Source organism: Cygnus atratus, chromosome 12 (genome assembly GCF_013377495.2).
Source record: "Cygnus atratus isolate AKBS03 ecotype Queensland, Australia chromosome 12, CAtr_DNAZoo_HiC_assembly, whole genome shotgun sequence".
Classification (NCBI taxonomy): Eukaryota; Metazoa; Chordata; class Aves; order Anseriformes; family Anatidae; genus Cygnus; species Cygnus atratus.
The window spans coordinates 3,073,963-3,146,051 of NC_066373.1; the positions used below are offsets into that span (position 1 = coordinate 3,073,963).

At 41.7% G+C, this 72,089-nt stretch overlaps 1 long non-coding RNA gene across 1 annotated transcript in view; it reads right to left on the minus strand.

Annotated features, from left to right (window-relative positions):
- Positions 1-70,393: 70,393 nt before the first annotated feature.
- Positions 70,394-72,089, minus strand: part of LOC118246461 (uncharacterized) — a 12,585-nt gene continuing 10,889 nt past the window's right edge. Inside the window, exon 3 of the long non-coding RNA XR_004778160.1 lies at positions 70,394-70,496. This is a non-coding gene — a long non-coding RNA (uncharacterized LOC118246461). The remainder of the gene's footprint in view (positions 70,497-72,089) is intronic.

A 72,089-nucleotide genomic window follows, 5' to 3' on the forward strand; every position in this document is an offset into this window, starting at 1 on the left:
TGCAAAGGTTTGGTTCAGTTACTCCAAAGTTGCTTATTTAAATTCTAGCCAAGGTCTCTTGAGTCAGCAAAACTCAGCGGGAGCTCTCATAAAAATAGGGTCTCTTTTGAAAATTCACATGCTTCCTGTTTGTGCAAATGCTGTGAGAACTGGCTTTCCCATGGCATGTCTGCACTGGAACCAGGAAATAGACAGCAATTTGGAAACAAGAAATAATTGCTAAAAAAAAAAAAAGAAAAAAAGAAAGATAATCATATTTCTTTTTCCCTTTCAAGCTGAAAGAAAGTTTTGTTTAGTTTCTCATCCCGTCAGAGACAACTTGCCATTAGCCAGCATCTGGCGATGCATTGATCCAACCCAACCTGCTGCAAGCCAGTTCTTGAAATTGTGTTAATGTGTTAGAGCAACACCATCCTAATGAAGTTTATGACTTTCCTGCTGCGAGTGGGGATGCAACTCACTGCTGCCTGCAAATATTGCATCAAGGGATGACTGCTCTGCAGCAAGCATTGAGACTGTGTTTGCAGAGCACGAGCTTCATCCACACTTGCTCATGCATGGGGAGCAGCACACATAGCTCATCCTGCACATGTCCAGCTCCTCATGGACTTTGCAGCCCCTCCTGGCACCATGTTCCCTTGTCCCCACGTGAGCAGTGGCAGTTGTGCATGCATGCTTCTAGCAGAGGCTGGAAAAGTTGGCTTGTGGTGGCACTCATTTAACTAGTTTTGTGGCAAACAGGAGAACTGCCTGGCATTTTTATTTGCATCCATATCAAAATTTCCTGGGGTTTTCAACAGCCTGGCAAAACCAGGAGAGAAATGAAAATGCCCTGTAAGCTTGACAGCAAGTGGGCTGGCTTTAATTTCAGAAGGCAGATTCTGATGTGAAACCTGAAGTAACTCCACTCAGCCCTGTCAGGTTCCTCCCAATCTACTTGACATCATCTGGCTGGTTTTCCACTGCCATGAACATACAGACAATTAATTATCAAGTCTAACAAACATAAACATCAGAGCACTTACATTGTTAATACGAATGAATATTTATGAGTATTTTGTTTTCTCCCACCATGGCCACATTCAAATTTATGCTCATTGAGCTGTCCGCTTGGGCCCGAGAATAAGTATTTTGATCAACTACATTTATAAGATGAAAAGTACTTTTTTGGCAAGATGACCTTGGGTAAATTATTAGCTGCAGTTGTTGTTTAGAGCACAGATAAAGAAAATATGTCCAGTTTAAAGTCCCAAGGCCTCTGAACACATCAATCTTCCTTTTTTTCCTGAATGTTGATTCTTCCTAGAAGTTTTCTAGAAATTACGTCATCAAGAGACTATGTGTAATCTACATTTCTATTTCACTTTCTGTGAGGGAATTCCCCCAAAGGCACATCACTGAACAGTAGGAATATACAAATTGTGACTTTCCTGACATTAATATGTGCAGAACTGTAATTTTACGAGCGCCATGGGGAAGGGGAAGGTGCTGTGCAGCAGCTCAGCTACTTGGCAGAGGGAGAGACGGTGTGTGAGAGAGGGAGAGGGCTGCTGAGTTGCTGTGGCTCCACCAGGGCCATTGATTTTCAGTGATGGTGTTCCCTGCAGCTCTTGCTTCACCCTGACCCCCCCTTCAGTACTTCAGTCCCTTGCCTTCAGCTGTGATGGGTTTGCTTTTCTCCCCAAAGGTCTTTCAGGGTCCAGAGCAGCAGAGGTTCCTCCCTCCGGGAACCCAGAAGAGATGAGGTGGTGATGGATGCCCACCACGTCAGAGCTATTTAAGTGTCTGGTGATGCACAATGGCACTTGGAAACAAATCAACTGATACTGATGGAAGTTGGCAGAGAGCCACTTCTGCTGCTTTCTCAGCCTCCCTAGAAACCCTCTGCTCATTTTAGTGGCCAGACTTTGTCAATTTATTCCTCAGCTCCATCCTCTTTCTGGGCTGAGAAGTAGAGGTCAGGTTTATTTGGCAGATCTCTTTCTGGGAGACCCCAGCCCAACCTGAACCTGGGGGACTGAGCTGCCCATGTATCAGCTCCTAACGGCTTATCTGTACCTGGGGCACCTGCATGGGACTGGTAGATACGACACAGAAATTACAGGCAACTGCTGCTAATCTGGAGCAACAGCTGGTGGCCAGGTGTGCCATCCCTAAAATGCTCTGACAACAACTGAACCTGGTGTCGCAAGCCCATATCTCTAAGGCTTTCCCCCATCCCTCATGCCTACTCTGCCCTTCTTTGCCCTTTTCTTCTCCCTGCAGCCTGGCTCGACCTGGCCTCAGTTGTCCGTCCACACAGCAGTGAGCTCACACAGCTCAAGCTGGTTCACACAGCTCTGGCAACAGCAGCAAAGTTTCTGCCTCTTCAACAGCAAATTCAGTCCCAGTGAGCTGCAACCACTGACTTTGTGTGTGCGTGAGGATTCGTGGGTCTGCTCCCTTGCTTGTCTCCAAAATCCAACATGAGCAAAATATTTTGGAGCTCTGTAATCCCCCCTGGCAATGACATTTGTCACACTTGTTCCAGCAAAATACCCCATTTTCAGTTTGATTTAAAGTCCACTAAAGCCCATGGAAAAGAGTCCCTTCCATCTAGGGACTCTCTGGGATTAGAAATCTCTAAAATGGGAATGAACTTTTCAAGCCCATTTGCTGCATAAGGATTCAATTCTGCTCCCACTGAAATCCCATTGGGAGCTGGATTAGATGGATATAATCACAGAGCACTGAGTCCTTAAGCAGTCAGTTGTTTCACTGCAGTGCCCTAAGAAAGAGTCCAAAAAAGTAAAGCTCAGAGTCTATAAGTAGATGTGTTGCATGTAAAGTTGTTTTTTTCTTCTCTACCCATCAGTTATGAGAAGGCAATGGTGATCTGAGGCCAAAACGGACCATAACAGCACCAAGGGAGTAAGATTTGGAGAAGCTGACCTTCAAGTGAGGTCTGAACTTCAGGTGGTTCACTTCAGGGCTGTAGTTTTCCACTTGTCTGTCCAGTGGACCTGAAGCACTTTGGTGAAGATAAACCCAACGAAATCCATATTTTTCTCACCTACCTTGCATGGGAATCCTAGACACAGTCCAGGCACCTCAATGCCTTTGATTACAGGTTAAAAGACAGAAGGTAGATGTGGAGCCTCTTGCTGCATGGAGTGCTGAGTAGGAAGGAATGAGTGTGTGGGTCTCTGTTTGACAGTAGGAGATGTTTTTCTCCTGTGAGGATAGTTCAGTGCTGAGACCTTCCCCTGCCATGTTGTTGCTATAAATGTGACTGGAGAGCTGCTCTACCAGCCCCTTATTTTGGCTGCCTGTGACAATCCCTCTGGGCCATGGGAGAGCAGTGGGAAATGTGTCCACGAGGCCAAACTGCCCCATTCCTTTGAGCCCAGCAGGTCCATCTGACGTGCCCCCTCCCTGAGGACCTCATTGGTTTGCTAAGTGAAAGGAACTTCCAATTTCATCTTAAAGAGGAGTATCTTCTCTTAGAGACCCAGCAAGAGGCTAGGGTAAAAAGAAAGCATGTGGTTTCCTATATGCTTGTATGCTCCTATAAAATGACTCTGAGTACACTAATCTATGAGCTCAGTAGTAAGGGATACCAAAGGGATTATTGAAACTTTTCCTCTCTTCCAGCTTTCTAAATAATACTTTCCAACCCAATCACTATCAAGCAACATTTTTAAGATTTTGCATGATCTGCTTTTCCAATAGCAGAAAGAGAGAGAGAGAGAGACTCGGTATTTTCACTTTTAATTGCCTACACCGGCTATCTGTCAAATCTCACTTTTGGCTCCTGTTGGAGCACATTTCATACCATAAACCTGCGGGTGAAAGGCAGACATTTTAACCCTGCAACTCACTCCCAGAGCCCAGTGAATAGTCAGAGGGAATGAGTGTACAGTAGTTAGCCATGCTGGTTTGATAAAAGTCACTAATAACACCCTGGATGTACGGGTGGGTTTTGCATTCTCAAACCGCACTACATACCAGCTTTCATGACACATGTTCCAAATAAAATTGGCCTCATTTTGCTCCTAGAAGGACGTCATTAGGAGAGGTGGAAACCAGTGATCTCCAGGCCAGTGCCCAACTGTAAAGCCATATGGTAAAGCCCTCGTTAGGACAATGTTATTTTCTCCAGTCTTTATATGTTGTTCAGTTAAGTGATTTCCCAGGTTTGGGGTTTAAAATAATCTTACCTCCCAAAGCCCAAGGCTTTTCAGTGGATTGTTTTGACCCCATTCTTCAAACCTTTTACCCTATAACTGTCCTACATTGCCAAAGGAGAAACGTTGCCCCTGTCCTCCCCACCACCTCCTGCTCCAAACCCTTGGGGGAGCCTCAGATGCATTCTGTCATGGCAACTGCTGCATGCTGGTGCCCACAACATCTCTGGGGACATGGTAATCAGCTGTGTCCTATGGGCCTCATTCAGGATGGACGGGAGAAGTGCTCCTACCCCTCCATTAAGTCTGTGCCCCTGTAGCCACACACACTGCACTGTCTTTCTGGGGCTGTTCCAGCATGCATGCTACCCTTCAATGCCACATTTTACCATGGCTAGACCCTTCCTATTAATATACGTTATTTATCATAAAACTCACTGTGTATTTTGCAATACATAACGGTAATATTATATTCCATTGTCTTAGAAGATACGTAAGTAGAACTGCTAAAGGTGGTGTTTGCTCACCAGCATGGAGATGAGACATGCACAGGGACTTCCCTGAGTATCAGAAATCCTTCAGGTGCTGGTGACAGTCCTGGTAGAAATCAGTTGTGTGGCTGAGGCCAAAAAGTTAGTAACAAAGCTTTTTATAATGAAATGCAAACATTTGCTGTAAGTGGGCTCCCAAACCAGTAGGTCATCTGCCATATTGCCTAAACCAATGGAATAAACTATAAAACTGTACTACAGAGCAAGAGTAACCTTAATATGACACTATCAAGCAGCAGCAAGAACTGGATGTCTACAGTCCATTTTAATCTACTTTAGACTGAGATCCTGTTCTTCGGCTGCTTCAGGTTATTTTTTATTTCTTTCTTGCTCTTCTCTCTCCTTTCTGAAGGCATCATTGAGGAGTCACAGAAAGCAAGAAGAGTTGTTCTCCTTAAACGGAGTCTTAATATATTTTATTGTAAGTGGACCAGAAAAGCAAGAATTAGAAACTTGTGTTTCAGCAACACAAGACTCGAGTAGCCAAGTAGACATTTGGTGATTGTTGAATTCCAAGAATATTAAAAACAAAAACAAACAAACAAAAAAGAAGAACCAGTCCCTATGGTCAGTGCAATAACTTGAAGTCTAGAGATACTAGAAATACTCTTAAGTTCCTCATGTGTGCTGCCATCAGGTGTCTGGTTCTCTATCTCAGAAACCAGCTCCAAGATTTTTCCTTGTCAGTAAGGAAGCCTGAGGAGACTACACTACAATACAACACAATAAGGAGAGCAGTCTCAGAGTTCTGACCATCATTTTACATTCCCAGTAATCTCACCACTGCTACACTTCTGTGAAAGGGTGCTACAGAAACAAGACATTTCCATCTGCTAGTCCATAAAGCCTGCTTCCATGGTGGAAAAACCCCATAAACATTACGTAGTGAGTAAATGCACCAGTGAGTGAACTGTGTTGTTGCAGCCCAAGGAAAGCCAGCAGGAGGAAACGTCATAGTGATTAGCTCTGCTGTACTCTGAAAGCAAGAGGAGCTGAAAATGGGGCTGAACAACTGTTATATCCTAGGTGTTGACAGAAGTAACCATCTTTCCTCGTTTTCTCTTCTCCTAAATGCTGTGGGAGCAATCCTTGAACTTATTACTCAGACGGTGAAATTCCCACTGGAGGGCTGTGTGGCTTTAAAGGTTCAACCCTCTGTTTTTACAAGGGAACAAATGGCAGTGCTTAAAAAATAAAAAAAAGCAGAAAAAAAAAAGAAAAGGAAAAGAGAAGCCCTTTCAGCCCATATTTTCTTTAAAGTGCTATACGGGATTTGCTTTCCTTCTTATCTTTCCCTCCCCACTTTTCCAAGCTGGGGTTAAGTTCAGAGGGAGGAATTTGGGACTTCGGGGCATGGGGGACCACTGCTGACCTGGAGCTGGGGCCCTCCCTGAGCTGTTGTGCCTGCCCAGCTGGTTGGCGTTACCGGTGGCCGCCGCGGTGAGGAACGGGGCTGACAAAGCTGTGATTCTGCTGTGTGACTGCTGTGAGCTGCACGAGGTGTGAGGCATGCCACAGGGCAGTGCTGTGGGAGCAGGAGAGGAGATGGCCACAAGGTCAGCAGCCTCCGTCTCTCTCCGGCAGCTCGCTGGGCAAAGGAACGCGTTATCAATAAATTCGGGTATCCAGAGGAGCTACATTCAAAACCTCAGCACACATTCGGCTGGCCACAGTGGAACATTCATTCTGAAAAGGAACTTAAGGAGGCAAAGCTTCATTTCCTGAGATTTAAGGAACTTTATTAAATTTTTTCCCCCCTTTGCTACATTAAGTGTTGGCAGAGGCTTTTGAGCAGGAGAAGAAGCCATAGTGTGAAAAGACTTTTAGAATTGAATCCAAATGACCATTAACCTTATAAAGGGAAACCCAAGGGGAGGAAATTTTCAAGCCACTGCAGGCCCACCATCGTCTAAGATGTACAAATAAAATAACTTTCTCTGTACCTATCGCACAGTAACAAAGAGAGTTTCCTTTCCCAGAAATCCTGCGGACCACGCAAAGAAATGGCCACTGGCCCCAGGAAGTGGTTTGGAAGAGCTTTGGGTCACTGAGCTGTCATCCAAACCTCTGACTGCCAAATGTTATTGAAATTAATGTGTGGTCAATAGAAATGCCATTGGGATAAAGAGCAACCTTTAGCGCCTTCAGGAGATCTTGAGCAGGAAAAAAAAAAGACATCTTTGAGGGGCTATGTGTTGATGATGCCATAGCATGGTCTTCCACTCTTCCTAGCAAGGAAAAGGTTTTATTGTTATTATTATTTATTTATTTGTTCATTTATTATCTTTTTAAAAATTATTTTAATTTTCTTTTTCTTTAAGCATAAATGCGTGAGAGGAGGGCAGAGGGTCTTTGAGATTAAACCTGTAGCAGGACACAGGAACCGTCATTGATCTTCTTGGCCAGATTGTGCATCCGTGCAGATGCCTGGGAGGACCTGAAGGGTGAAAAGAAACCATGACCCTTTTCAGCTTTTCCAGCTTCATATTTGTCTTGGATGTACATATATATGTATCAGTCATCAGGAATGCCACCTACCCCAGCACAGCCCATTGTGGGATTATATTGTATATATGCATATAAAATACACCTCTTATTGCAGGTGATGAGTTTGTTAGAACGTGAACACACGACTAGGATTAATCTCTGCAAGCTCTGCAAAGCCCTTTCCCTCCAGGCTGTCAATGCAGAAGTATTGTTTTTTCTGAGAGTTATTTAGGCAATGATCCCTACAGCACAGGGCTGCTGACATTGGATGTAAGCTGCAAAGCAGAGGAAAACACAAAATACAGACACTGGAGCAGAAAGCTTTCTACTCCATTATCTGTTTTTAAGGATGTTTTCCTGCTAGTTTAATGATAATAACTAACTAACTAAAAACTTACCCTGATAATTCAAAGACATTTGGAAAGGCTTGAGCTGACTTTTTCTTGGACTAATATTCTCTTTACTGTTAAGGACAGTCTGCTGTAGGTATTACTGCTAAGAGAAATGGGATGCCTCAGTGCCAAGGATTTTTAGGCTGGGAGAAGCATTACTTTTCACCCACAGCAACCTCCTCCTCCCACAGCAAACAGTGGCCCTGGTTCTCATGCGATTTTGGATTTACCTCACTCTGATTTCAACCGTAGCTCCAGAGACCTTCCACCTGTAAAAAATGAGTTTTTCTGCCTGTTGCTTGTGTTGTCAACATGTAGTTTGGCATCGGTTTCTTGAAAAAAAATATGGAGATTGTTTTGAAAGTTCGTGGCTGCAGTTGCTTGTCTAAGCTTAGATATGTATCACAGCAATTAATAGTGCTACAAGCCCCCTCTGGCTGTATCTGCACCTCTGCATCACACTCCACACACTTTTGTCCACTGCTTTAGTTGGAGGAAGGGAGTCAGCATATGTGTATCGTTAGTCGTTTCCCCCCTTATGAAAGTAATAAGGTTTTTTAGCATTGTGAAATGCTTTTCTCTAAGGCTGGTACATAAAGCTTTGATTATCCCTCAGTGCATTTCACTCCATCAAATATGAAAACCATAGATTTCCTAGGCTTTAACTTGCAGGCAATTCAGAACACTTAACCAAACATTTTCTGTAATGAAAAAACACGCAGGCTAGTAGTTAGAGGAGGGGGTTGGAATCAGCTCCTTGGGATTTTGTTTCCATTTCTGCCACTGACTTGTTGTAGTTTTGGGCATGTTATCTAGTTTCTTCATGTTGTCTTGCTGAATCATAAAATGGACCTCACGAATGTCAGGAGAATTTATGTTTGTTGAGATTTCCCAGCAAACAGCGCTATAAAACGCAGTTTGCTCCTTGCTTTATTGTACCTTGCACAGCAAACGTTGCTGTTTATGGCTGTCCCGCTCTCTGTCTGTGTGCCTGCTGCTATAAATGTTACACATCTCCAAAGGGATAAAATCCTAGCGAGTCTTGAATATGCAACTGCCAGAAGGAGGTCACACTGGGATCCTCAGTGGTGCAAAAGCCATTCCAGCAGCCTGAAAACACGCTCACCATCAGCAGGATGACTGCTTGCAATAACAGACCTATGCAAAATACAACAGACTTCAGTCTCTTCTCATTTTTTGTAGGATACCAGTCTTCCCCTTACCTGTCCCCAAGGCTGGGAAAATGCAAAAAGTGTTTTTTTTCTGACTCCCACCTTCAGCAGAATGATAACCGGGAGCCCCTGAGACCGCGCTGGTCTGCAGCAAGTTTGGCAGCAATTCATTGCTTGTGCATTCAGAAATAGCAAGCGAAGAACTGTTAACTCACCAGTATAAACGAGTATCCAACTGGTCACAAGCCCATAGTTCACAGGAGAACTGCTATAATGCATAGAAATATTTCACTCAAATTGTAGCTTTTGGTAAAGTGCGTCCTGGGACAGCAGCAGAAAGAAATACTGTGGTTTAGACTCGTGGTGCTCTGGGGCAGCTCTTTGACAGTGTTGTGCATCTGATTAGCTTTACAATGAAAACAGTTATTTCATTTTAACAAATATTGATTTTTTAAAAAATTATTAAAAAAAAAGCCTATGGGGATTCTAACTTTTTGTTATTTTTCTCAGAAAGTCACTGAGAAAAGGAAGGAGTTCTTGTTAGGGGGTTAAGCACAGTGGTGGAAATCCATTCCAGTTGAAAGCTGGTGAGAGATCTCAGCCTGCAAACAAAGTCTGTCATTTTTCCCTGCAGATTAGAAAAAAAAAAAACATTTGGCTGTGTTTATCATAGAGGAATGCAGAAAATAAATGGACAGGGAAAAAAAGAAGATTTTTTTAATGATTTATAGGAATCCTTTCCTTTCCTTTCCTTTCCTTTCCTTTCCTTTCCTTTCCTTTCCTTTCCTTTCCTTTCCTTTCCTTTCCTTTCCTTTCCTTTCCTTTCCTTTCCTTTCCTTTCCTTTCCTTTCCTTTCCTTTCCTTTCCTTTCCTTTCCTTTCCTTTCCTTTCCTTTCCTTCCCTTCCCTTCCCTTCCCTTCCCTTCCCTTCCCTTCCCTTCCCTTCCCTTCCCTTCCCTTCCCTTCCCTTCCCTTCCCTTCCCTTCCCTTCCCTTCCCTTCCCTTCCCTTCCCTTCCCTTCCCTTCCCTTTCCTTGAAGGATATTTTATTTCCTAAAATATCTCTTAACATATTTTACCTATAACGAACTAACGGAGCTGAATTCTTCTTCCTCCCACTACTCCCAAATTTGGCTCCGACACACTGTTAAGCAGCACTGGGCAAATCTTACAAGAGTGATACATGACCGTTCATTTGACGTGTGAGATAAATATGCTTCCAGCCTTGCTTTTGTTTTCGGCTGGGGTTCCTTAAAAGGAGTTTATTGGCAACGAAGTCTGTGGGAGCAGCAAATTTCCAGCAGCCATGGGATTTCCACAGAGGAAGGATTTCACATTCACAACCAAGAGTGCTTGCATCAGGCATGTTTTTGCCCTAAATGATTGCACTCCATCAGAATACAAGACGGCCCAGGGGGACCTCGATGTCCAGTCAAAACAGCTCCGATTTCACATTCAGCCTGTGGACACCCAAAGCAGCACTTGCAGCAAAGCAGAGAAGTTGCTTTTAGCTGGTGAAAGAGTCATCTGGGGAAACGGCAGTGCTGGGTAGCAGAAGGCAGAGACTTCCATGCACTGGGCTCAGAGGGATGGAGAGCCCAGAGCTGACATGGGGAGGCAGCATCAGATGTGTGTACCAGAGAAATTTAAGTGCCTTATCTACACCCAGGACTTCATGGGAAATTTACACCCACACCTGTGCAGCAAGAAGGCTGGCTGGCCTCGCATGGGAGCCACGGAGGCTCTCGGACCATGATGCTGGTTTCTTTTATCTGTAAGGTTATGGTTTTGCTTTAATTTGTTTAAAGAACAATTGATTTAGGAAGTTTGCACCTGGGCTTTCTGGGTGTTCTGTGCAGCATCATGGCAAGATCCACCTATAAGCCACTCTTTGTGACCTCCTTATTTTATTCTGTATTTCAGGTATTAGAAAGTAGAACCCTTATTTGTGTCCTCCTCCAGGCTTGCTAGTGCCATTTGTGAAGCTATAAACAGGCACATTTAGGAGAGAGAAATAGGGACACACCTTTAAAGTCCATTGACATATTTTGGACCGTGAGAGCTTTCAAAGAAGGACAGAATGGAAAAATAAGAGATATTTTGCTTTTAAAAAAAATAGAAACTATCCTTCCTAAATAGGGACAGTTGGCATCTGTACCTCCTTCTTTGCTACAAAAGCCCATCCCAGCCTTTGCTTTCAGACCCATTTCATTTTAAAAATAGCACATGGAAAATTTTTCTCCCAGAGTTTCTTGCCAGCTGACTGCTTGGCTGACTGGGCTGCTGCTTTCAAGTGACTAATTTAGAGCAAGACTTGACTGGAGAGCGCTAAGTGGTGGCGTCATCGTTTTTTTTGTCACATCCAGGTAGAACAACACGATAACCCAAAGGGAAAAGGCTGTGACGAGCTCAGCCTGAGCCTAAGGGGCTGGGTTTGACACTGCACTGCAAAGAAAAGAGCCGAGCAGGTAAAGCTGCAAGAAATGTTTAATTATATTCAGGGACAGGCTGAAATGAAAAGCATACAGTCAACATGTTCATGCCTAGTGGTGCCTGAAATCTGAACTCGGCTTCGGATCAGAGTTGCAGAGAGCCTGCCTGGGCCAACCCAAAATCCTGAGATGCAAATGGCTCTGAACCCTGGAGTTGCTGAACCTCAGATGTGCAGTGTGGCTAATTTGCATGATTTAATTAGCGAGTCTTGGAACATATGGTACCTGTCTTAAAGCTGCAGCTCTTGGATGTGACAAGAACCCCGGCTTTTTTTTTTTTTTTCAATTTTATTTTCAAAGTCAATCCCTGCTTTTTTATGTCTGCAGAACAAAACGTGACGCTGTGACATCAGGTGACAAAGGAAAACAACCCAAAAAGTTGAGGCTTCCTTTAAAATCTCTCTCTGCCTCCTTTTTCTGAGCACTTAGGCAATAATTCAGCTGCACTGCAGCTCTGCTCTCCAAACTCTTTGCAGCTTATGAGCACAACCCTGTGCTGCTCTAAGTAGGTGTAGCCCCCTCAAGCCACTGCAGGAGCCCCCCAACCACACGTCCCCGGCGCTGCCACTAACTCCTGGCAGTGCGACCGTGGCAGCAAGCCCACCACGCTGCACCATGGCCCCGTGACAGCGTGCGGCTATTGACTCAGCTGCTCCCGCCTGTTTTCCCAGCAAATTAATCCCCGCTTGTGTTTCTCTCTTGTCAAAGGAAGAGCGAGCTGCTGGAGGTGGTGGGGGGATGCAGAGAGCTGAGCGGTGCTGTGCTTCGTACTGACTGCATCCTGAAAAAGTGCCATAGGCATCACCCTCCAGCAGCTCAACCCTACTTTTTTTTTTTCACTTTTTTTTTTCATTTTTTCCTCCCCAAATACACTCTCTTTTACCCATTTGTCTTCCCTTTTCATTTTAGTACGCTCTGCTTTTTTGCAGCATCTATCAGAGATTCTCTCCAGAGAATGGGATATTTCTTTTTTTCCCCACTACAGGTTTAACTATCAATAACTGGAGATCTTTAGATCGTTCACCTTAATGACTATTTTTACCAAAACACGGGGCTAGTTATGATATGTGATTGACAATAATGATGTATCAATCCCAAAATCCAGCATATACACAGAGTCAAACTTTCATAGGTATTCCAGGCTGTGAATAACCACAAAGGGGAATTATGAGGAACAGGTTGATTTTCACCAAGAGGTTTTAGCAGGGAGTTTTTTTTTGCCAGCATTTTCTGGTGTATGAACAGCAGTCATTTCCTTTCTGATCAACAGAGGACAGTATTCTTATATTCAGAGGCTGCAACACGTCTGCATAACACAGCAGCAAGCTACAGCACAGATGTAACACCATGCACTGAGAAGCTGAAGAGAAATTAAGGGATCTGCCTTATACTTCTCCTCTGGGTAAAACCCACCACGTCACAATCTGGATGATGGAAACTGGATAAGTGGGTGCCAAGTCTTGTAAAATCTGATTTACTCAACAAACGGTCACAGGATTTGGAATTACCATAAAATCTCATCATTTCTCCAGTTAATAAAACACTCACCAGAAGAGACTGTTATAATCCAGCCAGAGATCTGGCAATGACCATTCATTTAACAGGGCAACACACACCAGAGCTTTCGATAAATAGCAAAATTTGAAGTAGAGTCCCAGTCATTTGCAATTCTCCGTTACCAAAAAGCCATCCACAGCCCTGGGGATTTTATTTCAGTAAATAATGTAGTGTGGAGAAAACTTATTGAACTGAATTCCTGGAAGTTTTCAGAGATTTCTGAGCAGAATGGCCCTTTGCACAGGATCCCTGTGTCTCATGCTCTGGTATGTGTGCACCCAGGAGGAAATTCCTGCCAATAGCAGATTTTTTGCCCCTGCACATGGGGCTGTGGGGGGATGCTCCTGGGTCTGAGCCACAGGAATCTCTGTGCTGCAGGTGGTGACCTCTCTGCAAGAGGGACTGAGGAGCATGGGGTTAGGACGGGCTGGGTCTCCAGGCAGAAAATGTGCACTTTTCCAGGCCATAGGCTAAAGTAACAAAAAATGAGGAGTTAGGCTGAACCCAGGATGGGTGGGAGTAAATTCCTTTCCTGTAAGGCCCCGTAGGATTCCCTGTATCAAGTTTCGTAACTCCTGGATTTGAGCTGGAAGGGAGGAGTGCACAAACCCCACTCTCCTTATTTATTTGTAGTGTCTTTTGCTCCCACAAATTTCAGCTCTGCCAATCTATCTAGCTCACCAAGCTCTTGCTGGACTGATTCAGCTGTCAAACATTGAGTATCAATCCTTGCCTCCAGCAGTGTGAAACTCAGTTACGTTGACTTGGGATGAATTTGTACCTTTAAGATGAGCTGAAATTATAAATTTTTGTGTTTTTGAGGTGCAAATGCATTGATTTATTTGCTAAGATCTGCTGGCACAAGACGCCCATGTCCTGAGCTCCTGGACCTATTCCTGCTCAGTTAAACTGAACCTCTGCCTCCCATCTGGTGATGCTAGCAAAGATTTTTAGATAAGCTTCAGGATTTTGGGACGAATACCTGACCCCGTAGGGGGGCTCACTTATCGCAGCTTCATGAGTGGGGATGTATCCTGTCCTCAGCTCAGCTCTGTGGGAACTCCTGGCAGGAATGGCTTTGGGCAGCAGTTTCCAAGAAGGAATTAGATTTAGTTTATAAATTAGTTCCTAAGCTAGGGGCCAGGGTCATTAAAAGTGGAATCTGCCCTGGGGACGGAAAGCCTGCCTGTGTCCAGATTCCTTGTACACTTCTAGAAGTTGCTCGCTCGCATTTTAAACATGGGTTTGACACAAAATACATGGCCTGAGCCCAGTGGAATTAAAGCTTAATGGCCTTGCCCAAATTTCCTCTCTGCTGAAGAGGAAGTGAAGAAAGCCTCAGCCATCTTCCTCCGGCAGTGCTCCTAATGTATTCTTCAGACTTTGCAGGCATTTTTGTCAGGGCACTGCAGCGCGCTTGGTCCCCCAGGAAGGGCTCCCTGCTCAGCGGCTGCCAGGGTTCACTTGCTCCTTGAAAAGTTCAGCTTGGGACCATCCCAGGCGCATTCCAGCAGCCCAGCTCTGGATGAATACCTGCCCCACGTCTCCCACCGAGCCAACGGCCCTCCTCGTCTCCCACCGAGCCATTGGCCCTCCTCGCTCTGAAGGGCTGATGATAAATCATTCCTCCGAGCAGTGGCAATTTCATGGTTCATTGGGCACAACCACTCTGCATTTTCCCCCCTAGATAATCAAGCTATTACCAGACAATGAGGAACAGATTGCATCTATCACCGCACCCCCGAACAATGGGCCATATATCTCTGGCATCTCCCACGCCAGTGATGGAAGGAGGGAATATTTTGAATGGGGAGAGGAGGGCAGGTAATCCCAGGTATTTTAGCATCATTTTGTCTGCACCATTATCTATTGCTGAGGGAAATCACATGCCTTGGTTCAGCCAGGGCTGGGCTGGAATAAACTGGGATTTTAGGCCTGATGTTTTCCATTTATTTTATCTCACCTATCACATTCCAGGATCAGTTCCTCCTCTCCTCCTCCTCCTTTATGATTTATAATAGCTGCAGGCCATTTCAGCTGATAAACGGCTCTGGGACACCTGAGTGCCTCACAACCTTTGTCTTTCCCAAACAAATGCTCCTTTTCCTTCCACTCCAAACCATAAGATAAGGATTCATTCCCACTGTGCAGCTGGGAAACTGAGGCACGCTTAGCTGTGTCCAGTATCTTCACAGCACACATCAGGACAGCCTTCCAGGTGAGATTCATGCTGCATTCCCAGGGCAGGTGAGCTTTCTGCTGGACACGGCCAGTCTGCTTATAAGCAGTTGAGTTGCAGCATGCACCAAGTCTATGAATGTCCATGGAGAACCTACACAGCTTTCCTGAAAGCGTATGAAATATCCACAGAAAGATCAGGGCTTGTACTTTATGCACTAATAGACATGACAAGGCATAGAAAAACATTTTTCTTCCATAGCAGGATGAGAATCTATGCTCTTTCACTGCCCTCTCACTCTGCAATGTATAGCATTGCTCTACACAAGAATTACAAAGTTTTTGTAAGATGACTATGAGCAAGTCCTACAGCAAGTCTTAAAAGTATTTAAATGTGGAAATGATCTATTTAATATAGCAAATAGCGATATGCAGATTTGTCTGTTGGAACTAAGGGTTGGATTTCAGATTGCTTCTTCTCAAATTAACTGTAGGTCTAGACAATTATTCTAGAGCTTTCACAGTGGAACAATCTCCTATAACGTTATATCTTTCTAACTCCACGTTTTACAGCTTTGCTGCTCCTTTGCTCTTATTCAAGCTTCTGACTCAAATGATTTTGTGCTCTCTGACTTTTCCAGACAACCATACCGTGTCCTTAAGTTATCCATAGTAAATAAAGTAACAGTCATAATTAAAAATAAACAGGTCAAAGAATGAGATGCCAAGTCTGATGTGCCACCGAATCACTTAACAGAGGTAAAATATTGCTGCATATTATGGAAAGTTTAATCAGGCAAAGAATTTCATGCAGTTGTCTCCCTTTAACATTCCCACTCCCTTCTTCTCTCCCCCCCAAAAAAAACCCTTGAAGTGAAATATTTATGATTTTAATAAATTAAAGAACATGGCTAATTAGCTCCATCATCAACACCCACAAGGTTGTTAAAGTGACTGAGAATGCTGGAGTTTAATATTGCCAGCGAGGCAGTGAAGCGTTTGGTTCATGAGATGAGTTGGACACACTGCCCTTCGGGGTATGCAGAGCAGCTCCTCCCTGAGATAATATGGGAAGACATGGATGCTGTCCTTGGTTTGGTGGGCATGGGTTAATGATCTGGGGTGTGATCATGTACTGTTGTACATTGATAAAAATTTAACATCTAAATGTGCTTTAGATTTAATAATTCTGCTTCAAAACGACAGATCTTGCAATCACACCCATGTATGAAGAACCATCCTGTATTTCCACTAACAACCAGTTCCCATCCTGGCTATGTAAAATGGTATCCATTCTAAATGTACCCCGGCCCTTAGTAACAAAATTTTAATATAATAAAGAGACTTATTATTATTTTCTTATTTGTATTTTGGAGACCACTAAAATTCTTGCTACATTTATGCAGTGATATTTTTTTTTTTCTATCCACCTTTCCACCAGACAAAACAGATCAAATAGCAAATTCCTCACACTCATCGTTGCTGGGCTGAAGTGACGGACATTGTTAATTGAGGGTGTCAAAATAATTTACTGCAAGTAATTAAATAAAATGGCAGGTTCCAAAGCCTGCTGAATTTTGATCCAAAGTCCATAATCAGGGCCATAATTTAAAGCACCTGACAGAAGCTTTAATTAGAGAACAAAAATGCGAGTAGCCAGTAAAGCTGGCTGTGATGAATGGTGGAAGGTGGGGGGAGATCCCTACTCATGTCTCTTCCACAAGATCTCAAACAGCTGGCTGATACACTATCACACACAAGTGCTGGCTGCTTAGGTTTGAGGAGCACAGCTCTTTCCATAGGTGGTGGGAGCCTGTGGCTCTGTAGCCAGGTCTTCTTGGCAGGCAAAATTGTTCCAACCTGAGCTCATGGCCCTTGGCTGTCCTTTGGGCCACCAGTTATTAGAGAAAGGGATATTGCCAGATGCTGGTAGAGCATTTGCTGGTGGGCTCCCAGCTGGTAGAGTATGAGTTTTGTCACAGCACAGCTGCAGTTAGCATTTATAATGGTTTCTCAGAGGGCCGTGAACCTGGGGTTAGTGGCACATAGTGTTGGCCTGGTTGGCTTTGCATTTGAAAACAAGGGAATAGGTCAGCCCCTTTCGGTTGTGCTCCCCAGGCATTTCGGCTTCCTAAATGGTTCTCCTGGGCACGCTAACTTGTGTAGGCTGAAAAACAGTCGTTAGGTGTGCAGAGCTGGGACCTCCCAACATGCAAAGATACAACATATGGTTTATTCTTCATGACACTCTTGGCACCAGGGGGTCACCACCCATGTTGCTTTCTAATTCCCAGACACAGCCCTACAGCCTTCCCCTCGGGAAACAGGAGGGGCGGGAGGAAGGAAAGGTCATGGTTTAGCTTTTTTTTTGTAAGTTAAATAATATACCACTGAATTATGTCCTCACTAGGGGCTGTCAGGCTGGTTATGTCAATGTGGAGTTGCAATTGCCGGGCACCATGCTGAGACATACATCTTCAGGAAGATGAAGTTGCTGTATTTGCATTTGCTGATGTCTCTTGACTCATCCAGTGGGTTCAGGTAAGGTCTGGCCAGGTCTACACTGAACAACTAACAAAATACCACACATCTGACCTGCAGAGTTGTGACACCCACTCTCCTGCACTCAGCCTGTATCAGGGTGAAAATGAACCAGTGACAAAGGCACACAATTCACTCCAAACATTGGAAAGAAGAACTGACATGATGTGTTTGCAAAGAGAAGAAGGAGAGAAAATGAGCCCCTACTCTTTGTGTTTGTTGTATCAGGATCAGCATTGGTCTAAAGACGATTTTACCCGAGATGCCCAAAGTTCAGTGTGAAACCGTGATGTGTCTAAGCATCAAGCAGGGAGTCCCAAACCAAAACTGGGCCACCTTTTAGCAGGATGAATAATCCTAAGTTCTCTTAGCTAAACTGCTCCTATTGCTCCCAGGTGAAGTTGTTTAAGGTTTGCCTCAAGATTTCGTAGCAGTGCAAATATATCACCAAATACAGAGTTACTGCAGGAATCAAAATGGTTTAGTTCATACTGAGGGCCATAATTTCTCTGTTTCTGGCTTGCACGTTCAAAAGGAGGAGTGATCCCTTTCAGGAAGGCAAAATGTGTAGGAGACAGGAGCCTGCAGATTGGGTGATGCACTCATTTGCAATTTCAGTTCTTCCTTTGTGGCATCAATTGGGAATGGGATGGAAAGTGATCCTGGCAGCCCTGGTCACTGCATTTTTAGATATGTCAGTGGAATAAAAATATTGTTTCAGCACTTATATTGACATTATAAAAACAGAGTTCAAGGAATAGTGCCAATCTTCTGTTACCAGAACTATAATGCTCTGAACCATCCAGCCTGAAGGATAACCTGGGACCAGTCAAAGAGGGAGCATGTGCCAGAACTGGAAGTCCTTTCTGCAACAAGTCTCCGATTACTGGTGAGGCTGAGAGAGGCTATTTCCCTCCAAAACCTCTGCAACTGATCTCAAGAGAAAACTTTTCATCAGTGGATGGAGGTCTGGTATGACAAACATGATTCATTAGCATTGTGTCTGTGGATTTGTTTCCTTTAATATGGGCTGTGTTCAGAAGAACCTCACTGGTTTTAATTCACTTTCCAAAAGGAAGAGACCCAGTATATCTGGTTTCCAAGTCATGGCCTTCGGAGAGAGGAGACAAACCCACACTTTTCAGTCTGATTCAACTTGAGATGAATGGAAGTTGATTCAAGATTCTTGTGTCCATCTTCAGGACCCCTTCAAAATTATAAAAGATCAGAGGAAGAAGTGTTTCTACCCTCTCCAGGCCCTCAGGAATATAGTGGTGATTATTTTGATGGAGTGCAGTAAGGCAGTATGATAAAGGAGAATCATTTTAAAAGATGAGGAAAAAAACATTCTTACTGAGGCTTACTTTAAGTTAATGATAATGTTTAATGAATTGGCAAAGCCCTGCTTAGAAAAAATGAAAAGCAAATTTTATGTATCTGGATCTTATTGATTAATAATTCTCCACAGCTAAGATGCCAGAGTAAACATAATTAACACTTTTCTTTTTAACCAATTGACTTCAGTTTCCGTGGCCAATAAAGTTTGAAGAATTTTCTTTGGATCCAGTTACACAATCATTGCCTGGGAGGGATGACAGTCCACCATATAGCCACAGAGCAGACAAAGTAAATGGCCTAGAAAACTCCAGAATGTGTTTTTCACATCAGTAATGTGAAAAAGAAAAAAAAATCAGTAAAGATTTTTAATGATGTTGTAAGTATGTCAAGCATCATAAACAGTCCTTGGAGAAGCATACCTTAGTTACTCAGACTTGCGTGAAAATGGAGGCAGAGAGCTGTGTATTGTGTGTGGACTTGAAATGTTAATGTCTGCTTAACTTACAAAGGCAGCACTGAAGACAAAAAAACAAATGGGGGACAAATCAATTCTGACACCATTTTAAAAATAAAGCTTCAGCTGGTTTCAAATTTTTAACATCTTCTGACATTTTGGAAGCTTTTGCTAATTCTCCAAAGCCTTAAAAGCACTTTTCCTCTCACTGGCCTATTCCTATTTCCATCCAGATGCCACTTCTATTATTTAAGAGTCCTTCTAAAAATGCCAAAAATGTTAATCAAGGCATGACTCATGCCAAATAACTCGAGTGATTTGTATTATATTTGGAGACTGAAAATTAACTGACCATTCAACTCAATGCAAAAAGAATGGCTCATGTTTAGCATTAATCTTTCCATTAAACCCAAATCTTGTTTTTGTTGGGATCTTGTGTGAGGTTCAAGGTGGAACTACATGAGATTAACTATGTGCATTTGTTGGCCCACCCTCATTCCTGCAAACACAGGTCTTTTCTCATTTTCTGTTTCTCCTATACCTCTTTCCCGGCAGAGGTGGCCATATGGGCTCTCCCAAGTCCAGGTCAGGCGGGATGTAGCAGCCTTATTTAAAAAAGGGCGATGTGGAGCAACCTTGGTGAATGTGCCGGACGTTGGGTTAGGAAATGGGCAGCAGCCTCCATGTGGTAGGTGGCTAAGAGCAGAAGGTCACAGTCACATCTGGAAAAGACACATCTGGAGCTGGGACAGAAGGTCCCCCTATTTACACAGATGGCTGTAGGCAAACCTATCCACGCTGTCATCTGGGCTGGATACGTTTCTCCTGTGCCTGGAAGCCACATGGCCGTGTCAGGGTCAGGCTATGCCCAGGCTAATACACTAATGCAACTGTGCAACCGGTAGTCTCTTCTGACCCTCAGAGAGGCCTGTATTGCTCCCTCGGAAAGATGGTTGGAATGGTGGTTAAAAACTCCAAAACGTTAGAGAAGATGGCAGAAATTTCTCCTACAAAAGCACCAACATTTTTTTTTCTTTTTGTATGGACACCCTCAGACATGCTCCTGTGCTTTCTAGCTCCTTTAACAGAACTCAAATGACACATTGCTTTTAATGTGCACCCTCCCATTTTCATTCCCTGCATGGCATAATCAGGGTGCTATTCACTTGCATCATGTCTCATAGAGGGAGTCCTGTCTTTGTGTGTTCAAAAGTTTTCTGGATCCTGCAATTTTTTCCTCCCTCCCCATCCAAAGCAAATCAAACCCCATGTTAACAGGAAGCACTGAAAAGCCCAGCCTTTGCAGGTTCACTGTCAGCCTGGCAGCAGGCAAAATATCTGCTTGATGGTTACAGCTGGGCACCGATCCATATGTGGCATATGCAAGGCTTTATCATCTGCCTGCTTTTTCTCCAGTTCCTTCTTCACCATACCAATTTTGTGGTGGATGGCAGAGATCTGGGAGAATCACAGGAAATCTGGCAGCTTTAATTTGATTGCTGGAAGCCAATGGAAATACTGAAGCAGAATGCAAACACCAATAAGAATTCTTAAAACTTTGCTACAATATCAGTGACATACCAGTGTAGACTATGGGTTTCCACAACACCTGAGCTGTAAAGTGTCCTGGAAAGGTGGTTGTTCATAGCATGACTTTCCTACTAGTGAACAGGACTGGTTATGGAGATTATAACAAGACACCGACTTCTTCAGGAGGTGTCAGTCTTGGAAGGAATTTTTAGAGGAAGGGAAAGAAGAAAAGAATGAAAAGCAACCCTAGCTACTGACTGGTTTCCCTGTTAAGCCGTGACTTAAACCTTAGTCTTGTATTTCACTGTGCTGCACAGGCAGATCTAAGAGTGAAGAAATCTCAGATTTCTTCAACTCAAAGTGAAGACTGAGCCCTAAGCCTGTCATTTGATAGGCTTTTTATTTACCCATCCAAGTTGTAGGATCCCAGGATGACTTGGATGGCTTTATACAATGATTCTTTGTAGGATGTGGCAACCCATTCACATGGAGCCCTGATGCTGAGCAACTCTGCAGGCTTGAGAGTGAGTTCATTCCAGTGCTTGAGCCATGGCAGCCTTCCCCCTGGGATGATACCCTGTGAGCAGACAGCTCCTTCAAACAGACTTCCTCATTGTGCTGCACAACTGCACTCAGGGCAAGGGGAAAACTGGGGACTTGGGATGGGTTTTTCCAAGAAAAACACTGATTCAAGTTCATTGAATTGGAATTAACTCATCTCAGGATATGAAGGTTGGAGCAAAGAAAAGATCAGAATTAAGAGAAAATCCTTAACACAGCGGTGATTCCCATTGAAACAAAGTAAACATTCTAACTTTCAGAAACTCTTTAAAATAAAATTGAGGAAAATTTGGGCCAAGGTTGGCAGCAAAAAGGTATTCCAGACCTTCAACAATGGTTTTTCCATGATCTTACAAGGAGTACATTGTCCAATAAGCACTATTATGCATTCAAACAGGGATTACTCTTCCAAGCCTAAAAAGCATTGTTCTTTTGTTATATGCACTTTCTGTCCATGAAGTAATGGCTTCAGACTAAGAGCAAACACTGGCTGTGATATGATATTTCCACTTGGCTCCCCTCCCAATGGCTCCCGCTAGAGCCATTGTTCTTAAGGACAGCCATCCATAAAAAGTGACAACAGCAAAGCACCTACTTCCGGAGTTGCTCACTAAGTCCTGAGTACCCACATGTCATCTGCATCTTGAAATGGTCAGATAATGTTCCCCAAAATCTCCTGAATTTTTCAGAATTGTTACAACCTTTTTACCATGAGCCATTTGTCATGACCATCTCTCTGGTAGTAATTAATGTTCTTTGCTTTAGCCTGGGCTGTTTGAAAAATGCTTGGAGTGGTTAGGAGCTTATGTCCTACCAACCCAGCTCCTATTAAAAAAAAACACCTTATCTCTAGACTATTTAGCCATGTTCCAATGTCCAATATTATTCATCTTTTAAACACTGCTAACAGAAAGCAACAAAACCTACTGCTTCATTTGGCACTGGAGCAAAGTCTTCAGCATGTCTAAGCCACGAGGGAGCTTGTAGGGCTGTGCCAGCTTTCACCAGATGAGCATCGTACCAGCAATCGTTTCAGTGTTCGTGGACTTCCAACCCCCTGATGTTTGCTTCAAGTTTCAGATTGAAAGCACACAAGAAACTTAACACAAAACTCAGACTGTAAATTTGACTTTTCCTTGGTCTCCGATCAGAACCATAAATCAACCCCAGATTTGCTTTGAACTTGGTCGCGCTTGCCCCAGAAAGTTCAGGAACTTTAATGATCCTTTGGGACAGAGTCAAGCCGATTTTAGAGCATTTACAAAGAAAACATCGAACTGGATGAATTTTATGTGGTTTTGCTACATGCCTTTGGCACTGTTCTGGCAAACCATGATGAGAACCCAGTTCAAGTAAAAATAAAGATAAACTGGGCATTTGAGTGATGTCATCAAACAACAAGCAAACAAACAAGTTAAAGGCATCTTAGGGATTTATTTAGTTTCACTTTGCTAGAACTTTAAAGGTATAACAAGACTGTCTCTCTTTCCTCTGCAAAGATGTAAATCAGGAGTAAGGCCATACTGCAGCTGGGATGGTTATCGGGCTCAGATAAAGCTTCTCAGATCTCTGTTCCTTGGACTTGAAATGTCTGGCCAAATACAGTTTTGGATCCAAGTTAATAGTCTCTCTGTAAAAATGCTGGAGAAACCCAAAAGCATCTGTGTTACTCTGCCACGCTGGGACAGCGAAGGTTTTGAAATACAGCTTTTCTGTTAAAACAGGTTCAGCTCTTTCTTCCCAAGCAATTCTCATTGGTTTAAACCAGAGAAAATCTGAAGCAAAGTAAAAAGAATGTCCCACAGTGAGGTGAGCATGCTGCTCCCAGGCCTATCTTCTAAAAAGGGGCTGAAGTTTCTTCTAAACATTCTCAGAGTAGCTAATCATCTTACATTAATGCTGAGACAAAACAAGAGATAGAATGTTTGAATGCTATTTTTTTTTTTTGGTTTATAAGTATACGTGTATGTCCAAAAATCTTACAGAATGTTTAAAAGAGGCTTGCCAAATGTTCATAACACTTATCTTAAAATGTGCCTTTAGGCTTCACAAAAATTCTGAAATTATACAAACACATTTATACATTTCCAAGTCAGGTGGGACCTTGTAATAATTTAGTCTAACCTCCTTTTATTTTTAGGTGGATTTAAAATTTGTTTTTCTTTCTTTAAGATGAAGTTTCACAGAATTCTGTGTAGAAGGGCTGTGCTGAAGTCATCTGCTTGGTATCTGAGTGTGGATATTGTTAGTGAGTGGGGTCATGGTTTGCATTTCTATTTTGCCTTAAGCATTAATATATAAAAGTGTTAATAAGTTGTCATATAACAGTACTCGGTAAGGAGCCCAAGTTTCTGGAATCCTTTATGAAACACTAAGCTCATGACATGACACCCTGGTTCATAATATAAAGCATATTATTCCCCCTTAGAATGTCAGAGGGCATATTTAAGAATTGCTACTGGAGCATTTTTCACACAGTGGTGAAAAACCCAGATCACCAGAATTCACATCTTCAGAATGTTTTAACCTTCAAACCCAGGGGCTGTGTAGCTGTCTATCATTCAAATACCCAAGCACAATTTAAATTATATCAGTAGCAATAGCGACACCTCTGGTGGGTTTTGCAGAAATTCTCATTTCCTGTATCTTTTGGCTAAATATTGTGCTTTGAGTGATTCATTTGATTGATTTATTAACTATGCAGCTTTCATCTGTTCATTTTTTTCCCACATTGTATGTGTTTTAACATCTTGTTTTGTTTTCTTTGATTTTTGCATTTGTTAAGCTATCAGACTTTCGTTGTACCACCCCATAAGTGATTGGAGGACATTGGTGGAGATGTTTCGGTGGCCCTATGTAGATATCAAAGCTTATAAAAATGGTCAAGAAGCATCAGGTGTTAGATAGTCACTGCCTCATAAGCCTACTAAGAATATCTTACAATAACTGTTAAAGCTGGTGGAGGAGCTCTATGTAACAAACTCTATTAACAGGTAGTTAAGGGATACAGAGGGTTTTCAGAAAAATGAAATATTTCCATTTAACTATTCAGAGAATTTGTAGAGGAGAGTTGTGTTTCACTGAAAAAATAAGTTTTAAAGGAAACAGTCTGTTCTTAAATTTAACACTAGGAAACTAAGCAATGAGTATAAATATGTGAGTAGTTTTGCCTATGTGAAAATTTCCGTTTTGATTTCAACAAAGATCTTCACACAGGAGAATTACTCATGTGGATGATTGTTCATTAGATCAGGCAATATAAGTTAGCTAAAGAAATAACAGTACTAAATCATTTTCTAATCTATATTGTTCTTTTTGACTGCCAAAATGCTTGCTATATTTATTTTTTATAATCCTGATAAGGAAACATTCCTAAAATATTAGCAAAAAATCCATCTTGAGTGAAAGGACGAAGTGAAACAAACATCTTTCAGCCTTCCTCCACTGTTGCTGATCTTTAAATAGCAAACTTGATCTTCTGTCAAAGCAGATTTTGTGTGGCTATACAGCAAGTAGCTTGATGAGATGGGATAGGAAAATCCTTCAAGGCCTTTAATCGGCAGTCTCTGCCTCTTGCTTTGAGCTCTTCCCCTTCTCTTGCCTTTGGAAGAAGTCATGCTTGAGAACGTTTAATCCACTGCAGCCCTTAGCACCGTCCCTCTGGGAGCTCACTCATGCTTGTTATCATATGTTCACTGTGTCAGAGGTTAGAGGGTATAACGTGCAACGTGAGCCAATCACCGGCTCTCAGCTCAGCCGAGACTTATCTACGATCACAGCCAAGGCTGGCGGGGCGGGATCGAGATGGAGATGGAGCAAGCTCTTTCTATTAGCATGTAGTTTATAGATGGGGAGCAAAGTCACACTGCCTTCTAAATATGGCCAGATTTTGTTTGAAACTTTATAAGATGTTTTCCATTCCTGGGTATTGACTTTGTAAATGATACCTTCCAAAGCTTTAACAGGCGTGAGAAATTTAAATATACAACCTCCTTCAACCTGAAACAGGAAAACAGTATATTTTAAACAATTGTGCAGGGAAAGACAGTGGCAGAACAGAAAAAGCACTTGGTTGGACTTCTAAAAGCAGTCACCATGAAGAGAGGAACGTTAACTCTAGCTGGCTGTTTGAAAGAAAATGTTTCTGGGAGCAGAGCTGTGGGTAATGCGAACCACACAGATATGGGATAGCCCGGGGGGATTTGAGGAGTTTAGATCAGTTCAGAAAAGGTCACGCTACTGCACTTCATTTTTATAGTGTTGCAGAGAAACCTACTCCTTCAGTTAAGAAATGGCCATTCATATCTATATGGTCCATCAATGAAATAAGTTTGAATTAATCACTCTGGATGGTTTCCAATATGCGCCACCTTTTTTGAATCTCTGTTTTTGACTCTCCAGATACTGGTCATGAATAATTTTCTGTGGCAATCTGCTGATGGAGAATGTAGGACTGCTGCCTTCCCTTTAATGGCTTATCCACACAGGACAGTAGCAAAGAGGAAAAGAACCCTGTCTTGTAGGAGAAGCCTTCTTCCCTATTGCCTTTAACTTGTAATGCTGTGAGACCATTGATCATGCCGTTGATAAAGCAGCTTAGGCTGTGACAAGGAATTGGCCGGGTGTTCTGTTCGCACTGAGAAATCAAGGATTTTGGAACGTTTAACACTTGTACTTAAAATAGTGAAATTCCCTTTGAGGAAGAGATCTTACAATTTATGTTCCTTACGAAGACCAACAATTGATAAAATAAAACCCATTTTACAGGAAGCCAAAACAAGGGGAAAATAATCTTAACAGTTGATTTGTAAATTAGTGACAAAGGCACAGCTTGAAGCTAAATAACCTGATTGTGAACAGGCTAATTTCCCTGTTACGTCGCATTGCTGTTTTGTGTGCCAGGGAGGACAGGGATAAACAATGGTTTCTGCCTCTGAAGCTGTGCTGCCTCCTCCTAGAAAAGAGCAGTACAGAACCTGAGATGAATTCAAAACTTCCTTTGCATTATGGATGGCTAACAATTTCTGTTGCACATAGTCTAAATGAGTTAGCACACATAACAGGGAAAATATAGAAAGAGTCACGGGCATATCTTCTGACAAGCCCACATGTGGTTCTTCACCTTGCTGAGATAAGGAGGGAAGGAATAACACACTACACTAACACAAACACCAAAACTGGCTGCGATTGCTCCCCATTCACCCTGGGCCTAATCCTCGTCTGCTCTGAACAGCTATAGGAAGGAGCACTACACAACTTAAATGACAAATGAGGAGGCAAAGGGTCTGATTTAATATGACAAAGAGTCAAAGCTACATTAAAATAATGGAATTGCAGTCTGAATGCAAATTTCATTACCTCTGAAAATATATATTTCACCAATCATCATGAATACTAGACAAGCTCTGCATGATTTATTCAAGCCCTTATTAACTTGTCCTGCTCTTAATGCTGACAGCTTGATGATGTTTTCCAAGATCCAGTGGCTTCTTCTTGAAAAGAAGTCAAGTAGGCTCATGTGTAAAACATTAACTAGATATGCAGTCCAGAATTTAACCACTATTAGCTAATGACCAGAGCAAGGCAACATTTTGTTGGAAAAATGAATAGGTCACTAAAAAGTGCAGTTTTGGAGAGACCAAAACAACTGGAAATATAATTTCAGATCAAATAGGACATTTTGGAAACACCAGAATTGGTCATTTTAAATTCTTGCATTTTGGAAAAGCTCTCAGAAGCTCCTTGGAAGAAGGAGACATCCAATAGTTAAGAAGAAAACATGACCATAGCAAGCAGAGACCTTATATGAATTTCCAAAGCTTGTTCAATGTACCCCATCAGGGAACATTAATCAATAGTTTGACTCTGGATATTTGTTAACAGGGATGACTTGAGCACCATGAGCATCACTGTGCATTCTCCATCAGTAAATTATTTCTTGTAACTAATTTCCAAACAAGAATTTTTGTGCTGAAGAGAAGAGGTAGCATGTTGTTAGATTAGACTTTTTCTTCATAAAGTGTGTGGCTAAGAATCTCAGAAATGAACATCTGAAATTCAGCTTCTGTATGAATCCCTATGTAGAATTTGCTTTTGCATAAATACATGTTTAAATGCCAATTTTAGGGAAGTGCTTTATGTTTGTGAGACAAGAGCATGTTAGAGTCAGTAGCCAATGGGACTGAGCATGTGCCCAAAGTCTGGGCACATGTTGAAGTGCTTTGCTGCTTTCTGACCCTAAATGAGTGGCCTGACAAGCAACTATATTCAGGGTGGTCTTAAAAACTCTGACTAGGAACTGGTTTAAATCAGAGGGAGGGATGAGGCTGGGGAACATAAATGTTCTCTGGGGCCCATTTCATTTTTTATGAGGTAGGTATTCCAGCCAGAAGAAAAGGGCTAAGATCAATCCAGCCATCCTCCAGGTGAGACTCTATTCTTTAAAGCCCTTCTTTAAGGGCCTTTAATAACTTTTCCATGTGTAAACATGCCTGATGCTTTTCTTATGAGCTCAGAGTGACAACCAGAGCAAGAAGAGAACAGCAGCTCAATGTTTTTTGACGTCAGTTCTTATAAGCCTAAGCAGTTGATAACCATGACACTACAGAAAAGGGGTATCACATATCGTGGGAGGGCCACATCCAGCAGTGATAGGTTTCAGAGCTACCTCACCCTGCTAGCACAGCGATGTGCTCTGAGTTTACCCAGGATTTTTTTTTCATGGGCTGTAATGACCAAAGCACAATTTAACCCCTTAACCTCTCAGCACACGGGTCACATTTCAGTCCAATAGAGGACACACACCAAGTGGCTCATGTTTATTTTCCAATTGTCATTTTCAGTTTACCTTGAAGAACCTGATCTTTAAGTTGGTAACAAATAGCTACTGAAACCAGCTGAGGATTTTTTTTCCAGCTATAAACTACTCAGCCTCAAGAAAGACCCTGTGAGACTGCAGAACATTTGCTTCTCATGTCAGCTGAGAAACTTCCCAAAACAGCAGAAGACAAAATATGTCAGATGGCTTGTACAGTCCCACTTTGCTTTGGCCATGCTGGGTCATGCAAAAATATAAAATGCATCAGACTCTGTTAATGTAATTTGAGGGGAGAAAAAACTTTTACTGATGGCAGTCTGACTTATCTCAGCTGTTGCTGATTGACCCAATGGACACCAAAGCCAGTGAAGAGACAGCCACCAATTGATAGCAATCAGTAAGTACTTTAAATTCTTTAATGCAGTTTTAGGAACCTTCCAAACAGGTCAGTTTTTTGTAACTTCTTGATTCAAGTAGGCATGCTAGTTTCTACCCATGAGCAGAGTTTCCTGAGTACATATGTATGAAAACAGGCTTCAGAGATAATGCACCCAAAATTCTGCTCAGAGAGCAGATGCATATCACACTTCCCAAAGACTGTTTTTTTTTTTCTCTGTGCTCAAAAGCCCTGTTTAACATATCCAATAACAGAAATACACATATTGTCACATAATGATGAAGAGCATTTAATTATCTAAATGAAAAATAAAAGTCCAAAATAAAGCAGATTTTATTCATTAATGTACATTGACCATTGACAAATAGCAGCACATCAGGAAAATCTCTGCTATGATGAAGATACTCTCACCTTGACCCTGGTAAATTTTCTGGCTGATGCCCACACAAAAAAACAGTGGCATCATCACCAGGCAATGAAGCTGTAGCATCTTGTTCCCATTCCATGAACTCCACTGCAGAGCCAACCCCCCATCCCCCATTCCTTGAGCCTGGTGCTCCCTAGTTCTACAGAATTTACTGTGATATGCAACTACTCAGAAATAAAAATAAGAAATCCCCAATGATTCTATGTTTCTGTGGCTCCAGAGCCTTGCCACAGTGTCAGAAACTCACTCTGGACTAAAAAAATGGAATACAACAAGGAGGAAAGGTACAAACTGAGTAGCTTTGAGTAGATACCATGAGTACTCAGCATACAAACTGCTCAATGTGCTGTGCATTAAGAAATATTTTGGTGTATTTATACTCTGAGATTTACAGATGCTGTCGGAGCAAGTGACCATGTTCAATTATTAAGGAAATAAATATTCAGGTCCATGTTTTTATCATGCCGATGTGGTTCACAAAAACAAACAAACAAAAGCCTCCATGCCTCTAGGCAAGTCTAGTTTAATCTGAAGAACATGTTTACATGGATGCTGAAAGATAACTTTGTAAGCAAACCTAAAAACCAAGTAGTCTCTTATCCAAATGTCCAATTTATGAGGCAGAATAAATCCGGACACGGTTTTCCACAACTGATATTTCATCAGCTGTAAATCCCAAACCTACACCCAAAATGTCCTTTGCCATCTGATTTAATCACACCCAAAGGCAGACATTACAAGGCTACCCTCTTTGTGGTACTCCCCAGGCTTTGGGGTTTGTTCCTTTTGCTCTTTTGAAAACTTTATACAAGTTTTCTGAAAGTCCTTGGCAGTGAGGAATCCTTCCTTGTTGGTGACTTATTTATATAAATGCTTCCATATTGCTTCCCACATGCCAGCCATCGGTTCCAGCAGAGTAGGACAACAGCGCTCCAGAGAGGTGCGATCGTGCAGGATGTATCCTGAGCTTGCAAAGAACTCATCCGCTGGAGGAAAATTGCCATGCCTGGTCACAGGGGAGCCTTTCCCCTCTTCCAGATGCTTTGGCTTCAGTAGGCAGGTCAAGCCCAAAGCTTTCCAAGAGGCACATGAGGTTTTTGCCGCACAGTTTGCTTTAAAGTCAAAGGGAGCCACGCAGCTAAACCTTGGCCAGGAGCTAGAGCATGAGGCCTTTCATAACTATTACATTTATTGGTTTGGTGAGCACTATGAAACACTCTTTGGGTGGGCTTGAGCTTCCCCCACAAAAAAAAAAAAACACAATTATAGCCTCTGAGCTGGTAAACAGTGAGGCTTGCGGGGCTGCTTTTGGCTTTGCCTTTGCGTTGGCCAAACCTCCCAGCCCTTTGGCGAGCACCGGCAGCTGAACTCTGATAGCATCAAATGCAGGATGAGGTCACAGCTTCCGAAATCCCACTTATCCTTACCCAAACACTGCGCAAAACCTTCAAACTCTCAAAAGCGTATATAAAATATCACGCTTAATAAAGCTATTGTATCACAGCAGGACCTGGTTGTAAGCTCTCTAAATCCTGGCTATTTCCTTAGGCACCGATTATTTGGTTTTCTCTAATACGGGTTTCTGTGCATTGTTTATACAGCACATTTATGGTGTGCACCTCTAAGCAAACTCTTTCTTCTAAAGAGCAGGACTGAAAGGGTTTACGCCCCTGAATTTTCACCCTTTTTTCGTGAACAGTCATTTTTTTTTAACTGTGCTGCAATGCATTTAGAGGAGCTGCAAATGCACATGCACATGAGTCCCCATGCCCTTATTTCTCTCTCCTGGAGACTTCGGTTTGTTTGTTATTGCTATTTGGAAGAAAGTTCAGGCAGTCCACATCTATGCTCTTCGCCTTTGCTTCTGAAACCTTGTCTCCATGAAGCCCATGAGAAATTTAGCATTTAAATCATCGCCGCTAGCATTTCACTGCCCAGATTTTACTCTGGAGCAACACTTGCTTCCGAGGCTCTTGATTAATACATGTCAGCTCACACATCAAAGCTCAGGAGGACACAGGATGGGCATGTGTTCACGTATCTCCTTCAACAGGGTTGGCAGTGAACACATCAGGACAACCTGATGTGGAAACAAAAAGTATCCGGAGATAAACAAGAGATAATTTCCCAGCTATGGGGAGGGGAGACTGGGAACAGTCTCTAAAAAGGATGTGAACTGGAGCTATGCTTATAGATAAAGCCAGTGTCACCAGCTGCTGGCACTGGATGTGTTGTGATCCAGGAAGGAGGGTGGTGGAGTGCGGTGGCCCTGGGGACGGTGCCCACAGCTGTTGTCACCTCCTGTCCCTGCAGAGCTGGAGCATCCTCTGCTTGTGCCCCAGGCTTCTGCCCTGCCCCAAAGGATGCTGCAGCCTTGGGGGAAAAGCCCTTCATTTTGCATTTCTCCTTCTTTGCAGAATTCTCCAGAGGAGAAAAACACTGCAGAATGAAAGAGGACAATGTTTTGACCTCTGCTTTTTATTTTATGCCTTTTATCCAATGCAGGAAAGAAAGCTGAGCAAAACAGTGTAAAAATAAACAGAAAAATTCATCTTTCAACCTCTCTTGTCATCTGGAAAAAAATACCCCCTTTCCTAAATTTGCCTCCATAGGTTTCCCTCTGTAGTACAAAAATTATTCAGGTACTGTTGGGTCAACATAGGACTTATAAGGTAAATGAGAATGACTAATGTGACATTATACCCTCACTGAACTCTTTCCAGTGGCCGTTTGCAAGCAGCTGAAGCCAATCCATCAGCGGATGTAACAGCATTTGTTTCTGAAACATCTGGTCTATATCAATATGTAAATCAGTTCGGCACAGAAGGAAACACACAAAGAGATTTTAATCTAAATGCCTTATGTTTTTGTTGTTGTTGTTTCAAGGAACTGTAACCAGCCACCTCACAGCATTACTTTTAATTTTCTTTTTGACTTTTGCTGTAATGCTCCTTAAATATTCAAATATTAGTTTGTGATGATTATTCCAAAGAGTATTTCTAGTGTAATTTTAATTTTTTTTTTCTGGAATCAAAGTATTTTCTTGCCAAAGGAATTCAGGCCTGTTGAATTCTGAATTAGACCTTAATTGTATCCCCTGTCAATCACTTTTAATCCAAGCGGCAGTTAGGGCAAGCAGACCTCACATGTTTTGGCAAGTCAATGGTAAAGGGACTTGGAAAACACCAAGGCAAACTGATACTGTGATTAAATAGCCAGGAAGGGACTTGGTTCCCATTCTTTGAGGGAACTTTCTCCAAAATGTGCCAGACCTCATTTCCAGAAGATGATAAATACATTTCTGATGCAAAAATATTATGGCTTGCATTTTAAAAAGGGCTGAAAACTTCCTCCCCAGTCATGAACTCAGAGCCCTCAGCATTTCTGAAGAACAGATCGCTTGTTTTACAGCTTAAATGTAGATCTGGGGGCTCCTTTTTGTGATACCCTTGACATGGGGATTGAAAGGAAAGCATGAAGGCACCGTGAGGTTCATGATGAAGAAAGTAACAAAAATGGATTAAATTTTTTATTTTTTTTGAAAGAGAATATTCACAGTTGGGATCTGGATGTGAATTGAACAGTATTTTATACCACTTGGGTTTTAAAAGGTTTTTATTTAATTTGAAGTGTTCGTCCTCATCTTTAAATCTCTCCATCCAGTACTTTCAATCTGGGACAACTTTTGAACTGAGCCAAACTCTGGGAGCTGTAGAACGTCATACATGAGAAATCATTATTACAAGGAAAAAAAATAAGGTACTAACCAGCTGTTTTTTCCCTTATCTAGAAAGAATGAAATATGAAAAAAAAAGAAACAGTTTTCTCATTGAAAATCAGGCTCTGGAAATGACTCCTTGTGGGTAGATACACACCAGGATCTGCAGAATTGTTTGGAGTCAGGGAGGGAGGAGGGAAGATGGGCACGAATGCTCGGAAGGATCAGTGACCTAGAAAAGATTTTTAGAATTCCTCCAGTTCTCACCATCAGATAAAAGCACAGACAAAAAACGAGTGCCTCATCTTCTCTTGTTCCCTTCTAATAGTTTCCTAATGAAGTAATTGCAATGTACTCATTTGGAAACATAGAAAATAGAAGACAAGACAAGAAAATTTAAAGGGAGGAGGGGAGGTCTGCTTAACCAATTGCTGCCTTGCCTGTATCTCTTATCAGTGTACCACCCTACAAAGATCATGTTAAAATTTTCCCCAAATCAGTCTTCTCTATACACTTTGCACACGGACACATATACATACACGTACCTGTTAATCAGTATGATTGCCCTTGCAGCTGATCACTCACTGTAATATGAACATAACTGCCATGTAAGGAATAGGTGAAGTTTAAGGCAGAAGTTAAAGCTGGACAATCAGCCAAGCTGCCTGGCACACAAATCTGAAAAAAAAAAAAAAAAAAAAAAAAAAAAGTGGCAGATTTCATGTTTTTAACTCAAGACCATCACAGCTACAGCAAAATGCTGCCAGGAGCATACTTGTATGAGACCTACAGAAAAAAAAAAAAAAAAGGTTTCAGTAGGCTGTCAGGACTTCATGGTTAAAAAAAATATATTTTTGGGAAAACGTAAATGAAAGTAGTTGAGAAATATTTTTGAAATTATGAGCCAGGCAATCTGGAGCAGAGGGAGAGAATTCTGTACATACACTGCACTTGATCTTACGTACAAAGTTTAGAGAGCAGAACTTTAATTTACCTGCTGTAGTTCATCCATGTACAGCTTTGGAGAGGGGGGACTCTCAGCTTGTATGTAAGTAGCTGATGTCATTGCTGCCTGCGTTGGCATCTGCCACTGAGCATGTCCAAAAAAACCAAAACCAATGATCCAAGACTTCTTCCTCGCAGCAACGCATTCAACTGGCCCAAAATATTGCTCCTGCTGACAATGCATCATCTGTGGCTGACGGAGGAAGCACTGTGTTTTTGCTTGCCAAGTGTGCAGATGCTAAAGATCCACAGGAAACCTGCAGTCAGGCACTGGGAAATGTATCTGCACAGACTGGTTATGCATGTGGCCTGGCTAAACCATGCAAACCAGGCTGCAACCAGCGGGATAAGACCCCACAAGGGAAGTGGGGTGCATGGCCACTCTGTGTACATCTGTGGGTGATCTTCTGCAAGTCCACAGCAGCAGGCACCTCTTTCTGCAGCTGCTAAGGGGGTGGATTCCTGTTTTGGATAAAGCTTTAGGATCCAAGGATGAAAAAATGCTTGGTGGACACAAAATCTGAATTAAATCCTTTGCTACCTGCTTTGGCTTTTCCTCTGCAAAGATGGAAATTAAGAAAATAATAAATGAAGGAAAAGACAGAGAGATTTTCACTGAAACATTACATGTTATTTCTATCCATCCATCCATCCATCCATCCATCCATCCACCATTAAACCAATAGAAAATACTATGTAACAACTGAAATATTTATTCAGCCAGGAAAACCACTGTCTTAGCAATTGAGACCGTTAAATCTTTTTTATCTTTCCAAGCTGAATGAGGCAAAAACCTAATTAAAGATGAAAAATAAACCAGCCTCTCAAATTCCCCAAAGCTGGAATGGTAACACAAGTACATCTTGCTTAACGGGGGAGTTTTATCATGACAGCTACCCTGCCAACTTTTTATTAAGGCTTAAACTGCGTCCAAACAATTTTCTTCACAGGAGGAACCCACTCCCTTCTTGTGTCTACTGAGAAGAAAGCCCTTATTCTCCATTTGCCATCATCCATGTACGTGGTCAAATTCTCCCTGGGTAACCAAGTGTGAAGCTAGCACTTTTGACAGAGTTGCAGATGAGAAGTGCTCATATATTATTATCAGAGAGGAGCACACAGCTCTGGTGGAGCTGTATTTTTGGTTGGGTTTCTGGAACCTTCATCCTCCTCCCCCCTTTTTCCCTCTTCTCTTTTCCATTCTCCATTGATTTACCTTTGCAGCCCAGGCTCCAGAAAAGCCTAGTGTTGCCAAAATTTGAGCAGCAGTGTCTGGCGGGGCAAGGAGATGAATGTTGTGTTTTTAAAGTTAACAGAAGTTGGTTTCTCAGAGTTCATGCTGGTGTCACAACGTGTGATGAACTCCTACACGTTTTGAAACTTGATCTTACACCTTGCCTTTTATGAAGATGAAAACCTTGGCAGGTGATTATTTTGCTTTCTCACATCATATCAGATGGTTTAAGCACCAGTCTGCTTGTTAAGAGCCAGCTGTTGCAGAGCAAAAGAAAGAAAGAGAGAGAAAGTGAGAGAAATCCCCCCCCTCTCCCCCAACCCAGTCTTTCAGCAGTCTCACAGTGGCAAGCTGCTGCTGCTATCTGTGCAGTTTTCATTAGGTTTTGTTGCAAAACAGTGAAAGCATGTCTTTTAAAACACTGGTTCCTGTGTCAATATTCAAGAAGGAAAACTCAGAAAAAAGTAAGAAGCACCAGCATGTATAATGCCCTATTTCTGCTTGGACTTAGCTCAAGTGGTGGGCTGCCCATGGATTTATCAGGAGCAATGTCATGCTTTGAGGCTCAGAAATGGGAGCATCTCTGTATCACCAACGCTGCCTTTCAGTGATTGCCTTAGACCTTGTTCAGATCCAAATGAGCCACGAGGTGGTCAGGCCTTTCCTCCAGAGAGAGACAAAGGGCAGGCTTATGCTGATGGCTGTACTTTGCACGCAACTAGTTGACCCACCATCCTCACCTTCATCTGTTGGCTGGATTAATTACAATGCAAGCAAACTACAGAAAAGATCTCAAACAAATGCCCTTTGTATTGATGTTGCACTATTTAAAGCAGCACAAGAAACACCGGCTGATGTGCTCTCCTTGACTTTGGTGCCTGCTTTAAAAAAAAATAAAAAAATCTTAATTTCTGTGAGGAACCTTTACCTTAAGCCAAGAGAGACTGTCCTAGACATGCCCCCCAGAGTGATGATAGGCTCCCCTACTTAAGCAGATGTGCTGTGAGAATTTCGTACTGGGAGCAGTGGGACTAAATGGGACGTGTCACATAGAGTATAACATATTGGCAAGGGTTGTACAGTATTTCCTTTGCCGTTCGATAAAAATAATTTTTTTTCACTTGCCAAGACTATCAAAGTAACTGTTTGCTCTTCACTATGACCAAAGGAAACAGTGTTTCTTCCACTATCAACAAAAGGAATATATTTATGTCTCAAACCAGCTTTTCCATGTGCACACGCCCCCTCAGAAAGCTGAATTTAAGTCATTCTGAAATGAATTCAGTATCTGCGCTGGATGCTCATTTCCTTAGAAAAGCAACGATGGGACGATTTTTCCCTAGTGCATCTCTTGAATTTGGCCCAGCACATGCTGTTGAACAATTTTTCCTTCCGTTTCTCCCTCTACTACAATTGCTTGGTTTCAACTACTGTAAGCCTAACCCACATCCCATTGCGGTCCATGGAAAGCCTCAGCTGGACCGGGGTGAGCGATAGCCTGGTTGTAGCCCAGCCTCACAGAAAAAGGGAAACATAAGATGAATATCTTTGGGACAGCTGGTCTATGTCTGGTACCAGGTCTCTTCATTGCTTGTCTTTATTAGCTCATTAAGCATGTAACAAGAGGCTACCGCTGTCTGACCATAGCAAACTGCACACACGTTATTTTCTCTGTAAAAACACTTTTGGACACTCTGTTAGTAAAACAAGCAAAAGTCCGTGATGAAAATCATGTTCACCACCTTTACGTGCAATGTCCTTGGTCTTTGCAAGGAAAGTTTGGTCACTGTGAGCTTCCTTTAGGGCCCAGCACACCTGGGGATGAAAATATTGGTCTGAAGATGCGGAGAAGATAGCAGATTTTGATGATAACGTAAGAATAATATTGCCACTCTGTTAGTTCCTTGATTACTCAAAACAGCCGTCTAAGGGCGTTGATAATTTTGCATGTTTGAGCACCAAACATGCCAAAAACAAAGACTGTTTGACATCAATAAACTTGCAAAGAATTAGAAGTAAGTTTGTTTCTAATTTTGGCAAACATGAACATTTCTTCTTTTTTTGAGATTAATATTAACATGTCGGTGTCATGTCAAGGAACTTGTGGTTTGGTGATCCTAGATTTGGGCAAGCTTGGAATTGCTTATTGTATAGTTTTGCCCCCATCTCCAAGATCAGCTTTTTTTCTAGTAATAATCTTTCTTAAGATGGATGTTTAGACGATTGCCTGAGTGTGAGTAGGAAAAATACATATGGATTAAGTGGAGCTGACATAGAAAATCATACACCTAGAACTGTTGTTTTCTTTGTTAATTATGCAGAGGAGTTAGAAATGTAGAAATATCACTATAAATTTGGCTACAATGTTCAGAAAAAAAATAATAAAAGTGTAGGTAGATAAGGAAACATTGGTATGTTATATTATTGTATTCTAACCCATCTGACCACTATATGAATATATATTTTGACTAGTCAAGCATGTAAGTATATGTATCTTACACACAATGTGACAACCTACTTATACTTTTGTTGGTTTATGAACAGCCCCAGCTTTCCTTCCTAGAAGAATGTTGATCCCCCAAATCCCAAATGGGTGTCTTCTATAACTGTTATGTCGTTGCTTGCTGTCAGCATCTGCAGTGTTCTAATAGTGCCCTGAAACACAAATCGATATCCAGAAGCATATATACACCCACCCACATATACATATCACCGGGAAACAGAAGCTCTGATTTTTCCATGCACAGCTACACCCTTTTGAGAGTTGTTTATGGCTTTTGTTGCAGTTATGAATGTATGTAAAACAAAGCCATTTCTCTGTCTTGCAGAGCCAAAATGGGGCACGGTAGCACTGTTAACAGAACGTGCCACTGACCTACAAGCACCAAGGTAGGATTTTTCTGTGTTTACTTGTTTTAGATAGGGACAGAAATAGTTAATTCAACTCTAAAGAATAATTTGATAACAGTGTCATGTTGATTATCAACACAGGAATGTAACTGAGATATTAAAAACTGGAATTGATTAATTCCTGCATATGCATAATCCTATACGTGTGTGCATGAGATAGCAGTATAAAGTACGTAATTAAGACTTTTCCTATGGAAAATGACTGAAGTGTCTCTGGTTCCTGTGCAGACACTGCAGGTAGGATTTCAAGAAACTCTTGACTTCCCGCTGTTTCTCTGACATTCATTGAGACATTCAGCGATGATCTTCAAGAAAGCAAAATCAGATGAAGACAGTGATTTCCCTGAAGACAGTCTCCCACCCTACAGGTAGGACCACCACCACTTGTCCTAACAAGGAAAAATAAAAAGGCTTGCAGCTGAAGTCTAACCACCAAATATCAGGAAAATAAATCATTTGATTTCCAAGATATGGTCAATATTTTCTTTTGCGAGAAGAAACAAGGATTTATTCTAAAAAAGAGCACAGCAGAGCTCGGAATGCTGCACAGAACAATACAGTTGTAGGTGGCAGGATCATTATTTTGTTAACAGATGGATAAATCAAGAGCTTTCTTGTTATTTTATTTTTGCAGTGTACTTTAAAAATACTCACACACCCACTTAGTGCTTCCTCATCGATAACACCAGCAGCAGGGGGGAGACAGTGTCACCTTCCACAAACAGGTACTGTTGACATACAGCTTGTAAAATAGAACAATTTCAATAGGGTTAGAGCCAGCTCAGAGAAAAGGTGCAGATAACACTGCCTTATCTGACAGTATTAGCCAAAAAATATGCCTGCGTATTTGAAGCCCCATATTTGTCTGATCTGCACATACTTTGCTGACACAGGGCCAAAACTAACAAGGGGTGTAATTGGACCTACAGGTCAGACGATGATGTTCAGGAAGATGAAAATAATATTGGCCCAATGAGATGTGTTTTATGTTTAAAGGCTGTCGATTTTCTGCTCCAGCTTGGGCTGGAGTCACAACAGCTGACCGCGGCCAGCATTTAAATGAGATTTAATGAAGTTGTTTAGTAACCACGTGCATGAGCGCGCGCACACACACACACACACACAGTAGATGATAGTGCTGCTAATGCTCGGTACAGCCTTTCCAAAACAACAGTTTGTTTTTTCCTTAAAACACAGCATGGAGATGATATAATTCCTGACTTTTTATGAGGCCTTTCCCAGGGCTCTGGAGATGGTTTCATATGTAACAAACATGAGCTCGCAGAGAGGAAAATGCACAATACTGAGAAACCCACCAAACCAGACAGTCATTATAAGAAAAAAAAATAAAAATGAGGGAGGGTTAATGTATGGAAAACACGAGGGGAGAAGTGGTGGCATTGCAGGTTTCCAAACCTCATTAAATACATCTTACTTATCCAGCCACTTGCCCAGAGCTCGGGTAGGGGGGTTTAACGTTGAGAAAATTCATCATGCTGCAGTCATGTTGCCATTTCGCATTCAGCAAATGCTGCGTCTAAAAATGCATCCCGCATGTTTTGTTGAGTTTCCAGCTCACTGGCCTGCATGGTTATTGTATCTGTCTGACTTTCCTTAAATTTTCCCCCTTCCCATTCCTTCCCTTCATGTCTGGTGGCTGAATCCCTGTGGAAATTCCCCCGCGTCCATCAGTGAGAGAATGGGTTTTCTGTCTGCCAATGCAGCCCTTGGCAGACAGCAAAATGTCTCATGTATTTACTAGGTGAAATATCTGGATTATTGTCAGAGCATTCAACAGAGATATCCATTCACGTATCAGCATTAGCTGTACCCAAAGATTAGTTAACAGGATAAATGTCTCGTAAACAGGAGTGAGAACAGTTTTTATGAAAACAAGTAGACCTTAAATCACAGAGAACTCTGCTAAAAAGTGACATCGACCTGCGATCGTTCGTATCTGTGAGGATTTTACTTTGCATGGATTTGCATCCTTCAAATTTCACCCTCTAAAATTAGTCTTAACCACCAAAAATTTGCCTGGTCTAGGCTCCAAGTGTGGTTGAACCACCGACTTCCATTCCTGAACCGATAAATTTGCCGAGGCTGTCTTAAAATTGGACACCGTTCATTAAAAAGTCAATCCTGCTTAGTTTGAAAGGTTCCATCTTACAAACGAGCAAGAAAAAAAAAAAAAAGTTTCATTACAGGCCTCCAAAACTTGGTTATCGAGATAGAAGTCTGCCTCTTCTCTTATATTGTAGTCTTCCCCTTATCCCCCCCCCCCTTTTTTTTTTTTTTTAATCAGCGATTTTCATAATTGAAATTCACTGCTTTGGGGTTGGCTTTTTTGAACCACACACATTTCAAGGAAACCCTTGCCAAGAAACGTCTGTAAAAGTATTTCTAGATGTTTGGAATTTCCTAGCAGTAGTATGGAAGTTTGGTTTGTTTGAATCTCTCACTCAGCAGGAGGAAAATTGAGCTCAACATGTTTATGAGTATAAAAGCCATCTGTTTGATAGGGAACCTGGAAGAAGACCGAAGGTCTGACTCTGAAATGATGAAGTGAAAAAGAAAGGTTTCTGTTTCCTGTTGCTGAGAATTAATTATACTGTTAATAGTGTGTTAGAAGAAGTGGGATTGCTTTAAGTTATTACTTAAGCCCAAAGAAATAAATACGACTTTAACAAAAAGCTTTCCTAAAGCAAAATCCACCATAACTTTTTAAAATGTTGGTCACATACCCAGAAACATTTGTGCTCCCAGACACTTCTCCATAAATGTACTTCGGCAAGGCTTTTTTTCCCTCTTTCTATTATTATTATTATTATTATTATTATTATTATTTTTTAAGTTAAAACCCTTTGCGGATAAAATATTGGGATTTCTGATGGAACTGGCTGCTTTACATGCTTGACCATCATGTGGCATCACCCACAGCCTTAAATTTGTTCACGTTCTTGTATAAAGCCAATGATGTAACATTGCTTGGGTTGCATTTCTTGTAGTTGATGTTGCTTTGTGGCTTCCCTGGGCTGTCCGGAGGGAAGAAGTGCAAAATGTCATTCACCCCTCCGGTAGGAGTGCAGGGGGAGAAAGAAAAGTGGGAGACCCCTCCCTAGAGCTAATAAAATATTTGAACAAAAAAGAAGATCCCAACCAGAAATTGTGGGTGAGAGCTGGGCTGCTCAGAGCCACTTTTGGAGGAACCAAACTCCCTTGGCTTTTTAAAGAGGGAACCAAGGGAGATGAGATTCTGGTTTTACTACTCACTCCTTATGCGTGGTGTGAATAGCCTCAGTAACTCCCCTCTAAGACACTGTTTAGATGTGTCAGGTCAAAAGCTATTTACGATAAAATGACTTTCTGGTAGATATCACTTTCTGGTAGATGGTAGTAAAACAGCTCAGCTGCCACATTATCTATACCTTTGAAAACCATCAAGAAAGCACAGATTGTAGAAGTCACTATATAACTACAACTAAAAAAAAATCTTTAGGGCAATGGATATCTGCAAGCAGGCTGCTTGCAAAGTCTCCTGCATGGAGGATTTGTGGGACAGAAACATCTCAAAGCCCTCAAAAAACAAAGTTCTCCATGCTCATACTCAGCCTGAGTCCAAAGCACTCCGGCTGCAGGATCACTCTTTTAAAATGCAAATTCTCCTTGCACAAAGCTGAATAAATACTGACGGCGAAGGTGGACAGGTCTGCTAGACTTCGGTACACACTGGCTTTGTCCCGTTGTGTGCTGGCATGAGCACCGAGTCGGGGTTTTTGGAGGGCTGCCAGCAGGGCTAGATGCCACCAGTATTTTCTTTAGTGTGTTGTAAACCCCAGGTGAGTTTTGACACCATCAGTACCCTTGGCAGACACTTGCTGCATTATATATGAACTGTTTGGAGCATGTTGAGTGCGGAGACTCCTGTAATGTCCAGAAGTATTTGGGTGTACAAAGAAAAATACAGCTGAGCTAACAGAGCTTTAAAAGAAGCTGACTTGGGTGCTTGATAGCCCCTGCGTAAGGCTTGCTTGTCAACATTACCAGGCGAAATCTCTGAAATCTATGCCTTCAACCTGAATATACAAGGAGAGCCAAAATAACACATTATGAGCGTTAATGCAGTTGAAAGTAAAACCGCATGTTTTCCAAAGGGTTTAAGAGCTCATTTGAAGTAGGGCAAAGGGTCAGAAAAGAAGGAGTCCCATTTATGTAGCTTTGGCAACTGTTTAAAAATGAAGAAGCCCCACTTAGAACATGTACATTTCATTATATCACTGCTGCCCTTGTCACTGGGAGGAAAAACGGGGATGCTCGCCTTGGCTTGGACCCTGCAAGTTTCCCAACTTCTCCCAGAAAAAAAAAAAAAAAAAGAAAAAAAAAAGAAAGAAATGGTTCTTTGTTAGGAGTGAGTGGAAAGATTGAAAACCCCGACTGATCTTTAATTTTTAAGGGGATTTTTATGCTTAGGCAATAGGAAAAATCTGAGCATGTTTTACAGAGCTGTGTTTACTGCCGGGTGACCTGGGGTGCTGGGTGGTGCCTGGGGCACCGAGGGCAGCTCAACATCTCCTGTTGCAGGGTGAGGGGTGTCTGGGTGAGGTGGGCTGGGGGCTGCATTGGTGGGGATGCCTGGGGCAGTTCTGCTCCAGCGTTTCATCCCAGGCCCTGTGTTGCACTTTTCATGTCTTTCTGGCCATGCTTTTGCTTTGTCCTTTGCCTTGCTGCAGTCTTTCCATCTATATTTCCCAACAGTTGATGTCTCTTATAATTACTCAGAAACTTGTCACTTATCTCTGATGTGACTACTAAAATCCTCCTCCTGACTCCCAACAATTACAACACCCGAGGCACTGATCCTCTTTAGGCTGCCCCAAATTCAGAGAAGCAGGGAATGAGGGACAAGCAGGATGCTCCCTGCCTTGCTCTACACAAAATCTACAGCCACCAGACAGGACCAGGGCACCTGGAGCAACGCAGTTCAGGTCTGGAGAGGCTCCATGAACCTGCAAAGGTGTGTTGGAGAGAAGCTGTCAAGCTACCTGCCCCCCAGGAGCATTGCAGCTTTCCTGCCAGCACACCTGGCTTGTAAAAATACAGCAGGAACACCAGCATTTTACTCGTTTCCAGTAAGTTCAGCCTTTGGTTTCGATTTTTTGGTCCCATCTTAAAGGGCTACAAATCTGCTGAGTTCTTGAGTCTGCTCACAGTGAATCTTGCCCATCTGACTGTCCCGGGCAGGCAGCCTAGAGAACAAAACTCGGTGCACTAAATGTGAAATAGTTGACTTAGGTTTGTCTGCTTTTTTCTTTAGGGATTTTGGAAAAAAAAAAAAAAAAGAAAAAAAGTGTTTCTGTTAAAAAGAAACATGTCCCAGGTCCACAGGCTTGAGCAGAGAGCAAAAGGAACATTTTTGTCTGAGGTTCTAGTTAAATCACTGGCAGGACATCACTGCGTTTCAAGCACTTTAACTCAGATCCAACAAAAATCTATAAAAAGCTGTTAAGTTGCGATGAAGGAGAGCCACAGAGGTAATGAGTTTACTACAGACCTTTAGGGTAAACTCTGACTACTGCAGGGTGAGGAGCCCGACTGCCGTTCCTGGAGGGCAGACAGGTATTGCCACAATGTCAGGTCCCTTGTGGACCTGCAGCCTTCCTGCATGTCCCTGCCAGAAACCCTGGAGCAGATCAAGAGGGGAAGCGAGGTGTTGATCTGAGCCTGTGTGCCCGTTACAACACTGAGCCCTGTTTGTAGGGTGGACGGGGCCCTTGGCTGGAAGAGCAGGTTGGGCTGGTGGTTTCATGGAGAGGAATAGCATGAAAAGGTGAAAGAACTGAAGTGACAGAGCACGTTGTGGAGGTGGATAAAAGCTCCACAGGGAATATCTGCTGGGCACCAACCAGAGGTTTAGGAGGTCTTTCATGTTCAACAGCTTTTCATTTCCCTTCAAAATGTGCATGGGGAAGAATCAAAAAATTGAATGGTTTCAAGCGAACCAAAAGCAGCCAGACACGTAGGTAGTAATGCAGTGATCAACACCTGCAGAACATCCCAGAAGCCTGCCTGTGAAGAAAAGGAGGAGAAAGAGTCCAGGTGTGGATCATAGCACTCTGCAGATGCATCTTCTGTAACCAGGATCATGTGAAGATGCCTCTCCTTTGGGACTGGGAAGGGTGTAAGAGCCTTTAGAGACCAGAGACTCCTGGTAGTGCAAGTCCCTGGGAGACATTTGCTCAGGGAGAGGCGATGATATTCCTTGAACTTCAAGCAAAACCTCAGACTCCTAATTCATCTTCTCTTATCTCCTGTAGGTAACATATAGAAACTGTAATGACTTCTGCCACTCATTCCCATTCATTCTGCCAAATCTACTTTAAGATTGATTTAAATTTTTGTTCCAATATAGAAAGTGCCTTGAATTTGAGTACCTTTGGGGGGGTTATGGCTGCAGAAAGATCCAAAAAGAGGAGAGTATGGAAGAAAAACTTTGTAGATACTGGGACCAATAATCCCTCTAAGAGAGTGACAATGAAAGCTACAGCTGATGGTGGCAGCTCCAGACAGATGCTGGCCTCCATGCTCATCTGAGTGCATCTTTTCTGCAAGCCAGAGGCCTTTTGCCTCTTGCAGCAGCATGCTCTTTTCTGAGTCAATGTTTCCCTCTTGCTTTTGAAATCAGAATGACTGGAGGGTCTCTGCATATGAGAGTCTAAATTAAATATTGACTAAGAGGTTTCATGTGAGCTTGAGTGTTTTTAAAAAAATCTAAATGAATCCCACAGGATGAATTTAGGGCTCTAAAATAGATTCAAATAGAATAAAGGATGTGTGAGCTAGAGGCATAGAAAACGTCTCAAATGGCAGATGAGTCAGCAAAAAAAGAGAGACTGAGAAGACACAGAAATGATATTAGGGATATAAAGAGGCTGGAAGTAAAGATAATTTTTCTGTACTACAGTAAGGAAAGACAGTTTATCTAATATTCCTCAAATTACTCCTCTCCAAATATTTGTTGGTTGATTTGCTTTTCCTTTCCAAAGCCTCAACAGCCTGATTTTATTTTCCTGGCTGCATGGAGAACCAGGAACACCAGCAACACAGATTCCAATGTGCAATCCTACTTGCTGGCTCAAAAAACTATACCTGGTGTTGAAGGGATATAAGCATCAATTTTTATTAGATCTTTATTTGCTACTTGTAAGCAATGAGGAAAATCTGCTACAAAGTAAAAACACATGTTCCTTGAAAAATATTGATGTGCACAGATAATGTTGTACATCCCTTGGGTACCAAGTGGATGAAAAAAGTCAAAAAGTCATTAGCAGGGAGGGACACAATAATTATAAGACATGTTGCGGTAGACAAATCACAGCTGTACCTCTTTAGCTTATGTTTTGCTAGTCTGAATTTCAAATAATCCTTCTGTAAAACACTAACAATGGTCTCCAAGTCTGAAGGAAAGAAAAAAGAGTGTGTAAAATCTTCCCAAGTAATGTATCTATAGTTCATTTATGTGAACTTATTAGACAAATGTAGTGTATTAAAGTTCAGCAAATATATACCAATGTACTGATCAGTCCAGTATTGAGAATAGCAGACTGATGCAAGTGTGCATTAAAGAGACCTCCACATCTTTGGCTTTGTTTTCTTTTCCCTTCACAATATTAAAAATGGGAAAACAGCATTTGAAATGTTACTGTTGTAAAATTAGAGAGCAGCTGCAGACTTTTCTTCTGATTAAAATGGACCATATTTTAGTAAAAAGTCTTACAGAAATATATAAAAAAAAAAAGAAGTTTTGATCATTTCTGAGCCTAGCCACAGAGAAAATGAATAGGATTTCATGTGTTTTTGATTACCTATTCCGGCTCATTCTTCTTATTTAAAGTTCATTTAGAGTTTTGACTGGTTGTCCTTTTGTCTCCACTGTTTTGGTCCTCCCTCCAAATTTGGGTGGTTTGGGAAGCCTTTTCCCGGGAGCTGTTCCTGAGAAGGCATTTCCTGGTGGGGACACAGCATGGCTGTGAGTGGGGGCAAGGGACCATGCCTCGTCTGGGACAGGGGACACACATGTACTCTCACCACATTGCTTTGGGGCTGACCTCACACCTTGAGGGAAGCTGGAGATGTAAGAGTTGTTTGTGCTACATCTGAGAAACAGAGCATGGGGTATAAATATTAACATAAACATCTATTAATATCAGCTGAAGGTCTAGCACAAAATGCTTTACAATTTCTCCTCAGCTATTTTTTATTTTATTTTATTTTATTTTATTTATTTTATTTTATTGATTTTTTTCTCCCCCTCTCCATCCTTCTGACAAACTCCATTGATAATCTCCAGGAGCAATAGATTTGAAGGGAGAAATGGAAGGTTTTTTTTGAAGAAAAACCTTTCAAATCACAAAAGTGAATTTATATAAGATTTCTATTTCCTTTCAGGTTAAAACCCCTTTTAAACCAAGGGGCTAAGCTGTCAGTATTAGATCCAAAGTCAAACCACTCCAGGCAGGCTTAATTAAAAAAAATCACCAAGACCATTGGTTGAGGGACCATTCAAAAGTCTGAGGACAGAGCCTATCCCTTCATCAGAAAACAAAGAGAAACCCTGAATATGTATGAAGATGGTCAGGAGCTTTCTCAGGCTCACTCTTCTCTCCTTGGGAAACCCAAAAATATCAGCTTTAAATCTAATTGGTGCGCTTGTGAGACACAGGCCCTCATTGTACAAAAGACCTACAGTATTAATCACTTCTAGATTTCCCTTTCCTCTTTCTGAAGAGGGGATTTTCTTTTAATGTCAATAAATAGTGCTGCCTGAGATTAGACTGTCAGGGACATAATGCCAGGAAAAAAAATGAAATGCCCCAAAACTGGAGAACTCTGACCTGTTTCCAGAGTCAGCGCTCAGGAGGTGCAGGTAACTGCTGTGGTTTTGCCCAAAAAACTACAAGCCCTGCTTTATGGCGCAGATGAAGAGAGTGATGGTCCCACTGGTCAGAATATGCAAACAGCTCTAGATTAAAAGAAGCCAGATCACCTCCCAAACCAAATATTGAATTAGGTTTAGGATTTTTTTCCATCCCCTTTTTCATCTCACATTTGTGCTGCTCTAGTCTCGGCTGTGTCACTGGCTTCTTTGTCCCCATGTCCTGCAAAAATACTGAATATCTCAAGCTGTTGTTTGTACTTGGATTTCTGGTCTGCTTTACCTGTGACATTAATTCAACATACGAGAAATAAAGAAGCTTCTTATCACAGACTGTTGAGTGCTTAGGTATCTTTTGGACTTATCCTTGTAGTATTCTTTGTTGTGTGCCTGCTTGGTATGTTTTGGCTGTGTATTTTGAATAGAATAGATTTTCTCATGATGTCTTTTCCTTGCCTCTTTTCTCATCTGTCTGTAGTAATGGATGTATGGCAGAGTGGTATATATATATATATATACACACATATATAGGTGACTCTAAAGAGGTTTTCATTAAGATGTTGAACATCCAGAACATTTGAGTCCAATCCTGCTCCTGACTTACTCAATGCCACCAATTTTATTTCCAACTAGAATGAAAAAGAGTGTCACACACAGAAAAAAAAAAAAAAGTTCTGTATAAAGGGCGAGGAAGAAGAGTATTTTTCTGATTACCAGAATTTGTCTTGTGAATACAGTAACTGAATTGTTAAGACTATCCACCCTGGAGCAATCTTCTTTCAACCTTCTTGTGTTTTTTTAAATGGGACATGAAGAGAAGCTAGCCCCATGAATTACAGCAGCTTTGCTATGGGATGACATTGTCTTGCAACTATATTTTAATATCCTTCTCAACAATGACATCTTCTACTCATTAAAGGTAGGCCAGTGAGTGAATCTAATAACATATTTGTGGAAACATAGGGAGCTGAAATATGCCTTTGGCTTTTCAGGAAACAGAGGTTTTTCAGAAATGCCAGAGAAATGAGATTTTATTTTTCCAAGGCATCAATTTTTTTTAAGGAACCCAAAATGTGCATAATCATATTATAGGCAATCAGGGTGCTATTCAGCTACTATATCAAACAGGCATGTCATTAGTGCAGCAGACTAATTGCTTGAGCTTTCCTTGACCTGGGACTTCAACATTAAGGCTCTGGGTGGCCAAGCGATTTTCATAATTTTTGTCTGTATTCCATGAGTCTAGGGGAAATCAAGGTCTGTGATTGCTTTGGTAATTTTCCTTTCAGAACAGATTGCTTGATTTGACATTTTAAGTACAGTATCTTGTAACTCACAGGCCAGCAAACTTTTCAAAGAAACTGCTGTGAGTGCAGTCTCCTGTTTTCCTTGCTAAAACACTCTTCCATGTCTTTAGAAGACTTATCTTTGTGAGAACACAGCAGCAGATCATGAGAATTGAGTTGCCACTGAGATAAGGTCATATTATGTAGAAATATGAGCTCCTTAACCTCTGATCTTTCCCCCATTTCCAATTTTGTAACCTTTTGCTGTGTGTAGTTCACAGTGAAGTCAAGAGGAATGCCTGGATTCCTCCTGGTTTCCACATCAAGAACAGGAAAAAATTACTTTTTTTCTACCTCTATGCCTTTTTGAAAATCTACGTTGTGCTGCGTTACAGATTCTTAACTGGCTTCCACAAAAGAAAAAAACTTCTTCCTACTCCTAGGACATGTTGATGACAGCTTTCTAAAATATCTACAATCCCTAAAAGCATGGTCTGAAGACAATTTAACTTCTGAGTAGATCAGTAGCCAACAAAGGCAGCTGTTGACATTTAAACAAAGGTTTAGGATGAGATACTGCATAATGGCTGAATTCTGAAAGTCAGGGAAGGGAGAAGAAGTTGACAACAAGCTTAAATGAAGCAAGTTTTTTTCTATTTTTTTTATTTTTTTTGACAAGAACTTCAGTGTGAAATCCCAAGTTAACAAAAATCAATGGAGGATGTTGTGATCAGTGTTAGACATCTCGGTGAGAATTGTTTTGAACCCTACACTGGACCAAGAGTTTCCATTTCCCACATGTGGAACACGGAAGAAGTGAGCCAGTACCACTGTTACTCTCTGTAATAGAGGTAAAAGGGAGGAGAATGCTACTGTTTGGCCAATGTTGGGAAGGCGATTTTCAGGAGCAGAAAGCACAACCCAGCATAAGTATCTCTCACTTGTCCCCATATTACTTGCTGTTTCTGAAGCTCTGAGTTTTCCTCCTATCCCTGTAATGTCTCTGTTAGCAGGCAGTAGACTAAGAATTGGAAAACAAGGTATAGGAACTGAAAACATACCTAACAGATACTTGGCTTTAAAATTACCTTGAGCAGCTCGGTCAACAGTTCACCCTCTTCCTTGGTTTCCTCCCCCAGGCTCTGAATTTCTTCAGGGAAACGGGGAAGAAAGCTCCAGTTTGGATATGCACTACAAAATCTGCAGCTGGAGTTAAATATTTATAATGTATACAAATAAATTTTCACCTTCTTTCTGTTTGTTAAATTTCATTAGTAGAAGAAGAATTTTAATAGTTGTTATAATCTCTCTTTTCTTGCTCTACCCTAAGAGCAAGTACGTTGGAAAGTGTACTATGCAGACCCATTTTTCAAAGTGATAGCACAGAAAGAGGAAAACTACTCTCTTGTAAGTTTTGTCTATGTTGCTGGCTACACATAGATTGTTTTAGTGTTTAAAGCTGTATGTTGAGGTCACACAGAGACATTTACTGTATTGAGTTAAATCTGAAAACTTGCATTATAGCATTATTTCAGAGCAATATTTTACAATTCCTAATCTGAACTTTTGTGGTCTAACCAGTTCACTACTCACTTTTTGTACTGGAAAAAAAAAAAGGTGTGTCTAGGAACTTTCCATGAATTTCTCCAATAATGCTTACCAAACACAAGATGTTCTTTAAGGTTTTAATTTCATCAACATTTCAAAAATATCAGTTTAACAATTAACAACCTGTGACACTCCTTGCACAGGAATTTTCTGAGCTGATTTGTGGACTGTCACAATAGAGGAGATATCTGTATATTTCTTAGCATTGTTCCAATCCTTTTGAGTCAAGAGGGCACACCCCAGGTCTACATTAAAAGTTTAGCAGAGATTTAATTACAGCTGGACTAATGCAAACGAATGACTGCCAGGCATGGACAAAGGAAAGCCTTCACTACAGGAAACACATCTCCTCAGTTGCTGCAACACTTCTGCAAATTACTGAGGGGGCAGCAAAGGCGACTGGACACACAAAGGACTTTGTTGGCTCAACCTGTCTGCAGAGAGATTACATTATCAGCTTGGTTATTTCCCTGATATCCATGTGTTTAGCTGGAAGCTGGATTGGACCTGTGACTGCAGATATGAGGATGGGCATCACCCTGTGGCTGGCTGCAGTGTGTGCGCACAACCAGAGCAGATGATTGTAGGCGGAGACAACAGCCACAGAGTGCCTTGTTTCAGTGGTGCAGCACCAGAAAGATGCACAGAGATTTCTACACTGTGATATTCCTGATTCCACCCAAAATATAAATATGCACTTCAGCCAGTTCAAATAAGCCATGTCTCTATCAGCTATTTGGTCTCTGTGTCTAAAATCTTAACCGACAAGAGGCTCAGGTTATGCACAGTGGGTCTGAGAACAGTTTATCCTTTGGTCTAACAGGATAATCTTATAGGTCAAGCAATAAAGTCTTGCAGCTCTGGATTCAGAGGTGCAAGAGGTCTCCAGCTCTCAACTGGAGCTCTTTTTATGCACGAGAATATAAAACCAAGCACGTGTATGCTGTGCCTTGGCAAGGGGAACGCACTCTCTTCTCCGAGCGACATGTGAGTCTGCTGCTCTTGCCACTATCTTAAACAGTCATCTTCTCTGTAGGAAGAATGGATTTAATTATATCACAGTTTCCAGTTTTATTAATGCTCAAACAATACGAGCATTAAAGTGAAATAATATGCCAAGTACTGTAAAGGCCACCGAAACGTTTCCTGTTATTGTGTTGTAATGGAGATTGCAGTAACACAGAGCTGTTCCAAATGACTGCAGCAGAAAATGTCTCCAATCCTCTCCAAGATCCGCAGCTCAGCAGAGCTCTCAGGACTATCACTCTTGACAATAGAGTTTCTAGGAATTAACATCTGAGGTGGCAAAGAATTTGCCTAGGAGGACTGGGCATGGTTCAGACACTTCCTTGCTTGCTGCAAGCCTTTCAAATGAAAAGCAGACCTCATCTGGCAGGGCTGGGAGCAGCTTTTGATAAAGGGCTACAATTTTCCCTAGCCACATAGCAATGACTGAGCTCACGAGCAGAAATCATTGACAAATGTAGGGAGTGGAAAAGCCACTACTGTTATGAGAGAGCTCAGCTGGGTGGCATATTTCTTACAGGAATTGGCATTTGTGCCTGCTTCCCTGGAGGGACCATGCTCCTGACACAACAGTGCTCGTCAGAGAAGAATGACATGTAGCAGAGCCTGTGATTCCTAGCAAAGTTCTTCTTGGAAGAGGAAACCAGCCATCCATGTAACATCCCTGTGGATTTTTATACCAGCTCACAGATATATTTATTTCATCTGAAGGGAGCAAATTAAAACATAGCTGTTTAAAATCTGCTGGTGGTCATTGCCGGTTTCCGGTTCCGACCCCTTCTGGAGGATGGTGGCCAGGTGTGGAACACATCTGAGGTCCGCACCACCAAACCATCTCCAAAGTGGTGCTTGTGCTAATGAGAGATGCAGCTGACTTTTGCTGGCTTCAATGGCAAAACTCCATGGGGATAGGATTTCCTACACTGTGACTTAACCAAATTCACACACGCAGCCCTCTAACAGAGAAATGTGTTTCTTGTACATTTTAGTCCCATTCTTGTACTAGATTTCAATGTTAACTGCCTCCTGTCTGAACTTTATTTAAATTCTTTTATCTTTACTGCAATGAAAATGAATCATTCAATCATTTCAACTCCATATATTGCTCTGGAACAAATTCAGGGAGACATCCATGAGGATTGTTTCCTGCCTTAGACAGCAAGTGATTTCTATGTGCGTTCTCTCATGATGCGTTTCCAAGAGATTTAAATTTTAGAATAAATTGTAGGCCTTTGAAAATAGCGCTGGACTACAAGTGAAAATTACAGTGTTCTCATCTATTTACATGGAGATTTCTTATAAATAATGACTCAGTAAATGCTCTATCCAGTGGCTGGGGATGGCTTAAACTTTAATTTCACAGGGTGAATCTCCTAGCAACGAATGGAAATTGAACTGCTTAGAAAAAGTGGGCAGTTTGAAAAACAAAACAAAACAAAACAAAACAAAAAACTTTATTGATAATTTCATTTTTACAATAGTGCTTGGTCAAGCAGTAGTTGTGTTCAGGAATATGCAGGTGAATTTGCTAGCACAGGAGGAAAGAGCAAACTAGTCTCAGGTAACTTTTTCTGTTTATATGATACTTTGGAACAGAGACGTTAAAAAACAGACAGGTGACATCTCAGGGTCTTCAAACACTTTCAGAACATTAATAATCTACATTTCAGCACCCCTAGGATGTGACGGGTTTTTGTGCAGTTCGGAAACCTAGTATCAGTTTGAAAAAAAATTGGTTTCTATGATAAGTCCCCTAACTGTGAAAAAAAATTGGTTTCTATGATAAGTACCCTAACTGTCTTTACACAGAAGAGATCTCATTTTGTCTATTCTCATATCGAAGTATCTCATTTTGGGACTGTTTGTGACTGGCAGGGGTTATGTCAGGACTTTTGCAAGGTAAGAATATTACAGGCATTCAGTCAGGAGAACACACATGTTCACAGATGAATAATGCCATATCTTTAGTTTTCAGCTGAAGATCTAAAGTCCATGCAAATAATTCATTTCATGCAAAGAATTCATGTCTCCAAATCCACTTTTCTTCCAGCTGGACACTTACAGGGATTATGCAGTCAGTGCTTCACTTCAGGACAGAAAGTATTGGAAGGAAATTCAACTACAGACAAAACTGGCAGGAAATTTGGAGATAGACATACACATGGACAATAGAAATCACATTTAAGAAAAAGGGGGAAAAATGAGGGAGAGCCAGACCGCATACAGTAGTCTTAGTGTTTGCACTGGTTAAACCCCTTTTATCTCACATTCATAAACACAGGCTCTCTATATGATATAAAACACATTTAGCTGTCATTGAAATCCTGTGATTTATGGAACAGGGCTGTCCCTAAGAGGGTAACAACACTTGGTGCTTATTTTGGCAGGTGCACTGATTCAAACTGCTGAGCAATTCAAAGAACAACTAATGCTAATGACAAAAGGTTAATGATTTTTTTTTTTTAAATTGGAAATATTTGTTCAGTTTAGGCACTGCTTCATATGTGACCCCAGCTGTAGCCAAGCAGATGTCAGCTCACTTTGTATTTGGCAAACGCAGCATTTGAAGAAAATATTATTTTAGTTTCAAACATGACTAAATAGCCATCAGCATTGCTGGACTAATAAAGAGATGTCTATGGACCTTTGCCTTTCCTTCATGTTTGTATTTTACAGGAGATAAATAATGAACTAGTCCCCTAGTAAATTGGAAATTACATGTTGAATAGAAAAAATAACATTAAATATATTCATTTGTCTATCTATCCATCTGGGATACATTTTACAATTTCTTCAATGCACTTGTTACCTGAGGCTTTGTCTGGCTTAACAGGTTGTAGAATCATCTGTAACACCTTAAATGAGCCTATACTCTCTGCTGATTGCTATCTTTCTGAATTACCCCAGTACATATTTTATAAATGTTTGTTGTCATGTTCAGCAAAATGGAAACCCATACAATCAAGACCCAAACCTATTATAAGCATACATCAAAACCCCCTTTGGCTTGAGCAGAAAAATCGTTTGCACAAGCCTCAGGCAAATGGACCTGAAGGGCAACAGCAAGTGTGAGTGAACCAGGAATCTTATCCTTTCCAAAGCTGTTTTTAAAACTACAAGACAACGGTGTGTTTTGGCAGGGTTGTTGAAGCTGACCCAAGCTGGTCTGACCAAGGAGATGCTTGCTCTGTCCTTCCCGTGGCTCTGGAAACAGCAACCAGCTTGGAGTACTCTGCCCAATTTAGGGAAAAGAGTGGGATGAGGACGACACATTCCTGGGGTGGTCATTCATTATTGGTCAGTCATTAATCCACATGCCTGGGCCAAGTTCCTTGGTGGATTTTGTTGTGTACCATCATCTTTAACTCCTTCTTTTTACTGGTGATGATGAATGTCAAACATCTGCCCATTCTGCACTCAGAGCAAGCAGATGTATGAGCAGGTTTTAGCAGCTCTGCATTAACTACTAGTGTACAGCACTGGAAGAAGAAAATAGTTTTAAAACACTTTGGAGAGCTTCAGAATTTAGGTATCTCGAGGTGTAATGCTTTATTGTCACCATCAGCAAGTGAGAAGTCAGAGAAGACCTGTACTCAAACACAAAACCAGCAATCTGATACAGGACAAAAATCTCATGTGCAACAGTACCAAAAGCAGCGGAAAAGTCCAACAATAACAACAATGCAGCAAAATCCTGGCCAGCAGTGAAAAGTAGGTCATTTTGAATGCATCCAAGGGCTGTATCTCCACAAGGAACTGGACAGAGGCCAGGAAGACATTTGTCAAGTTAATCATGGAAGATCAGGTGCCCGTCCCCCTTCCCGCCCAGATTCCCCTGCAGCCCTCTCCTCATTAACCTTTGGCACAAAGGCAGGTTTCAGACAGCCTTGTAATAAGTGTGATTTTTCCTAGACAGTCCAACATTATTATTATTTTCTAAACCACAGTGTTACTCACAGTAAGGGCCATGTTCACTTTGCTCAGCCAAGTTCTCTCTGGTACAGGGAGGAGAGATGGGGAACTGGTTACACCACTGCCTCTTCTGGCTCTTGATGTAGACCAACACATGCAAAACCTCTTAATGCTCAGCCCTGGTCCCTGAGAACATCAAGGTGGCTCTTCACATCATGAATCTAACCTGTCCCAGGCCTTGATTGGAGCTGGAAAGCCCGAGAAGCCACAGAAACGTTTGGGTAAATCTCTTATGCCAGGAGAATCCTCCACTGGAAAAATTGGGCAGGACTATCCCTTTTTTATCCTCTTTCAATAGGGCTGTTTTTTGAGTGGTTGCATTAGTAAAAAGAGAAATGAACAACCCCCCCCCCCCCAGGATTTACTAAGTAGGTGTTTGATCGGAAGGCTCGAGTCCGTCAGCTGATTACTAGGAGGGAAAAAAAGAAGGCTGGAAAGCATTAGGAACAGAAAGACCACTGGGCATGAAAAATGGTATTTTTAATGCTTAAACTTATTGGTAAAAGAGGTTCTCAAAGTTTACAAGGAGGGTTTTAACGTTAACATCACAGCAAGACTTGGTAAGTATAATGTGTTTAATTTTTTTCCCCACCGTTGGTCAATATTTCCCTCCCACAAAAGTAAAGAATTATTTTGGCTTTACTTCAATTGTTTTGAAGGCCTCCTCTCTGAGAAAGATGAACAGATGATAAAACATGTGAGAGGATGACTAAAGCATTGGACGAAAAGGATTGTAGGCACAGGGTGGAATATCTGGTAATGCTGGAGAGCATGAATGCCTAGGAAAGAAAAGGGCAGGTTGGCCATCTTATTCAAGAGCAAAGAGAGGAACGGAAATCTGGATGCTGTCAGTGAGGCTTGGTCCAGGAATCAAAATCCATAAAACACATTAGCTCTAGGGTGAATGTAGAAGAGTCTAGTCCAGGTTAGCCAAATATCTGTGGCTTCAATAGAAGCCTTTAGGAAAATATGCAACCACTAAACCATTTTTATTCAGTGTCCTCCAAACATAAAATGTTCTTTTAGCTCTTTAAGGCTAGGTTTTTACTCCCAGCCATCCTGACCTCCCTCGCAGAGTCAGGAACAGAATCCAGAGCAATGAAAATCACCATCTGATTTTGTAGCCCCACTACCCTGGTACTCATTGTTATACGCTGGCCACATTTTTTCCAGCTCATCTGTCTAGGTAAGAAAACACATGACTGAATTCACTCTGTGTTAAAAATAAATAAATAAAAAATTGGTTTGTGGAGAGCCTTTCACATGTAAAATCCACGGGTGAAGTGTTTGTTCCTCTTTGAAGGAAGATACATCACTAAGTCACTGTAACTAATAATCGTGTGATATTGAAAGAGTGCAGAATTTACTGGTGCAGTGGGATTACTTTTGTTAAAGCAATAATGCCTCATTTGTTCTTATGACAGAGCTTTACAACAGTTACACAGGCAAGTCTTTAACATCCATCAACATTACTGTCTGGATTGTATTATCTAGGAAATCCCAGAGTCACTAGCCTACAGGTTGAATTAGCTGCAAATTCATTTCAGATTAGAATCCCTTTTGTAAATGCTGCAGTCACTCAGGCAATACCTTGGAGAAAGCAAGGGGGATGTTATTGAATTTTGTGTTAATAATTCTTTCCCAGCCTATTTTTTTTTTCTGGTAACCACTGCTTCTAGAAAGGCATTAAGACATTAAGCTGACTTTAAAATAACAGCAGCAAACACTTTTCCAAAAAACCTTTCTAATACAGTTTACAGTGTACTTGTCCCTCATTTCAGGTATTTTAAATATACATCAGTGTACAAGCTCAGAACCAATCACCCAAAAACTCCTTTTCATTTTTACTTTTGTGCTTCTCGGATGGTTTTTTATGCCAACTTTGCCAGATACCTCCTCTATACATGCACAGCTTGGTTGGACCTCACTTTGCAATGCACTGAGCAATTCAGCTCTTTCCTCTACAGGGGGCAAGGATCTCAGGAAGGCTGAGATGGACTTTTCATTTCTGACATGGTCCTTTGCAGAATGAAAGCCTACTTTTAGGGCACCTGGGGGTTTTTAGACATTGCTGCAGTGCACATGAGAATTAAACCAAGAATAATTTTCAATGCAGTTATATTGGTGTAAACGTAAGACAGTATCAGTGACCAGATCTGGATTTATCCAGGGTTGCATTTGTGTGTCTTTTTAATTTGTTTGCAAGTGGTATTCCAGTGAAGAAGCCTGCAGGCGGGAAAGAGTGCATTTGACTCGAACATTAGCGTATGTTTGATGAAAATGAAGTTTGAACTCCAAACCACAAATATTCAAAACAGAATCCTGAATCTGAGGATTACAGTGAGCGAACCGCAGGGCAGAGCCGCTGCCACATGCCTGCTCAGATGTCACCTACAAGGCTTGGATTTCAAATCCTTGTTGCTGAACTCCTCCTGGGCAATCCTCAAGCTGAAGTATTTTTGGCAAATAATTCTGAAAAAGGCTGTATCTGAAAATTCACTTGTTGCCCACATTACTCACGTGAATTGTTCATGCAGCATCATGTTATAAAAAGAACAGAGAAATCCAAATTAAGGAACAGAATCTCTGAGGTTCTTCTCAAAGGATGCCTTCTGTGCAAGAGAGCCAGAGCTTGGTTTAAATGCCTCATTAAATGCTCTGATGGTAAAACCCAGGATATTGCCATTTTGATTCCTTACATTTCTAACCTGCTATGTGAACATTTTTATGTAATGTATACCGTTGCCCTCAGAGAAAAAAAAAGAAAAAAAGTCCCCTCTGCCCCTCTTATGAATTAGTTTAAAGGTTTAACAAGACAGTTTTATGTTCTGATTGAAGAAGTAGACATTATTGGGCAAGGAGCTATAGAAGCATCTGTTTAACTTTAAACCCTGTGCTGAAGCCCCAGCCCATTCTCTTCGGGGCTGTAGACATCACGAATATATAAGGGGTGAACGTTGGTCTCATCACTGTTTTGTCCTAACAAAATTCATTTAATTCTAGTAAAGCTCAAAGCAGATTTTAGACTATAGTTGAAGACAAAGCTGCAGGTTTCCTACCCCAAAAAACAATTTTTCCCTGATTTGGTAACTGTATGTTTAAGGTGAAGCTCTCTGTTTTCTGTAGAGCGTAAAGACCTGATTCCTACCCAAAACAGAGGTCTCTGTGACTGCCACCCCCTCCTGAGACACATGCACTAGCAGACACTAGAAATAATGGCTATTTTAGCCTGTCATTCTCTTCAGCCAAAACCTCACCTCTGTTCACTGGGGTCTTTACATAACCTGACCTCCAGAAGCCAATTACATCTGTTTTCTTTGTGCTCATGTGTTTCTAGTATTGACACCAACTTCGCTTTCAACAAAGGGTGGGTTCCCATGAACTCCGTCCTTTATTACCAGCTGGTTCTTATTAGAGATTAACCAATAAAAAATGAGTAATACAGTCAGCAGTGTGTTCCTACATGTAGCACTTTTCCATGTGTTTCAATTTACCAATCAACCAATAAAGCCCTGCCCTCCAATGAACTGCATTCCATACCTCACATTTTTTGCTTATTTTGATAAATGTAGCTTTTCATAGATAAAAAGGGCAAGAATCTGGCTAACACTGTCTACTGTTAGCTGGAACATTGATGTTGGTTAGATGAATTAGAGAATGCTACTTGATCTTTTCTCTGACAGCTTATTATGCCTTGGTGCCTGGGCTTCTAAAATTTCTCTTGCAAAGCTCCCTGTCATTGTGCTTAGTTAAAACTTGTCAAAAAATTAACGAACCCAATTTCAGGCTTGTTTTGCTTATTTCCTTCACCACCGAAGCAGGCAAGAGAAATTCTGAAAGGAGACACTTTCTCTTGTTGCTGCCGTTGCAGACGTTTCCGCAAACTAAAATTCCTTATCCAGCATTATGTGCAGGTATTAAAGGGTTCAAACCTGAAAAGTGCAGTTCATAAAATGGGTCATTTCTAGTACAAACCTTTGGGAGGGAAAGTACAAAAAGCAAACGGCAGCTTAATGGATTCCTCAACTCGAGAATCTGGGAGCATGCGTGTAAAGTTATTCTTTGCAACCAATATCTCCTCTCCTGAAAACCTGTACACACGCACTTTATGTCAAGCATTTAAGCAGTTGTACTTGAGCCAGTAAGGTTACTCACGTGTTTAAAACTAAGCATGTGTGTAAGCATTTGCAGGACCCGAATTTTCTTTGTTTAGCAGGAGAAAGTTCATAATAGGATGAGGCATGAAGCAATAACAGCAAGACTGTGTTGCCCCTCTCAGGCAGAAGAGTATTTGATATAGCAATGATGAAATGTTAAGCCTACAAAGCTTTATTTTGACTTCTTCGGTACTTTCTGAAACTTTAATTTCAGCAAGGTATTCTTGTGATTGGCAAAGGACTTGTGCTTTTATTTTAAAATAAAAATATGTCATACTTACACCAGGCTGTGTTCCATGAAGGACTACCCACGTCTCCCACCCATAAGGCAATCCAGGTGGCAGGAATGTTATTAGACCCTTTAATTCTCCTAAATAGACGTTCCCTTTGACACTGAATTCTGAACTTGGCTTCATTATCACTTTTCAGCAGGAGAATGAAAATACAGTAAATCTTTCCATTAAACCAAGCTGCTGAAAAGGGAACTTTATTGTTTTAAGGTAGTTCAAAGTAGGCTAAAAAACTCCCTGTAAAAACAGGCACGAACTCCTTAAACCCCCCTAAGGTATAAATGTTCTAACTCAATGCCTCGGTGCCTCTCACTCCTTCACTACTATTTTCGCGTTGCAGGCAGGGGAGGTTTAGCCTGTAGGAACACACGATGCAGAAAGTCATGGAAAGTTCATCGTGTAAGATACGGAAACCTGGCCTCAATGCCATACAGCTATCAGCAAATTTGGGACAGAAGGTGTCTCATCTTAACTCTGTTGGACCCTCATGATTCAAGGCACTAAAAAACAGTGGACAACTTTATTTAGCTGGAGGCAAACAATCTGCATGTTTCACTAAGTAGTCTGAAGACATTTGCTATAATAAAGCTAATTGTTCCTGCAGTTTGCACAGAAATACTGCTATTTTGCATTTTTCATGCAGGTATAAGAGCAGACAATCTTGTATACCACCAGACTGAATTGTCTAAGGTTATTTCCCTGAATATATGTTAGAGCAGTTACTACATAAAACAGTCATCATATAACATCATCTAGAAGTAAATGAAATACATTTGATGATGTATCATTTCTTTTTTTCTTTTCTTTTCCTTTGGGTATTTGTAGGGGAAAGCCTGATCCCGCTGGAGTTAAGGACAAAATCTTTACTCCTAAAGAAGCCCCAGCAAGACAGAAAAAAGTGTGGATTTTTACAGATACCCTCTGTAAATCACTGGGTGGACACTCCTTCCAAAATAAGAGAATTTTGGCTCTGTTTAAAACGTGCCCTTGAACTGCCAACCTGTAGGATGAGAGTCCCTCACTAGGACCTCTTCCTTTGCTTCTCCTGGTTTTAATGCAGCCCTGCAGCCTGTCCAACACTTACAAGCCTGAAAGTCAGCAGCAGCTGGGGGACAGCTTGGTCAGGGATCCTACAACCCTTTAAGGGTTAAGGAGGATGATCTTTGGAATGAACATGAGCAACTCATGGGGCAAATCAGTCTCTCAGCTATCTTCTGATATGTCTGCCCAGAAAAGTACAAAATGTTCATTCTAGGTGTTTTTCTCAAGTGAACACAGCCTGTTTCCCAGCTGATGAGATGACAAAAAACTGCAGCCAAGATCCTGGAAGGATGTAGCTGATGATGATCCCACCGCAAATTTTGTAAGCATTGAGTTCCCTACGCTGCTGATGGAGTCAAGCAAATGAGATTGATTTATCTCCTTGGTGCTTTTCAGAGGGAGGTTATATGTTCATGGAACCAAATTCTTCATTTCTACTCACAATTAAGAAAGAGGTCAGGCATAGGCTACTTCCCAGCCGATACTCCTTCCAAGGCAATCCTTGGCGGTGAATTTTCTTCCCGTGCCCAAGGTCCCAGAGCACTGCTGCAGCTTTGCATGAGCCATGTGCTTTCAGCTCCCCAGCAAGCATGCCGAAGCCCTTCTCCATAGCTCTCTTCAACACACAAGAGCAGTTTCACTTAAGCTCAACAGTTATGTGGCATATACATTCCAGTTAATAATTGATTAAGTCTTACATGAAAAATAGAGAGTACTGCAGAAGATTCATTTCCAGAAAGGGATTTTTTTAAATAATTGGAATTAGATTCTGGGCTGGAGAGAAAGCTGGGGATGGCTGATAACATTTTGACAATGATGAGTGAGGCTTTAGAAAATAAATACAGCTAGGATTACTGAAGTCTTTTCAGCAGCAGAGCCTCCAATTCAGTGGAAGCATATTAAAAAATATTTGCCTTTTTCAAGTCACCTAATCACTCTAGAAAGCTGGCAGCAATTCAAGTGATGTACACTTAAAATGTCAGGCTAAATTATAGATTTCTACCTTCAGAACATGCTGTTAAGAATAATTCATTTGTATTTTTTGGTTGAAAAAACTTTGAACCTTAAGCTTCTTTTTGTGTTAGTTGTGAGGTTTGTGTTGTTTAAAGCAAGGAAGCACCAAAATAAATAAATAAACAAGCAACACAGAAAACAGAGGAGAACATGAAGTGACCAACACGTTTTCTGGAAAACAGCCAATATGAAGGAAGGAAAAGGAAATATGAAGGAAGAAGGGGCCAACTCTGGCTACTGCATTAGGGATATTTACAATATGTCCCCGTTAAATCCACAGCACAGCAAGGTAGTTGAAGATACTTTCAACTTTCAGCTGAAGTCTTTTCCATTTCAGAAAATGAAATGTAAGTATCTTGCTGAACTGGGCTGGGAGAGGGCAGCCAGCTTAATAAGCTCTTATCAGTGTGCATAGAATTATGCTATTATTGCAATTTATTTCCTAAGGGCTGTTAACACCTTTTTTTTTGAACGGAACTGAATATTTGAAATCACTAGGTAATTCTGAATTGGTGAGAGATGTTATTTGGAGGTTGTAGGGGAAAATGTTGATAGTACACCATCGTACATGTATTCCCAGAGCTGTAAAGTGACATTTGTTGTATTGTTTTTTGGTACCTTCTGTGAATGGAGATGGGTACCTCTCCTTTTTGCCACTCACTTTGCTTCCTCTAGCCTTTAGTCAGATTCCTTCTAGCTGCTGCCATCAAGAACTTTCACCCTCCCTCTTCTCCTGCAGCACTAACGCATTTGGGCACGTGCATTTCCCTCAGAGATCCCCTCCATGTGGCACCCTTCTACTTCCTTCCCTTCTGCACTCAGGTCTGTATTAGTCTGAATTTACAATAAAGCAAAGTTTTGTGCTGCCACATCCTACAGACCAGGAGGGTCTGCCAAATACCGCTTTTCTGTTTATGAACCCAAGGCCACTACCAAGAAGGGTTTTTCTCCTGTATACCACTTATTAATTATTGCTGACTCTGCAAAGGCACGATGGTGCACTCCCCCTGCTGGCTTCACATCTGCAGCTCGTTAGAAAACAGCGATGGGTCTCCTTGCGCCGATCATGGGGTGGGGGAAGATGTGCTAGGCGGTGCTGTACAACAGCTATGATTAAAATGTAGTTGCTAGGATTATTCTTCCTTGAGAGAAGGAGAGGGCAGAGTCTGACCACAGTCTAAGGTTTTTGATGTAGAGTTGAATTCAAGGCTTGAAAAGGGGCAAAAACCAGTCAAGCCCTGCTGGTGTATTTGGCAGTGTTTGCTGAAGTGGTTTGTCTTCCACAGAAAGTGTCTAAACTGAGAAGAGTCTTTTAACAACATGATTCCCCTAACATAGCTGGGGATTCTCTCCACCTTGGTCTAATGTCTGTGAGGATAAATGTCCTCATGGGAGAGAAGAATTGGTCTAGTTACTGGCTTCCTCAGAGGCACCTAATGACAAGACTTCTCCCTTCCTATCTGCTATCACACATTGGTTGGCATAAATGCAGCTTTTTGTTTTATATGCCAAGAAGTTCCCTTTCTAGTTTACAGATGGAATTGCTACAGATCCAACTCATACCTGGTAGAAGAAACTCCCCTCATTATCACAATGAGCTGAAGGTCTTTGCAGTGAAGTCCTGTAGAGGGCAAAGAGTGTCTTGCAAAACACCTCTGCATCAGAGGGAGGGGACATGAATTGGAAGCTGAATAGATTGTGCCAGACCCCAGGAGAGCTGCAGGTGGAGGGAACTGGAAGCGACACCTGGTCCTGGGAGGTGACCATCTTCTCTTGTGTTTTGGCCATAGGTCTGGCTGAGGCTCTTCCCATCAATGGGGCAGTGCCACCAACTGAGAGGGGCACCAGCACTGATACTACCTGGCTTTCCAAGTGCATTGGCTTCCTGCTCCACTCATTGCTTCACAACCACTCTACCACTGTATTTCCTGCCCGGACAAGCCACGTCATCCAGAATGGCTTTCATTCCCGATCACTTCCATTACGCACCCTTGGTTGTGGCAATTGTTTGTTGTCATTGTTATTCAACCTTGTTCTTCCCCACAAAGGGAACAGAATTAAATGAAATGCTTCATTACCAGTGTGTATTTCTCTGCCTTTTTTTTTTTTTTTTCAACCATTGGAACTCAGCTCTCCTCTCTCACTAGATTAAAAAGATCTTTAATATTTGTTATTTTTCCCTGGTGAAAATACTTATATGCTATAAATGAGTATCTATTTGACCTTTTTAATAAGATAAACAAACTGATTTCCTTAAGTCTGTTCCTATCAGACCTCTCCTACATTTTGAACAAATGCTTTTGCAAAGGAAAGCTGTTTCTTGCAAAGGAGCTTTCTCTACTTTTGACATCCATAAAAGACCCTCTTCAAAATAATACTCCCCAAAGGCTTTTTGAGACCTGACTGCCCTAACCATTCTCTATCTCCTTTGCCTTCAAGCTGAAGAGGTATCATATGGCAATGGAGTTTTGGGCCAGGAAGTTGTGTAGTTTTGCAAGCCACCTTGGGATTCATTTGTGAGATGAGAATGTCTGTAAGCACTATGTGTGCAGTTTGAGTCTGCATTGGTCCCCATGCCCATGCTGGCCAGTGTCTTTCCAGCTACCACATTGGACATGCCACCGGAGGTCAGTGTCCTGCATCCTCACCCTGGGAGCCACTGGCATCCACAGTCCATGGTTCTGCAAGGAAAGAAGACCCTCTGCAGTCAAAACCGCCGCAAGAAGCACCCCGCCACCCTGAAATCCAGCATCGCTCTCTTGTATGAGCCAACAGCAGGGCCCCAAGACAGTTGGAAAAAAAGAGAAGGAAAAGCCCTGGCGCCGCCAGGGTTGGTGCAGGGTCACCCCCCAGCTGCATGCCCGGAGCAGTGGTGATGTCCCCGGGCAGGGCCCGCGAGGGCAGGCTGGGGAAGAAGCGTGGGGGAAGCAGCAGGCTGGCGGAAAATAAATCACAGCGCGCTGTTGCTGTCACTGTCTGCCCCGACTGGTTTCGACAAACAAAACTTCACTGTCCACTGACAAGAACAAATAAACCAAGTCGGGAGAGACTGAAATTCACAGGGGATCTGAAATATTTACCTTGGTACCTTATAAGGCTAATAACCACTTTGCTGCTTCGCATCCACTGAGAGAATTAAAAAAAACAAAACAAAACAAAACAAAATAACACAACAAAAACAACAACAAAAAACAAGACTCTACCTAAAATGTTTGGGGCTTTTGACTAGTCCAACCTGCCCTGGCAAAAGCATCAAAGCTGGATTAGAACAAGGTTTGAATTATACACGCTTTGCTCCACCCCCTTACCCCTTCTCCCCTCCAAATCTCTTGCGTTTTATTATGGAGATCAGTGGAATCAGCCAGATATTGCAGCTGATATAAATGATTTCATTCAAGCTCCACTACCAAAGACACAACGAGCATTTTAAAAGCTGTAGGTAAACCTTTTGCTTTCAGACGTGAGTGTTCACCAAGCTGTGCCACTTGCTTTCATATTCTCGCAAACCACATTTTTCAAACTGACCTGTACGAGTCAGAAATCCGTGCATGCCAACATCTCTGGGCAAATAAATAACCCACCCTGGGAGGAAATATCTGTCATCTGCTGGGCATGAAATAAATCTCGTTCCCCACCATTCAGCCTGGTTCTGTACTGATTTTTTGCCAATGCTCCCCAACAATAAGGTAGTAGTAAAAAAATATTAACTTATTTAGGGAGTATAAAAATGGCAAATGCTACAGTAGGGAATAATTCCATTTCTCTGCATTTATCCTTTACTGCACAATTGCATCAAGGCTTTAAGAAGGGAGTTGTAACAGCTTGAAGTTCCTCAGGCAGCACTATGATAGATCCGCGTCATCTGTGAATTGGACACAGTGGGTTAATTGTAACACTGACACACCGGGGATTACTTGCTTGTGTTGATCAAAGGAAGCTCATCCAAAATGGGTGAGGCTGGAAGGGATTTAAATCATGGACAAGTCTGACAGTTTGGGCTGATCTCAGTGGAAGAAGTTGGGCGTTTCACTGCGCTGCGTGGTAGGCAAATATTCAGACACTGGAGCCCTGCATTAAACTGCTGATCTTTCCAGCTGGGGACACATTCTCCATTGAAAGACGCCCAAAACTTTTAATTTCTTGGGGCTTCAGATCTGATTGCAAACTCAGAATTAGCCTTGCCAAAAGGCCATTTTTAAGGCAATCTCACTCCTCTTCTGAACCACACTAATTTGGTATTGTGCTCATGAGAAGAAGGAAAAGGAAAAATTACATCTGACTAGTTTCACCAGTATAAGCGTGACCCTATTTTGTCCAGTCAAAAAATTATGTGCCCAGTCCTTAAAGAGTGAGAAATGTGACTGCTGGAAACACAAGAACAAAATGCAGCTTTTGTTTGCTGCTTGTAAGACCCCTCACTTACTTTATAGGATAGACTTCCTCCTCGTAGAGCCTCTCCCATTATTTTAAACTGTGTGACTCATAGCTCTGCCAGACTACCTTTACCCTGAGCATGAAATCATGGATTATAGGGCTACTGTACATGGATTTATTACTGCAAGTACCAGCTCTGCCTATGTATCCTGTTTTCATTAGCAGCAAAAAAGAAGCAATTGCGTGTGTGTGTAAACACATTTTAAAATCCCACTTATTTTCCTTCTTTGTTTTTATTTTCTTTTTTAATCAGAGATTAAAGTTTTGGTTGGCTTCCCATCCCCAAGTCTCTATAGATGCTCTGTAAAACGCTGCCAGCGCACTGGAGTTTTGTTACGGCCGTTTGTCATTACCAGTCAGCCCAGATTAGGAGAGCTCCCTCCCACGTGTCTTCAAGGCGCCCAGCTCAAAGACCATAATTAACACCACAGCCATGGACTGGGCAACCATGCTTTCTTCCACTTAAATACTTGACTTTTCAGCCTAGTGACAGAACTTTAATTCAGGTGTTGATGCTCTGAATTTATTTTATTTTATTTTATTTATTATTTTATTTTATTTTATTTATTATTTTATTTTATTTTATTATTTTATTTTATTTTATTTTAATTTTATTTTTATTTTATTTTATATTTTATTCTATTTTACTCTATTTTATTTTATTCTATTTTGATTATTTTTTATTTTTCTTTTATTTTTATTGTCATTTTCATTTTCATTTTCATTTTCATTTTTCTTGTTGAAGCACAGTCTTTTTACATAAGTGTCACCTTTGTAAAGGGCTGTGCTTGACCTGCCAGTCCTTCACTGTCCCTTCCAGCATGCCATGTGTCTGTCTTGGTGCCCCTGATTACATCCCTAAGTCAAATTCTCTAGTTCCTTGTGTGTAGATGGGATAGTTTTCAATTTTTTACCATTTGGAAATTCCTCAGATTTCCAAAAGAATGTCGGTCTCTTTATAATCTTAAGTACTTTACTGTATTACATGCATGGACTTGCTTTTTCATGTCACTTTGCATAGCTTCTTCAGAAGTTCCTCGCCGTCCTTCAGACAGCCTCTCAGGATATGCTAAAAACCATCTGGTAGGGGCATGACCATGCACAGTGCATTTGGTGATTGGTCCTTAGGCAACAATGGCTTTGGGGAGCAGCCAGCCCTTCTTTCACGTGGCCTGAGGGAAAGGAGTCTTTAATTGTGAATACAGTGAACGTTTAAATATTATTAATGATAATTAAACTATGCATTAATGATGAAGGCAGGAAGGATCATGAGACTATCTAATTTTATTTTTAGGGTAATACAGGACAAATAACTTCATTTTGTTTGGTTTGTTTTATCGATGACAGATTACTGTTATACATCTTGAACACACAGACTTATTGTAGTAGCTATAAAGTCAAGAACTGTCCAAAAAGAGCAGCTGCCTAACATCTTGTTGAGGGCTCTTTACTGGTCAGGCTTGTTTGTGCAGGTTTACTGGTCTTGGTAGGGCAGAAACCAATCCAACACACCAACAGTCCCACACCTACAGGGTGCACGGGAAGAAGTGATGCAGAAAAAGCCAGGGTGCCTAGGTTTAAAAGGGATGGAAAATATTTCTCTGAATAATTTTATTTTGGAAAATAATTATTTAATGATTTGGGAGGAAACTCCTCAGGGGAAATTTCAAGAACAACTATTCTTTTCTGTTTTTCTTTGGTTCGCATCTCCAGTGGAAAATGCTGTCACTGGAAGATGGCATCTGTGCTAGCCCCAAGTGCCCAGCTGAAAGCTAAAGAATGTGCCTCAAAATCCAGCAAAGGACCTCAGTGAAAAGGGGATGCCTTCATTTCACCTGAAATTTATAGGGCATATTTTCTCCCTAGCCCACACATCATTTGGGGTCATTCCACAAGCCCATTCCCTAAATTTACAGTCTTTATTTGGTATTTGTGTTCATGAGGGCTAAGAGCAGACATTCTTGCTCTGGGGGCTTGTGGTGTGAACATATCCCAAGCAAGGGAACACCAGCAGCCCCAGGAGCACCCATCTGCTATTAACATTTCCTTTTCCCCACTAATTTGTTTCTCTCCAGCCCTGGCAGGAAGGCTGTAACCTTTACTGAGAGCTGTTGAGGAGGCTGGGAAGGGAAAGGGGACAAAATGACCTGGGATTTGCTGGTAGTGGGGAAAGTGGGGACAGAGGAGTCCCAGCTGTTACACTAAAGCAATAGGACGTAAAAAGTCTGAAGGCCTTCAACAAGAGCTCTCTGGAGGAATTATGTCAGATCATGGTTGGTGCTTTACATCACACCCAGCACACAGGAAAGACGGTATGTGTCGTAAAATACTTGCAGGTTATTTTAGGAAGCTTTATTTATTAAAGTGTCAGGATGCTTACTAATGACAGCTTCTCTTATGCCTTGTAGAAATTAATTACTGGGAAAACCCACATTGTGATGAGCAGCTTCCCTCATGAGAGGGAATGTTGCCCACAGAGCAATATTCCTTGGGCCTAGCTTTTGGGTCAGGTAAAATTATCTTACTGAGGACCTTCAGGGCAGATATCCATGCTCTTCCACATGTGACGTTCAGGTGTTCACTGCCGATGCCAGGCAGTCCCACTGGCTGCTCAGAGGCAAATGGAGCTGCTTGGCCACACAGAGATATGGATGGAAGTTAAACTACAAGGGGATTAAATTTAAAACCAAATCCATGTCTGTTTTGAAGCCTGTCTGACCCTTTGCCTTGTACCCCTTTGTTTTTTTTTGCTGAGGGGGCCCCTGGGAGCAAGGAGGTTGAGGCTGTGCCAGGGCCAGGGCCTGGTGCTGGAGGCATAGGGCCAATGGATTATTTGCATGTTCCAACTGGGAACCATCTTTTAGCTTCCCTGACAAGGATCCAAGCATCCTTCTGCAGGCGCAAGGAGGGAAACAGTCCAGAGGTGTCCGTCAGTGCAACCTGTTATTAAGTCATCTGTTGCACAATGCTCCTCCTCCCATGCAGCTTATTTTCCTGCCTCTAATTTGTCTTTCCCAAACAGGCTGAGGATGCTAAGGAGTGGGCACTTTTTGATTTGGCCTGTCTCCTTTCACCCCAAAGCATTTCTGCCATTGCTGCTTCCTCTGCAAACCCTCGCCTCACTCATTACAGTGGGGCAAACAAAGCCAGACCCGGCTGTACTTGAGCGACTGCTGCCTCATCTTGCTCTGATCAACCAGTTGTGACAAAGCATCACCTGGAAGCAAACTGCTTTGCTGCAACAGAGACAGCCAACGGTAGTCAAGAAGAAAAATTCTGGCTGCCTTTGCTGCCCCGGAGTTTGCTTCCATGAGATACAGCAGCAGGTCTCTGTTTTGGGACCAAGTCCCAGCAGAATGGTGTCTCTGCTACCAAGGTTAAAAATGACAAAAATAATTCCTGAAATTATTTTTTTCTTTATCTGTCTAAGCCTCTTTTTCCCTTTTTAGTCTATTATTATATCCCATCTACATCTAAACTGTTCCCATCTTATTAGATTCCCTGATTTCCTTTTCCCACAGTTCAGGGTGGGAGGTGAATAATTTGACTTTACAACACATGCCTCTGCTGTTACAGACCCTCATAATACAAACACTCAAGGGAGCTTGACTTTCAGTAAGAATTTGAGGCAAGAATTGAAGCAGAAATCAAATACAGTCTCAATGGCAGTCTTTATCCCTCGTACTTAGCCTAAATCAAGCGATGAGGTTAAAGTGACTCGAACTGTGGCATACATTTTCTAATAGCTCTGCAATACATCATCCTACAGGTTTGCTCAATAAACTAAAAAAGCTGAGTAGCATCTTATATGGGATTCTGTGGTAACAATACATGGATGCCCCTTTGAAAATGTGATATGTCTTCTTCAGCCATTCTAAGAAACAGTAAATGTTTAATGTCCCAGGGTATGAATAAACTATTTGCATAAATTAAAAACAGACAATTAAATAGCTGGATCATATTCTGCATAGATTTCTGAGGCTGAAATCAGTGCTTGAGAAATGGTCCAAAATTCAACGATTGTTCACCAAATGGCTGGAGCTTCAAACATCTGGAATTTAAAACTTTTAACGTCTCTTCTCCATAAATTTTAGCCACCTCAAGGTCTTTCCACCACAACTACAACTTTCCTGACATGTTTTAGTGCTTGAGGTTAAAAATCACACTTTACCTCAGCTCTGTCAGGGTCAGATTTGTGGAGGGTAATTCTGTTGGACAAGATATCTTTGCGATTACTTAAAAATCTGTCACTTGGGGGAAGAAATAAGACTTTTCCACAACCCCTTTGAAGAAGAAGCCATTTAAGTGAACAAAAAGGGCTGGCTCAGCTTGCAACAGGGGAAAGAAAAAGTGAAGCTAAATTACCTAAACAGCATCTCAGCTCTTTGCAGCACGGCATTGTTTTGCAGCCAGATTAAGTGAGTAGATTAGAGTACTTGCCAGGGTTAAGACCAGTCACATCAAGACTTGAGCAAAAATTAGTGGGTAAGCCAATTTTCCCAGAAATCTCTAAAGACTAGCTCTAGGAATGATGGTTTTTCCATTCTACTTAGCACTCCACGGCACAGTTTCACAAAGCTTTTCACTCCCTCCAACATTTAATGGGTGGTATTTCCTATTTTGACTGGTACAGAGCTCATCTATGCATCTATTAACGTATGCAAAATGTCTTTTGCCAAAGCCTCCTTTTCTCTCACCCTCTTCATGAGGTTGAATGGATAGAAGAAATGTCTTTGCTCTCACGTCGCAGTCAATACGCCATCTTTGCATTTTTTTCAGCATTTCATGTGTTTCTCTTGTGAAGCTGCAGCCTATTTAAATTAAAGCAACAAGGTGAAGCATTGGCATCTTAGTTCATGGTTCAAACACCTGAGTTCTTAGTATATAAAAAAACAAAACAAAACAAAACAAACAAACAAAAAAAAAACCAGCCCAGCCCCTAAGGAACAAGATTGTTCTTAATGTAGCTGAGTTCCAAGAAAAACTTAAGGTGTGGTCTTTCTGCAGAGAAACACTCAAAAATTATTGCCTCTGTGTCTGGTTAGGGTCAAATTAAGAGCTGCCATAAAATATGTTTGCATTGGTGGAGAGAAACCCGGTAGCTTGTGCTTCTCTCATGTGTTACAGATGGCACAAGCCCAGAGATGTCCCTTACGTTTATTGAAACCAACGTTTTCTTTAAAGAAAAATTTCGTTATCTCTTGGCTGTGTAGAGTTTCTTTAAATTCTCCGTTGTGTTTGCTGTGGTGTGGGATGCTCATGGGCTGCAGCTGTGTCTGCCTTTTTTACTCTTTACCCTCATGCTTTCTCATCTTAGAAGGTGGACTACCCAAACAGATGCACACTGTCGAGAAGAATGACAACTCTGTGGCAGAAGACCAACAGCCCTGGGCTGAAGAGCAACAGCCTTGCTATTTGTTTATTTCATTCTGGCATGTCAATGAAGACTTATCAGGTCTTGCTCCTACCCATTTTGTTCCTCCCTGGCCTTGGCCCGGGCGAGAGCTTGCATGTATTGCATGTGATGGCCCAAGCCAGGAGGTTTCAGGGAAGTTCCCTGCACGTCTTCTCAACTCAGAGAGATCCTCAGCTGCTTCTGAAGTCCTTGTGAAGTTGTGATGTTAACCTCGATGTCCTGGCCAAATTCCAATGTAAGTAATTACAAACTGCCTATCTCATTTCAGCCTCTTATGTCAACTGCATGAAGTGTACTTTGGCTCTGAGATTTTTTCTCCATTTTTCAGTTCTAAACAGTTGCATAGCACTGCTTTGTGGAATTACCCTTCTTCCACCTATGGTGGCAGTTCAGTTTGTGATGCAAACTTTACACCATAAAGAAACAAAGAACAGATAAGTGTCCCCACATTCTCACAGTATATAATGCTCTTCAGACAGTGGATGGATGACTTCTCCACTAGGCTTCTCCCTCCTGACAGAGAATGGATGGGGCTGGGAAGCTGGCTGTCATGTTCCAGCTATTTTCATTTGATGGATGGCTCTGTAGTGCTGTTAGCACAAGCCATCATTTAGACCTTCCCAAGAGTACATTATAGCACACAGTTGCCTCCACATCCGTGTCCAACCATCAGTCTTCTGCCACCAGATAACTCACAAAAGAAAAAGTCTGTCCCCTATCTGTTGGTGAATCAGTGTTTGTGATGTTCACCAAGTTCCCAGGATGAAGGGTGCAAGAGGGCATCTCAACTAGATTATGAATATTGATTTCCTGCAGCTGTTCAGCTACTGATAGATATACATACAGCAGCATGGTGAAGAAGTTAAACTGACTTTTTAGTGGTCCAAAAATTGGAAAAAAAAACACAAACCAGTCTGGATAGCAGAGAAACCTTCCATAACCCTTTCTGCTCTGCCTAGCTAACTCTGCCTTGCCTGCAGCAAATGGG